The 70235-nt window shown below is 45.4% G+C and overlaps 16 protein-coding genes across 16 annotated transcripts; 8 read left to right on the top strand and 8 right to left on the bottom strand.

The window, feature by feature from the left end:
• Positions 1–750: 750 nt before the first annotated feature.
• Positions 751–2029, bottom strand: N7509_000432 (uncharacterized protein; the record flags this gene model as incomplete). The annotated part of the gene is made up of 2 exons (XM_056625079.1): positions 751–1496; positions 1552–2029. 2 exons carry the CDS (start codon positions 2027–2029, stop codon positions 751–753), a joined length of 1224 nt encoding a protein of 407 aa, XP_056493661.1.
• A 2290-nt stretch (positions 2030–4319) lies between these two features.
• Positions 4320–5197, top strand: N7509_000431 (uncharacterized protein; the record flags this gene model as incomplete). Its single annotated transcript, XM_056625078.1, has 2 exons — positions 4320–4458; positions 4539–5197. 2 exons carry the CDS (start codon positions 4320–4322, stop codon positions 5195–5197), a joined length of 798 nt encoding a protein of 265 aa, XP_056493660.1.
• A 636-nt stretch (positions 5198–5833) lies between these two features.
• Positions 5834–8056, bottom strand: N7509_000430 (uncharacterized protein; the record flags this gene model as incomplete). Its single annotated transcript, XM_056625077.1, has 1 exon — positions 5834–8056. The coding sequence occupies one exon, from the start codon at positions 8054–8056 to the stop codon at positions 5834–5836; it is 2223 nt and encodes a 740-aa protein (XP_056493659.1).
• Positions 8057–14045: 5989 nt separating this feature from the next.
• Positions 14046–14633, bottom strand: N7509_000429 (uncharacterized protein; the record flags this gene model as incomplete). Its single annotated transcript, XM_056625076.1, has 1 exon — positions 14046–14633. The coding sequence occupies one exon, from the start codon at positions 14631–14633 to the stop codon at positions 14046–14048; it is 588 nt and encodes a 195-aa protein (XP_056493658.1).
• Positions 14634–18582: 3949 nt separating this feature from the next.
• N7509_000428 (Velvet factor) lies at positions 18583–18945 on the top strand (the record flags this gene model as incomplete). Its single annotated transcript, XM_056625075.1, has 1 exon — positions 18583–18945. One exon carries the CDS (start codon positions 18583–18585, stop codon positions 18943–18945), a length of 363 nt encoding a protein of 120 aa, XP_056493657.1.
• A 3718-nt stretch (positions 18946–22663) lies between these two features.
• On the bottom strand, positions 22664–23188 carry N7509_000427 (uncharacterized protein; the record flags this gene model as incomplete). Its single annotated transcript, XM_056625074.1, has 1 exon — positions 22664–23188. The coding sequence occupies one exon, from the start codon at positions 23186–23188 to the stop codon at positions 22664–22666; it is 525 nt and encodes a 174-aa protein (XP_056493656.1).
• Positions 23189–25959: 2771 nt separating this feature from the next.
• On the top strand, positions 25960–27381 carry N7509_000426 (uncharacterized protein; the record flags this gene model as incomplete). The annotated part of the gene is made up of 1 exon (XM_056625073.1): positions 25960–27381. The coding sequence occupies one exon, from the start codon at positions 25960–25962 to the stop codon at positions 27379–27381; it is 1422 nt and encodes a 473-aa protein (XP_056493655.1).
• Positions 27382–34318: 6937 nt separating this feature from the next.
• N7509_000425 (DUF3435 domain-containing protein) lies at positions 34319–36792 on the top strand (the record flags this gene model as incomplete). Its single annotated transcript, XM_056625072.1, has 5 exons — positions 34319–34605; positions 34670–34904; positions 34974–35296; positions 35344–35732; positions 35783–36792. Coding segments are annotated over 5 exons (2244 nt in total), but the record flags the coding sequence as incomplete, so codon positions are not given.
• Positions 36793–38417: 1625 nt separating this feature from the next.
• On the top strand, positions 38418–39446 carry N7509_000424 (ankyrin repeat domain-containing protein; the record flags this gene model as incomplete). The annotated part of the gene is made up of 1 exon (XM_056625071.1): positions 38418–39446. One exon carries the CDS (start codon positions 38418–38420, stop codon positions 39444–39446), a length of 1029 nt encoding a protein of 342 aa, XP_056493653.1.
• A 2158-nt stretch (positions 39447–41604) lies between these two features.
• On the bottom strand, positions 41605–41871 carry N7509_000423 (uncharacterized protein; the record flags this gene model as incomplete). The annotated part of the gene is made up of 1 exon (XM_056625070.1): positions 41605–41871. One exon carries the CDS (start codon positions 41869–41871, stop codon positions 41605–41607), a length of 267 nt encoding a protein of 88 aa, XP_056493652.1.
• A 1107-nt stretch (positions 41872–42978) lies between these two features.
• On the bottom strand, positions 42979–43608 carry N7509_000422 (uncharacterized protein; the record flags this gene model as incomplete). The annotated part of the gene is made up of 2 exons (XM_056625069.1): positions 42979–43240; positions 43304–43608. 2 exons carry the CDS (start codon positions 43606–43608, stop codon positions 42979–42981), a joined length of 567 nt encoding a protein of 188 aa, XP_056493651.1.
• A 513-nt stretch (positions 43609–44121) lies between these two features.
• Positions 44122–47247, top strand: N7509_000421 (patatin-like phospholipase family protein; the record flags this gene model as incomplete). Its single annotated transcript, XM_056625068.1, has 4 exons — positions 44122–45130; positions 45177–45707; positions 45773–46178; positions 46347–47247. The coding sequence occupies 4 exons, from the start codon at positions 44122–44124 to the stop codon at positions 47245–47247; spliced, it is 2847 nt and encodes a 948-aa protein (XP_056493650.1).
• Positions 47248–47652: 405 nt separating this feature from the next.
• On the top strand, positions 47653–48273 carry N7509_000420 (uncharacterized protein; the record flags this gene model as incomplete). Its single annotated transcript, XM_056625067.1, has 2 exons — positions 47653–48193; positions 48221–48273. 2 exons carry the CDS (start codon positions 47653–47655, stop codon positions 48271–48273), a joined length of 594 nt encoding a protein of 197 aa, XP_056493649.1.
• A 160-nt stretch (positions 48274–48433) lies between these two features.
• Positions 48434–49048, bottom strand: N7509_000419 (uncharacterized protein; the record flags this gene model as incomplete). The annotated part of the gene is made up of 1 exon (XM_056625066.1): positions 48434–49048. One exon carries the CDS (start codon positions 49046–49048, stop codon positions 48434–48436), a length of 615 nt encoding a protein of 204 aa, XP_056493648.1.
• A 1063-nt stretch (positions 49049–50111) lies between these two features.
• N7509_000418 (uncharacterized protein) lies at positions 50112–50535 on the bottom strand (the record flags this gene model as incomplete). The annotated part of the gene is made up of 2 exons (XM_056625065.1): positions 50112–50285; positions 50347–50535. The coding sequence occupies 2 exons, from the start codon at positions 50533–50535 to the stop codon at positions 50112–50114; spliced, it is 363 nt and encodes a 120-aa protein (XP_056493647.1).
• A 14627-nt stretch (positions 50536–65162) lies between these two features.
• On the top strand, positions 65163–65654 carry N7509_000417 (uncharacterized protein; the record flags this gene model as incomplete). Its single annotated transcript, XM_056625064.1, has 1 exon — positions 65163–65654. One exon carries the CDS (start codon positions 65163–65165, stop codon positions 65652–65654), a length of 492 nt encoding a protein of 163 aa, XP_056493646.1.
• Between the last annotated feature and the right edge of the window lie 4581 nt (positions 65655–70235).

Here is a 70235-nt window from a genome sequence, read left to right as displayed (position 1 = left end):
GGGACGCTTTCTGTAGACCCCAAATATCCTTGCAGTCGTACAGACTAACATCTGTACCCTGCTCGGCCTGGTCAATGGTGCTGCGGGGACTGCTGCAGGCATCGTGATAAATAAGACTGGCCCGTTTGTCTTCCATAAATAGTCATGAACGTTGCCTGACACCTCTCTGTTAGCCGAATTCTTCCACATCAACGACCTCTATATAATGTGCACCAAACCACCCGCTTGCATATTGTTTAAACCGGACAGACCCAAACCCACCGCGTTTCAAGACCTTGAACCTTCAGTCCTGCCAGTCTTTCCTTTAGAGCGATCTATCACCCTGCAAGGCTATTCGGTCCGTAGAACGCAAGTTCCCATGTGCCCCACTTTCAGCCTTACCGACTATAAAGTCAATGCTCGACCCTTGTGGCTGCGATCCTCGACCTTAAAAGATGACCCCACGATCCGAGGACAGGATCGTCACCGGAAGTATTTCTCGATGTACGTGCAGGGGGGGGGGGGCGGGTTCTTTGTCCGTGATGTTAACATGGCGGGTACGATGCTGTGTGATGTACAAGGGCACCAAACGGGCTGGAAGAACGCGGATGTTCACCTCAGAAGAAGCGCCATGCATCTAGAGATGCGTATACTTTAAATATAGCCAATCATATACCGTGAAAAATGTCGGCTGTACGGACATTAAACGGAACCGAAGGGCGACGTGTAGGGTGGATTATAAATGAGAAGCAAATGTGCATGTCACTGCAATCAAGATGTTGCGCTATCCGAATGGGAACTGCTTGCAGTCTCAGGACCGGGTTTATCCTTGCGAGACGGCTCAGAAAAAGGCTGGGTAGGAGTTTGTGGCTCAGTAGGCACATCGGACTTTTGAACTGACTTGACTGGTAGTCCATGGCTGCTGACCTTGGACTCAGCGGGAGACATGCCCGCCCTCTCGGAATTACTGGGCTTCAATCTGAGACGACCTCGTTCTAAAGCACGAAGGACGGTCCCAATGTCCTGCAGGTCAATTGATCGCAGCTTGCTCATCGTGTCCTCGGAGACATCTGGAAATGGATTCCATCCCAACTCGTCAAACTCCTTGGGACCGGATGACGGAGATTCGGCCACAGAGGGACCCTTGATCAACCGCTCCAAGTAAGTGTCGGAGACACTAGTTCTGCGCGGCATCTTTACAAGCTTTTCGGTCTTGGTAACGGCGCTGGCGGAAACAGCGTCTTCTTGCTGACGCTTCAGCGGACGAGAAGGCATGGCACTGGGGTCTTCGCCCATCTCATTGCGAATGTTGTAGTACACAAGGCCTAGAGTGGCTGCGAGTACTCGATGTGCAGTTTCGGGGAAGCGACGGACGGCTTCTTCTCGAGTTATAACGGAGGATTCATCACCGGAATCACTTGAGTCGCTGTCGGGAGATATGTCAGTCTGCGGTATCCGAGACCAATCCTTGTAACCGCCCAGTTGATAAAATTCCGCGAGTTCAACCAAACGATGAACTAAACATAATGTTAGTAAGGGGAAAAGAGACGTGATTTACTGATCAAGGCGCACCTCGACTTTTGTTCTTGAGACACCAGAACCTCCAAACAGTTCGTGGGAAGTATTTGGGCCACACAGGAGAACCGTCATCGGCGATGACAGGGACAGGGCTGATAGGAGCATGTGTGGTGTGGGCGAGAGAGTTGAAGCGAACACGGTCGGAGTGTTCCAGGCGCGACTTCAGCTGATGGAACTTCTGGTCGACATCTGAGCGCAGTGCCGCGACGTTATGTTCAATACGGTCGAAGGTAGCACGGTGGGTGTCCAATTCACGACGGATGTGTTCATTCTCGCGGTTCCGGCGGTCGACATAGTCTTCCTTCGTAAGGACGGTGGATTGGAGCTGCTTCACGCGGTCATGAAGATGGGAGAGGGACAGATCGGAGTCACGGGTTGTAGATTCGCTACCAGGCGGTCGCGGGCTAGACGTGGAGAGTGAAGTTCTAGTGTTAAAGGGCTGACCCCTTCCCAGCGGGATCGTTGTGGGCATGATGACAGTGTGACTATAATGGTTGAATCGATGGAGAGATCATATCTATAGTCGCAAGTCGTCCAGTTTGTCGGTGGAGATCGATGTAGAAGTTGCCTTTGAGGCGAGGGTGAAGGAACGGGGCCACACCGCTGACCGCCTTTGTGCCCCTACAAGTCGGACTGCATCCGGGCCGACACACCTCGACACCGCCTCACTCACCCCAGGATCGTAACTGTAAATGATCGCTATATTATTCCATGCTATGAAGCAATACTGGCCTGTTTTTCCAGGCAAAAAATCCAGAAACCCAAGGTAAAGAGAGCATTTTGATAAAATAACATCGGTGACAGTACAATACGCCAAGCACGGACTGATAAACGCATGGCTAGTGCGACATAGCGCAGCTGATTCGCAATCGTTTTCGGTGGGTCGTATAGTCTTGTAGCATGTGTCACAGCGATCGATACCTTTACTCGCTACACCTGGCAACATGACGTGGGTTGTTATTTTTGCCGTGAAGGAGAGGGAATTTGCAGCAAGCAACTGTGGCGGTTATATCAAACCCCTAATTGTTGCTTCAATGCCAGAAATATCCAACGGACGTAGGGCTGTCGAAGATAGGATATTCGCAAGAACCATCTAGATCGGTTATCGTATGCCTGGACGTCTTCGATCTCATAAATCCTGGCCCAAGGTCGATGCGTTGGAACAATGGGCGCCTGTGTGAAAATCCGCACAGCCGGTCAGGAAGCAATGGAATTCCTCCATATCGATGTTGCAGGGCCATTTGACGAGGGCGTCGATGAAAGTCGATAATCTGTTTTGAGCGACTGAGGTGGGTAGTACTATCCACACTTCTAGCTGTCATATACTGCAACTAGCGAACGAAACAATGCATGAAATCACCCGCCGCGATGTTAGCTGTCGAATTACCGTCTCAACCCTCCCGAACGAAACTGCGCACATCATACCCGCCGCGCAGAGCGACTGGTGGCAGCACAACAGCATGTTCTGCACCAAGTCAATCCCGATCAAGGTGTCGATACTCGATGCGCTGACAACACTATTCTGTTACGTCGGGACTTACATAAGATGTGGGACGGCAACAAGTTTGCGATTGTGCCGAAGGCAGGAAAGTGGGTAGTCCATGTGCTATGGAACTCGTCGATGGTCGAGATTCAGGAGCGGTATCACAACCTCGAGCTACAGCCGTTAGCTGGTGTGTCGAGACACTTTTTTTTTGTCGATTTGCCCTTGCTGTCTTCTCCAAGAGCTTCTTTCTTGGCCTTATACCCTAGTCTGAGTCCACTCAGGGGCTCAATGCGGTTCCTCGCCTGATGATTGGTCCGTCATGCGTGCTCCCGGACACTCCAGTGCGTGGGCCATCCATCCATCTATCCACCTGATCTTGAGGGGTTTTAGAGTGTCATCTCGATTGATTTATTCATTGATTCTGTGGGGGTGAAATATCACCAAGCTGGCCAAAACACTAAAGTGGAGCAGGCAGAGAAGAAAAGTTTTTTCCCGACCTCTGTTTGGACTAGTGGTGATACACACGGAACTCGGCCATCCATCGGCCCTTTCATGAAAGTTTTATTTTGAGCCTTCCCCACCGCAGCTTATAGCTCTAAGAAAGCCCCCTTTAAGGAAATAATCGGACTAATACCCTTGCCCGCCGCCCACCGGTGATAAGGTAGTGAGGAGGGTTTAGGGACTAAACTCAGAAAGAAACAAACCACTCGAAAGCGGGCAATGGGTAAGAACGCATGTGATAGTGGGATTTACGAGAGCACGTAGAACCCTGCAATGGGGGCGAAGAGTTGTTTACCTAATCGGCATGGAACTATGTGGGGGCTAGATCTGTATTTCTGGTCGCATTGGACACTAAACAGTATCCATATATCGATCCGAAAGCGATCTTCTGCGGCAAGCATCCTTCGGCATATTGGCTATTGATATTCGACACCGTCTGTGACCACATGCTCCAAACCTTTACCCAATATCGTTGCGTGGGGTTCTTAGTCGTGCATTAGCATGTCGCACCAGACAGGGTTCACAACTGAACTTATCCCCATTCAAGTTAGTTACTCCCTAGATACTCCCTAGCCTCATGCGGATCAAGATGGTCATTGCAAAGCACAAGGGTTATTTAATTCCCGTATGGCCCCAAAATAATTTCCGCCCCTTTTTTCCAACTTCGCGTTCCAAATCCCCCCCTCCCCCATGGTCTTTACCCTACCCTCGTCAAGGCCCCAACCAGCCACGTTTTGTCACCTAAACACCTTAATTTCTTAATCCCATCTACGATATGGCGGGGAATTTCACATTTCCAACAGAAGATCAATATATTTTCATTGTCGCAGACCAGGTGAATGTAACCTGGACTGTCATCGCGCCTCGGGTTGCACTTTACGAAACCTGTAGTGATGTTGACTATCCATTACAAGGTAAGAAAGTCATAGTTCTATTTGCCTAGGTGGCTTATGATCGAGGTCTTGGATTAGAATAGATCTGATTATATATTTAGAGCAAATAATCAACAACCACAGCTACGTATGGACAGCGACCCGCCAAAACTACGTGGAGAGAGGGTGTATCTTCAAACTTCAGCCATTCACTGCCGAAGGGGAGTCTTATGGCAACAACGTTTCAAGTATAGAATTTGGGGTTTCGAAGAGATATACAGATGATCCACCGCCGGCCTATTACAACTTCCCCAATGGATCTCCCTCCACAACAGCAAGTGGGGGACCAACAACTTCAACTTCAAATTCCACATCTCTCACTTCCGCATCCCCCACTTCCACAGCCAGTTCAGAGAATACATCACCAACGACGACATCTACTCCTCAGGCCAGCCAGGGTCTATCAACACCGGCCAAAGTTGGGATTGGGCTTGGTGTTCCACTGAGTGTTTTGATAGCAGCTGGTGCCATAGGGTTGTTCTTCTGGTTGCGTCGAAAGTCTCGTCAAAGGGAGACTCAAGAGACGCCTGCAACGAATCAAAACAGTGACGAACCATCTCCGCTTCCTATAATCGAGCCTAAGGGAACCACATATCAGCGTGCCTCGAAGACAGATACGATAGATTCTCAATCCCCATCTTCAAGGGATTATCAGGGATCGACAGGAACGGGCAGGCCACTGAGCGAATTAATGTCTAGTGAACGAGCGGAAATGGAGTAATATCGCCAAGCTACAGCCTTCAGCATAGCAGTTGAAGCACCCAGATTATAATTCAATGGCAAACCTGTTTAGCAAAGTAGCTTTCTATACCCTAGTCACAAATGGAATGGGCTCCCATTCCCTTTCTTCCCCCCCCTGATTCGTCCATTTGGCGTGTTCCTGTCGCCCGCGGTGCGTGTCAACAAGCCGCCAGATTCGAGCCATCCCGGGCCGCATCGAAGCCAACAGTCAGTCCGTTCCATGCCAACGTTTATTCATTCAAGGGCCCGGATCCCATTATATTCGCGAGGCGAAGCTAGACCCCCAGGTGGTGCCTATCCCAGGGGGGTGCTTGAATAGGCCTACTTAGGGCTCCGAAAGGAATATGATTATTCGTGAATATTCATGAATATTTGTGAATATGAATAATATGAATTGAATAATATGAATATGAATAAGCCCTTTATTCATATTCGCAATATTCATGAATATATGAATAATTCATATTTATTCATATAATAAGATACTATACATAACCTTTCATTTCATTACATGCCAATACATCAGCGAAGCTCATATACTCAGGTCTGTAACAATGTACATACGAGACTTTAGCTCTCAATCATTGAGTTTACATACATACACCACCCTCTAAAGTCATGTCTGATACTGCCCTTTCAATAACATCAACCACCGCATAGTCTCCGCGTTTAGACAGTGTCTTCGGAGGCCCAAGACATCTCTAGCGTTGCTGAACTCGCGTTCAATCCCAACCTCTGCGGAAGGAATGGATAGATAATCGCGAGCCGCTTTGGCCATCAGTGGGAAATTAAATGCGTTAGCCTTCCACCACTTCAGAACCCATTCTGCGTCTGCGTCACTGATCATATGGTGTGACCAGTTGACCGGTGGGGAATCCAAATACTTATCAATATCCGACAGAGAGGCCTCTTTGGATGGTTGGACTTTGCGCAAAGTCCTCCACATTGTTTCTGACATCCCCGGTGGTCGTGGATGGTCAACTTCCCGCGACATGAATGGCTCTTGAGGGTATTCTTTTTTTAGGAATTCCCGCACCTGAGAGACAATAAGCCCCGAATCCTGCTCGCTCATTTGAGAAACAATCAAAGACGACTTGATGCGCGGATCTAGCACAGAAGCCACATAGTAAAGAAGATTGTCGTCCATTTTTCTAGCGAACTTGTTCATCTTCCGAATCCCTCTTTCCACCGCATCGCGAATTTCAATGTTCACGTCTTCAAAATCTCCCTCCGCATTTCGAACGTCATTTAACAAGTCGTCCAAGCTCCAGTAAATCGGTAGGCTTTCCACAATTGTTGGGCATGCCTTTGAAACCGAGTTTGTGTGGTCCCAGAACGGCTTTAGAATCTTGGCCACTTGCTGAAGTGTCGACCATTCGTCATCGTTGAGCTGGAGGGCCTGGACTTCTGGATGTATCCGCACAAACTGCCCCAGTTCAGTTTGTAGCCGAAGGGCATCTTGAATCATGAGATATGTCGAGTTCCATCGGGTGTCAACGTCATAACTGACCTTTTTGCTCGGTGATACCTCTTTCCAATCTTGGCGGCGCTGTGGGCTACGGGCGATCCACAGCGTCAGCAATCGGATTTTCATAATTGCTCCTTTCGTGCTGTGAAGGGAGTTGAATGCTGGGCTAGTACGAACGGCCATGTCGTCCAGTATTGCCTTCGCTTCTCGAGCTGAACCAGCCTTTAAAGAAGCTAATACATCTTTGCAAATCAGATTGAGGACATGGGCAAGGCAAGGAATAAAGCTCTGTCGTCCACGGAACCGCATCAGAGGCCTGATACGAAAGCGGTCATCGTCATTATCATATTTCTTGAGGAGCTGGTCATGCAGACTATCGCAGAGCGTCCCGTTATTGCCTGCATTGTCGCCCGTGATGGTCAGCAGCTTAGGCGCGAGGTCTAGTTCGTCGAGCATCTTTAGCACAACTTCCGCTAGGTTCTCTCCAGAATGCGGTCCGTTAATTTCGGTGAACTCGAGTAGCTCTTCTCGCTTTTCAAACTCAGGGGATATCCAATGACCGATGATACCCATGATCGCAATATGATTTTCTGACGTCCACACGTCAAGGGATAATGCGAGTGTCCGGCTGCTGCTGGCAAGTTCATCTTTCACGAAAGCCCTGCCCGAGCGGAATTCCTCCTTGATTCGGTTAAAGAGAGTATCAGCGGTTTTGATAGGCAAAGTAGCCCCTGTTGCTTCGATGAGTGCCCTAAAAGCCGGATGCTCCACCACTGTAAAAGGCTGTCTTGTTTGAATGACCCATTGGACTAGCATTTCTTCAACGCTAGCCTTCTTCCTCGGCGACTCTAAGAACCGGTCGAGGCTTCCTTCGACCGCGGGCAAGAAAGTAGATTCGGCACCAGACTTGATACGATGCTTGGTCTGGAGATGCACCAACAAATTCGAAGTGGAACCATAGCGCGCCGAATCTCTGGAGGACCAGCTGCAATGCTTGCAAATCAGCAGCCGGTCTTTTTTCGGTGGACCGCCCTGCCGACTCCAGGTGCTATCCAGTTCTGTTGTCCAAAAGTGCTCAATGGTCCAACTAGAATACGCCTTGATCTTTCGTCTTTTATACGGGTGTAGACTACTCGCATGGCACCTGCTCTCCGAAAATGCAGAATCAAACGGGGAGGGCGAGGAGCTAGGCAAAGAGTAAGACCGCGTTGACTGAGGTGTCTCTTCAGTTTCCCTAGATAGGGAGGGCTCAGGAGAGTAAGGGCGTCCGTTTTCGCAGGGCGATTCCTCAGATTGCTCTGAAGGTGAAGAAACGAGGCCATTGTGTAGAGCATTATAGTCCCGGCGTGGAAGACCGCGCGTCCTCCGCATAGAGGGATTGGGTGTAGATGCCATGCTACTATTTCCCGATGTCAGTATATGAAAGTGGTATCGGCGGTGATGCATAACATACCTTGAGTTATCTGGGCTGGGGTTAGAAACTGATAGGGGGGCTTGAGGAAAGGATGATTGTTGACAAGCCCCTTCATATTCGCGCTTTATATGCCCTCCTTGACGTGGGAAGTTGATAGGTCTCTTTTCTGTTTTCTGCAACGCGATATCGCTGGTTTTGAACGTAAACAAAATGCATCCAGGGTCATTCAAGGCTCTGGATGGCGAGGCAAACGCGTTTTTACGTGCCACTTTTCAGGGCCACTTTATGGACGAAATTTGGAATGCATTGAACTAGAATCAGGGAAGTGAGTAGATCTATTCATTTCATTGCCCAGGTTGATTCGAAATTGGGCTGTGAGATATATATAATCTTCACGGACCTTCGTGGCCGCTGTCAAGTCTCTATGGGCAGACACTTGCAGATGAGTATCATATCTTACAAAGATCAGCCACGGCAGATCAAACCAATTAAAATCTACATAAGCTTGTTGTTCCTTTCAAAATATACTGGCCACGGAGATTCACAGTCCAGCGTTGCTGATGAAGTGATGGCATTGTGAAATCGACCTCTAAGCGCATTTCGGTAACACGATAACCGCTATACCGGACAAAGTATTGATGCGGAGAAATTTCACAATATGAATAATATGAATGCGAATATGAATAAGGCCTTTATTCGCGCGAATAAAAAATTCATATATTCATATTCGCGGAATGCGAATATGAATATGTCGTTTATTCGCATTCCTTTATTCCTTTCGGAGCCCTAGGCCTACTGTCCTGCTCCCTCAGGAATGGTCCACCATTCCACGGATTTTGTCCTTGCTCCCCAGAGTAAAGCGTTCGGTAGACTGCAAAGATCCATGATTACACGCAAATGGCCCGTGCACTTCGGCCAATCAGCGCGCGATGCGCGATATTCTCTGGTGCTGGCTCTGATCTGTCAAGTTACAGGCGTAACCGAAAAGCAAAAAGCGTGTTCTCAAACGCGAAGTACGCGTTCCGAGGAGAAATTGAATGCTGTCGCGCAGTCCTCAGTGTATTTCTCGACGATATCGATTTACTCCGCAGCGGTGAGGTAGGCCTACCAAGCCGATCTGGTCGTCCAACATCACGTGCGTATCCAGTATCTTCCCCGGAATGGCCTTGCCTTCCCTTGTCTTTGGATTGAGGTGAACATGCTGCCATATGCACCATTTGCCGATACGCAGTATCTATGGAAGGCTCTCAGGGAAGCATTCCCTACAGACAAAGACCAAATTTACCGTTTAGTTTCGGCCCTCGACCTAGAGCTTGACCGCCGTGAAAAAACCATGCAGCAAGCCATTGAGCTTCTTATGGACAGAATACGGGAGTGTTCATCTGAACAGTCGCGAGAGGAATTAGAGGATATCATAGGAAGATGCCGCTCGAGTGAAAATGCCATTAACGAATTCACACGGATAGGATGGCCCAACATTCAAAATGATTGCTTGGATCCACTGTGCTTTTCGTTTATTGTACTCTCGCTATCTATTATATGTATCAATCGTTGCCTGAGGAGAAACGGCCAAAGTCATCGCTGGTGGTGATATAATTAAAGAAGCCACACAGCAATGCATCAGGTTGACATGAACTTAAGGGCTTGCGTACTGAGGTCTGCGGAAGTGGGCGAGCTTCTTTAATGCAAGTCTGACCTCGAGACATGATGCTCGTGGCCTGGTCACGAATTTGCTACAGTCACTCAAAAACACGATTGGCGAATGCTGCAGATAGAGCCAGTCACAGCAACATTCCTCTGCCCATTTCGATGAAGTCCTGCTTCCTCTGAGCAACCCAGCACAGGGTCCGATGGTTCGGATTTTAATGACCAGTCAGAAGGGGTTCCGGGACACCAACAATGGCCCAAGCAATACCATGGTAGCAGGTGATATCAGCCCCGTCCCTTCTCCGTATCCGGGTTCGTCTCTATTCTGCGTGTATCCATTGTGCGTGGACGTTTCTATCGATCGCAAAATATTAGGACAACCAAGTTCGACCGCTTCGCGATGCCGCGCACCAATTATTCAAAAGCGTGCAGCAGGGCATGGCTTGCCGCCGTTATAGGGGCTATGGGGGCTAGAACTTCCAGAAACGTTACGGTCACTAGACATGTCTGCTGATCGTGGAGATGCAGGGAACAATAGAAACGTAAGGAAATTAAGGGTCCTTCAATTTGATCGGAATCAACAGACGATAATCGCCTTTCTCTTGTAAAACAGCCCGCGACACGTTCGTAGTCTGACCAGTGCCAGCTCTTGAAGGTAATATCGCAGATTACCGATGATCTCTGGCGCTTGCTTCAGAAGTCCTAGTGGGGGTTTCAATTGCAATGATTCTTTAGATCAAATAATTTTCACCTTAACGCGTAGATCCCACCACCCGCATGATCCATTGCTGCAATATCAACTTGCGAGGATTGTGGCTGGCGCGGTAAAAGCATAGTCCTTTGTTGCGGCCGCTCGAGGTGCTGAGCGGGGAGCAAAGGATCTTGGAAACTTACAGAAGCAAATATCCGACGACGCCTGAAAAGTTGGTAGGCCAGTGAAATCTTGGTATGGTACATGTATTGTTGTGATGTGAGGCTGGTGCGGGTCAGGAACTAGCCCCTCCATTGATTGACGAGTACTTCCGCTGGCGAGTGGACAGTTCGGCTGAGGCCAACCTGGCCATGTTCAGTCTGACGATAGCGACAGTTGTAGTGGCCGTACTTGCCGAACCAGATTTCCGTGCTGTTCTCTGCAGCGAATATACCCTTCTTAAGATTTTAGGCCGTGCGCATCTCCCCCTCCAGCTACAATTGTGACTTTGTCCAGCACGAGAACATAGGGGTAGTTGGATTCCAATGGATTGAGTGCGTTTCTTACGGTTTGTTTCAGTATCGACCGGCGCCATGCATTTAATTTCACCGGTAGAACGGATTTGCGTCTCTACGCTACAAGGAACTTCAATATTCAGTATTCGGCCCTCTTTAAGGGGTGCCGAAGGGGCCCTGTCCCAAAGTGCTTGGAATCCTACGGCTTTCAGACGCCCAGACCACCTGGACGAACTAGTGGACCAGTAATTACCGTCGACGACTGTTCTGTGGCATTGGCAGCGGTAATACCACACCCCCGGCGGTCCTGATTCTAGAGGAAAAAGGACAATCGTTGCCACCAGACGTGACAATTGACACTGATAGTGTAATTGTTGTGATATGAGGCTTACGCAGGTCAGGAATAAAGCCGCACCATCGGAAACAATCCCGGGTTGCATATACAAAGAATCAAGTTGATTGCAAATCAACTTGGTTCTTCTCGTTGTATATATAGCCTCCTGTATCACCTCAAGAATAAAACTTAACCAATTTCCTCTGAACTACAACAGTAATTGCCCTGATTGGTAGCCTCGCCGCCGCTCACCAAGGTAACCCATCAATTGCCCGATGTCAGACCTCCAATCCTCTCTCCATCTCGAACCAATGAAATATACTGATCGTCGTACTGGTCATATCTTTTGAGCTACGTCCAAGCCCTCACGCATGCATGGGCGGCTTGGAAGGAAGTTCACTCGGTCACCGCCCAAGCGAAACGGCAGTAGTTGAATTGTTTTTTTTTTCCGCCGGAGGGGCTTGCAACTATTCTCCGACAATTTCGACACACCTATCTCCTCCTTATTGTTAAAAAACCGGAAGGTAACAACTAAGAGTCAGACATGGCTTGATATGCCGCAACGGTTTGATCAGACCTGGTCATGGGCCATCGACCCAGGGGCACGTCATACCGGCTTCAAACAGACGTTTTACATCAGGTCGATCAGCAGCTTCAGCGGCTCGGGTTTACGAATTACGTTATGCGCCTTCGTGATAGGTCATTGCGATGCTCACAGCTTTGTCACAAATCCGTTACATACCTACGCGCTCTTGTCCAAACGATACTACTCCCTGCCAGCCGAGAAGCCGCACCTACCAGGTCTATCCCCCTATGTGGACCAGAACTGCAAGACCATATTGACCCAGCATGCCTACTACTCTCTATTGCCCAGACTCGATTGCGTCAAATTCTACGGGAGATGTTTAATCTCGCTAACTGGTTTCGGATGCCGCAACTAAAGGTTGAGGCAATGGAAGCCAGCCTCGCTGAACGTGAGCTTGCATCGGAACTTGCTGAGGAACACACAGTATATGTAGATGGGGAAGTGTACCGTCACAGTTGTGCCTCCTCCAGCCAAAGGCCGGGAGGTAAGGATGACCCTCGTATTGTACGCAACGCGAACTGTACGACGCTACAATGTAGGAGTGAAAAAGAAAATACTCTTCAATCCTTCATCTTATGACGCATGGCGTTTAACGTAATTTTCAAGCCTCGAGATTCTCCAACCCCTCCCCGCCGCGAAAACACCCGCGGATCCCGTTTGAAACCCCCACAACGCGATGTACCTAGCAGGGGCCCTTGCAAATTACGGATTTTCACTTCCGTATCGCCTTGCGACGAAGCAGATCTGTGCGATAGACTGCGGAAAACAGATCACTCGAGCTTTTCAGTAAGCTTGAGTGGTAAGAAACAGTAGAAAAGATAATGTGGGTACGTAAGAAATTTTTCGCCAGATTCTAACTTACATAAATTCATATGGTCGTTGGGATCGACTTCTCGAGCCGGCAGAAGATATTTCCAAGTTCAATTTCACATATGACTTCATACGCCGGGAAATAGAACATGCAAGGAGCAAGCGGTTTGGAAGTCCAATTCTTCGCTGCTACTAGATAATAATTATAATGGCCACATGATGGGCGAACTTGCGGAGATTGGTCCCTGCGCACAATTCCAGAGAAATCAGCTGAACTGTTCGTGGGCTGAGCCGTTCAGCTAATGTTACGGGACTCTCCACACATCGTACATATTGTCCGCGGCAAAGTGACCGACCCCATTTGTTAGATGAGCCACTTTCAGTCTCGTCTCTCGAAAGCTAGCATTGACATAGACGTGGAAATTACGCCTAGGTGTCAGAAACTTTACGTAAAAGATTAAATATCCAGTATGAGGAAGCAAGATTTGACCAAAAGCGGAGAAGACGGATGGTAACGAGAAGGGCCAAGCGTCGATCTTTCATATCAGCCAGAAGCCGCTCAAATACCCATAAAAGACACTTTCAAGGCTGACAGGCCATTAGTGAAGAGAAAACATCGCGACCGGTGGTATATCATTACTAGTGCTTGCAAGTGCTTACAATGCCCTAATTTTCATGTTCGTTAAAAGACCTGCTTTGTAAGTGCAGATCATCGTTACATGGTGTTTTTGAGGCATTCCAAACTAAGATATACTTTCACTTTATTCTCTAAAGTACCATATGCAGAGTTAGCAGCTTTCCGTATGATTACGTTGAAAGTTTTTGATGGATCCTTTTTTGGTAGAGAATGATTTTTTCGATATTTTATTTACATGCCACGAAATTTCTCTGCCGCAGAAAGATCGTTCCCGTTAAGATGAAAATTAGCATTTCAAAACAACTTTGCCGTGCCCCGAGGACTTCCCACTGGCTTTTCCGTAGGCTTCACATACCTGTTTCAAGCTATAGGTTTCCACCACGAATGATTTCAGCAAGCCCGCCTCCACCAGCCTCGCGAGGTCTTTCAGCGCCTTCCCATTACTGTGAACGATAAAAAACAACGCCTGAACAGCTTCTTTCCCCGCGTCATATCCACAACTTCGGTGTGTGCTCACAAAATCGAAACTTGACGAGTCAACCGAGATCAGAGTTCCTTTTTCTGACATCATCGGCCAACAGTTGGCTAGTATTTCTCCTCCAGCAGTATCAATTATGACGTCATAGAAACCGCTGCGACTCTTCAGTTGCCCATACTCCGCAGTCTCGGCAGCACCGAGTGACTTCAAAAACTTCTCGTTCCTTGCATTAGAGCTAGACGCTGCAACTACAGATAGACCGGCCAACGTAGCAAGCTGTACAAGGTAAACGCCGACTCCTCCAGCTGTCCTGTAATGAGAATTGGCCGTTCTTCCTTGCCGTCTCGAGCATTACCCCCAAGGAATTCCGGCAGAGGGATCTTGGCATGCTCAAAAATTGCCTGGTATGCAGTCAACGCACTGAGCGGTAGTGACGCGGCTTCCTCCCAGGTCAAGTTCTTAGGAATTCGAACTAATTCATCTTCCTTGACGACGGTGTATTGTGCCCAAGCGGAGCCACGGTCAATATGAGTCATACCAAAGACTTCATCACCTGGCATAAACAACGGTCCAACTTCATCCGGATTTTCAAAGACCTCTTCCACGATCCCTGAAAAATCATGTCCCAAAATGGCATACTCCGTCGCATAGGTCTCGGGCCATGTCAGCGCATCACGGATAACCGTAGTCGCTTTAATGCGGACAAGAAGCTCACCCGGCTTGGTTAGCTTTGGTTTCGGGATTCGGTCCAACCTGAGCGAAGAAATCGGTGCAGGATTTACAGGAGAGTAAGCCGGAGAAAGCTCAGGAGCGGGGTGTAGACGAACAGCCTGCATTGAATGATAAAATTATGGACAGGAATCAAGAAATTTTGATTTGGATGTAGGCTTGGGATACAAGAAGGTGAGGTTGGTTGTTTGTCGAACTTTAGAAGTCAAACGTGAAAGGGAAACACGGAAATATTTATAATTGAGGCACCATGCCGCAATTTGAAGATATATCATGGCGCGATCAAAACATAGTCCACCGGAAAAACGGAAAGCCTATTCGGTATGAGACGGCTAACTCTCAATCATCTAGTGAGGAAATCATGTTGCCTCTGAGACTTCGGAAATCTTCAAACCCCATCTTATTTCAGCATACACAAGATAGCAGCTTGTGAAGATGCCTCATACTTTTATGTTAAGATGAGGCGGCAAATAAGATCTTCGAAAATAAAGAGGTTTCGGGCAGGGTGTCAATTCTTTTATTACGTCCATGAAAAATCATGAGCCATGCATGGGTGGAGCATTGCACACCAGATCAGGCCGGCAAGCCCGGAATTACTCGGATATTATGATTGCACATTGAAGTTTTCGATTTTGAGGACGACAAGGATTGTTCATGAGTTTCTCAATGCTATTAGGAATTAGTTTGCCTTTGAGAAAAGAAACTGTCACGGGATGATGGAGTCTTTATCCTACGACATCAACAACATATTCAGCGGATGGTGATCTAGTACTAAGTCTTATTTCTGATAATGCTTCATCTTGCTTATAATTTCGAGAAGAGCATGTAATCATGAATAGCCTAATCAAACTCGGCGAATTCCCGACCGGGGCGTTTCCGAAGCCAGCAATTGAAAGACCACTCACAGCTAATATCCGAGATCTCAGCGAATTTGGAAAGCTTTCCTTTTGAATTTAACTCATCAATTTCTAGAGCCCAGCGATCGGGCCCAAGAAAACCGGTAAGATAGCTTTCTGTCTTAGAAGAGCTCAGGAGATCCTACAATCATCAGCACTCCTCGCCCGCGAGAGGATATCAACTTAATCTGCAACTTTTAGCTTAAAGACGCCCATAGATTATCTGAGATCGCTTTAAAATTGATACCCGCCAAATAGTTTTACACCGTCTCATCGTCACCAGGGAGCAAAAGGGGTAGCATATGTCACCCAGGGGGACATACTGGGCGGGGGCCAACTCAATAAGGGAAAGCGAGGCCGGAGAAATCTCCATGGACTTGCTAGACTTTTACTACACAGTCGGCAGAAATACTAGCATTGCCCAATCTACGAATTATCACCGTTTCTGTCGTGGAGTCTGAAGTGATTAAGCAGGGAGGAAATCAGGCACTTACTGTTCTCACGACGGTTGGAAATGGCTAAACATTGACTCGTAGTGCTATTGATTTGTCTTTAAGAAAATGGAGCGACTTATCCTCTCGCTTGAATCTATTCGGATATCTATCGAAATTCGCGAAACTACTAAGACAGAATGAGTTGGTCAATATCTTTACTTTTACCAACTCGCTGGATATGGAGGACATTTTACGACAATGACGTATTTGTCTGCAGTTCGCTCGGCTGAACGGCCTCAAATACTACATTCAAAATCAAGAGATGTGGACGGATCAAGGCCTGGTGCTCCAGTCACGGTGATCTGACCGAGTGGGTTGAACTACTGGAGTCGACAAGGAGATTTTGAATGATGAAGAGGATTCCTTTTCAAAGCACTCGCAGGTTGCCGCTGGAATTCCGGCGGAACTTTGACCGTTTATGCCCCTACTATCGACAAGGAAAGCTCCGCGAAAATGCAGACACTGCTTGCAATTATCACTTTGGAGTTTGAGCCCCTTACTCGGACATTCTCCCGTGCCTGGCTCGGAAGCAAGTGTTCGAAGAAGCCAGTGAGTGATGGAGCTGAGGATCAAGCCGAATTTTTAGACCTGAAAGCCTACCCATTACTTCTCTGAGGCACTCTGAGCTGTACCTAAGGCTATCTCAGCAATGTGGTAACTCAGGGAAGGGGCCGGCAATTTCGTTAATCTGATACATATCAACATGGCTATTGAGGCAATGAAGCTAGTATTTGTTATATACCTTTTCCATAGAATTTTCGAGAGTTTTTGTTGGTAATTTCCTGATCTCTCCTCTCTGTGAAGCTGAAGATTCTCGCCAGAGAAGACCCGTATTCGAACCACATCAAAGAGCTCCGATCAGATCACCCGGCGAGGGGGTATTTTTGATCTTTAACACGCAACAAAGCGCAGCTCGCCAGTCTATAACGCTTTCATAGTATGAGTGGCCTTTTAAGGATTAGTCAACTATTTTTACCATGCTGCTAAGAAATTTGCCCTGGTGGGCTCACCGGACGGCTGACTGGCCTCTTCATTGCTTCATCAAAGAGAGACGAGGATACCCGGGGAGGTCACTCCATTTGATTGGATTGAGTTTACCAGAAAGAGTTTGACTTGACTTTTGCACAACAGAGAAGTTATCTCATGTGGACCCATCTTTACGATCCTTGATGTATCCACAGGTCAGGAAGTTCTCACGGACCGAGTTACTTCACGAAATCAGCATTCGCTCCTTAGAGACCTAGACTTGGTGCACTGTCCATCTTCAAAACAAGTTAGGCTGGGTACAGGCCACGCTTTTGGATCTTCAAAGTATTCACTGGCTGGCCTTTGTGTCATTGCAGGTGTGTGCGTCCATCGCACCTTTGAGTGGTTTCGGCCCCGACGCCACGATTGTGATTTTCTGCACCGGCCTCTTTAGCTTAATATTATATCCTCCAATGTGATTCGTGTATATAGATATTTAATTGACATTCAATCTTACATACTGCGGGTTTCTGTCAAAGTTCGCCTTGTTTGAGACCTAATGAAAGTTGACTTCGCTGTAGTGGTTGAGCTCAATTCCGGAAGTCTTACATGTCATTCTAGACATGAAACAGTACAAAGATTTGATCTAGCCGGCGGCTATTCGAGACTCAGGGGTGTCTGGCTTTCAATCTAGACCCAAAAGGAACTTGGGATAGGAACAGTCTATCGATGCCATCCATCACTTGGCTCATTCGCACACATTAAGACTGAAGGTATTATAATTATCCAAGCTCCGCACTGAAGCTCAGCTGCAAAATCTATAATATGGTAGACTGAGAGTGAGAATGAACGAGCGGCAGCGCCAGTGATTGTCAACTCAGATGAAAACAATAGGGCCTATTCAATGACTGTTTCGTGGGCAGGGGCTACCACTTAAATGGATCCCTTAACCGCATATATTTACTCGAGATATACTCCGTTTCGACGCAGCTGTAACTGATCTGACCGCTCTCTAGCGCTAAACCATAGCTCACCGTTTCAATACAGCTCGGACTTTAATAGGTGCAAGGGCTCGCACCAACGTCGCTTGCGCGATCCGGAAAGATGTCGAGAACCCCGTCGCAAAAATGCGGGCACCCGCCATCCCATATCAGAGCCTACGATCCACGCTCCCGACCCGACATACCCATGGCATATAAACCCTGTCCATGCGGTGAGCCGCGTCACTTAGTGCCACTACATATGGGCTACTATCATCGCCCATTGCTGGCATTGGCACCACTGCCGCGGTTATCTCCATTGAGAAAATTTCCCGAGACAAGCAAAGACCCGAGATATACCCTCTCCAACAATGGCTACATGGCCCGCCATTCTTTGCCGCAGACACTGGCGTTGCGTATGCATCGCCAGAGCTCTCTTGTGGATCTCCGAGCGTATCCTGCTCCAAATGAAGAGAGACTGACTCCAATGTTGAGCTATATTCATGAGCCTGCTGCTTATCGGATGCGGACCTACGACCAGGAGTTCAAGTAAAGTTACTTCCTTATCTTTCCGTCGATGCGTTCTTATGCGGCGGTATCAAGCTGTTCCCTTCGAGGTCGGAGTGATATTATATCATGCCCAATGGGAGAACACATATGAAAGAAAAATTTACACTGACAATGTCAGATTATTCTAGGCAGAGAAATAGTTCTAGCAATATGCACAGCCAGCTATTCGTTGAGAAGACTCCAGTCGAAGATTCGAAACCAGCAATTACTTCGCAAGAATCCAAAACCGCACCCAGAAAGCCAGGTTATAGCATACCCCACGGATTCGACAAGCTTCTTCACCTCGAGTCCGAATCATCACCTCCTCCACAACACCGCCGAACCTCTACACAATCCCGCTACCATCTCCATGTTCGTCAGCAGCCCATCGCAGCCCGAGCCTGTGGCGCAAGAGATAGAGACCGTCGTCCTATAGACCCACCCCCAATTGTGCCAATCCTCCTCACAGATTTCGACCCAGGGTCTCAGAATAAACGGGACATTACATTCTCGAAGATCAACAGTTTACAGTAGGCTGTCTTCTTTTCCCTGTTCCAGAGTCCTCGCCCTACCTCCCAAACACAGACGAAGATCAGGCCCCCAAAGGAGGAGACGGCGACGTCGCCCTCGCAGACGATATATTTTTTGCCCCTCTTCTCTCCGGCAAAGCATTCGTGTCCCCCTTCTTCGTAGATAGAGATCCAGATCCTAACTCCGCTCCCACACAGCCATCGTTTGATAAACCGCACTCTGATAAACAGCACCCAGTCCCTACCCCGGACCACTCACAGCCGGAGATCCTACTTAATGCCTCGAAATTTCACCAACCGGCGACATTCTTTATTTTCAGCGATCTTTCCATTCGTTCTGCAGGGCTTTATGGTCTGCAGTTTCGGCTTATGAATTGGGGCTCGGTCGAGGATACGGGTCAATCAATGCCTATACTTGCGGAAGCATGGTCAGACATATTCCGTGTGTACCCTGCGAAAGATTTCCCGGGGATGCGAGACTCGTCGATTCTAACAGAGGAATTGAAGGAGTTGGGGCTCGTGGAGTTGAAAACGAGGGGGAAAGGGAAGGGAAGGGGACGAAAGAGGAGACAAATTTTCCGTGATATAGCGGAATAGTGAGCAAGGGAGTCTTCTTCAACAATCAAACTCCATTAAAATAATTCCTGAGCCATGCCTCCCATTCATCGCGCGTTCTGTGGCGTACGTTTGAAACCCACCAAGGAATGAGATAAAAACAAATACAAAGTTACGCGTATATAAACATCATCAGACTGACAATATTTCCAATTTCTCCTGACCACCTCGAACATAATACTTCTACAGTTCATTGACAAAGCAAAAAGAGTCATGACAGCTGATAAGTGGCTAATGAAAATTTTGAGGAAGCCTCCTTCGGCATCTTCAGACGACAAGTGCAGTCCGTATTGCTCTTGCTGAGTAGTCGCCCAAATGACAGGATTAAATGGCATGATCTGTTTGGTGGCTTTAAAAAAGACTCGCCACGAAATGTAAGATTGTCGTTTCCCGGAGAAAGCTCACGTTTGCGTTGCCACCGAGCTCAGAATCCCGGGACTGCTTCGCAGTTAACGCTAGCCAGAAAGGCCTCAGTACCGGAAGGAGCGGCATCTGCAGCGAAATGTGGAAATAAGCAGAGCATGGAGTGAACTGGGCTCATAGTCGTCAGTGGGGGCCAGAGGGAACAAAGAGAAAATTACCGAAAACAATGTGAGTAGGCAGGTTGGAGGAGAGAGGATCGGTGTTCAGAGCTGTTCAGAGTGCAAAACGGAAGCGAACCCCCCCCCCTCCCCAACAACGACGTGGCTCGCTTGTATGGGTGCACACAAATAAGTAATTTGCCCTATTCGCATTCGTATTTGTAGTTTTTCTCAACTATCATTTGTGGCCGACTAGCCTTCCCGTTGCACCGGTCACGGAAGGGTACTCGTACCCACATCGGGGCTGAAAAGGGGTGCGAAAAGGGCAGTTGCGATGCATCTGCAAGCTCATAAGATAGTGAAGTCAATTTATCATAATTAAGTGGAAAGAAAACAGGTGCAGGACTTGGACGCTTAGAGCTAGACTTGGAAAGGGCATGGCTCGGGCTTTTCACAGGTCGAATTTAATAGTTTTGTAATTAATTAGTAGCCAAGCTCCTGTCAACACTCAAGCCCTTTCTTTCTGAGTCACGGCGGACCCCAACGATATGGCAGTGCAAATTACATTAATCTGGCGTAGTTTCGTTCCGGCGATCATCGCTCAAGGAGCTGCGCTCATCCCGGAGGGACTTATTAGAAGAGTCAAGAGACATGAAATTTTCGGCTTTGAAACTGGTCATTCTACGTACGAATGGAGGTTACTTCCATGCTAATAATTCGAGTATAACCAAAGTTGCAATTGCCGAGCCGTAAAATTCAAGTGGATCCCGGTCTTGCATAGGGTAACTGAGCTACGATCAACCCCACTAGCTAGCCTCAGTTGGTAATGGTAGCTGTGATTAGATGCCAAATACTCCGTATTTGGCGGGATACAGACGACTCAATAGTATTACATACGTGACTAAATGGCTCATGCGGCGTCGCGCCACCCCCGCACGGCTCCTGTCTATACCAGCCTTCAGCTGAACGTCCCCACTTACAATACTGGTGATTTAGATACCGTTTTAACCCTCAAATTTTTATGATTAACGAGTCTGCAGGTATCGAAAAAGTTTTCTTGCTGGACGAGTTTATTCTCTAAATCCCGTCGAATCGCACGGATCTCTTAGCTTGCAGCAACAGGTTCGACCACACAGTATGGCTGACTCCTTACTGGCTGACCGCACAATTTCTGTCAATCTCAGTGAAGAAGAAACCCGTCACGATGGATGGCTCTGTTTGTACTGCGACTAGGCTGAGTTCTCGGTTGTCCACTAGGTCAGGAGATCTGCTACCATGTACCTATTAAGTAGTTAGTGGATCGAGCCAAGTCTCGAATTCAAGATAAATAAAATACAAATGATCTAACGGAAAGACAAATACATTTTTCACGACGATTATCTGCCGCAATAGCGAATAGCTATCGATCTGGCTGGAATTTGGATCATCAGCTCTCGTTCTCATGTCGGAGGTACCGAAGCAACTTGACTTCTCTAAAAGTCTGCGTTGCTCGGTGTTTTTCGATACTAGGTTTGTTTTTGTCGTCACTAAATGCTGCTATGGTGCGCCCAGTCGAGAGTAGGACCCTTGACGGCTACCGATGAGGCTTTATTTAGATTAGGTATGGGGAAAGAATTTTTGGCTGAGACGGTCAGTGTGGTCGATTACACCGGCCCAAAGGCTTTGTACCTAGTCTATTAAACACTCACCCTGCCTCTTGCTTATTTCTCACCCGGGTGGCACACCCGGCAATTGACCGTATAGAAGCCCCATAATTAATGACCAGGCTAGCCAATTGTTCAGCTTAGCCTGGTGGAGACATGGCTGACTGCCGCTTTCCCGTCGCGCGACCCGGGTGAGAAAGGTGAGTGTGTGACAACAAAATGTGAACCTGGGCGAAGATGACCCTCAGTTGCGCAACTGCTATGCAGGCTTCTTTAACCGGATAGCATAATCGAAAGTTATTTGCCAGTAACACTAGGTCCCTGTGAACGCTATGTTCTCGCGATGGGCACGGTTCGTTGGTAATCGTGGCATTTCTCGAAATGCTCCCTGTCGAAAGTCCGTTCCCAAAAGCAGGGGTCAGAGTTCTATATCGCGGTGTTTCCGCTGTCCCTTTGGTGTTATACTATATCGTCCAGTCTTGGTAGCGGGCCATAGTTCTAAATATCATATCCTCCATATGACGTGTATGCTATAGGGAAAAACGGTAAAGATAAATGAGCCGGATAAGTATTGAGGCTCTTGGTAATGTGTGAGAAATCAGGAACGGGTTTACACCGCCACCACCTGTAAGCCGCAGCGTGAGATGATCCAACCGGTACCTTTACAGCCATTGCTGCTTACTACGTGTATCGTATTGCTGTCTCCTCGGACAAAATATTGAAATCATTGTCCTCGTCCGAGCAGGTCTGGTTCAATAATTCCGACCATATATTCCAAAGGTATATCACAATCTTTATATAATTATGATAATCTCCTAGGATCTTCCATTGGATTTATCCATAAATACCCATGTCACTCTATCGAATGGTTTGTATCGGTCTTCAAAAAGTAATTACAACCAAATCTACTCGGTCATTTCATGTCCTAACAAAAGTACCAAGATCACTCCACTTCATGTACCATGTTGGCCTGTGAAGGTATTGCCACCGGCTCTTTTATTGGGAGCTCTGATAAATATGTGTCTGGGAGCTCTGCTGTCGGTGTAGGTTCGTTGTTACCCCCCTCTTCGTAGTTAACTCCCTCTCCGTTTCTACGGCTCTTCTTTAGCCGATTCAGGAACCAGCCAAAGCCCAGGGCAATCAGCAAAGCGACGCCAATGCCGACACCAACACCGACCCCAATCTTGGTCGATTCCGAAGAGGAGTTAGGGCTGGAATTGGGAGAGAATATGGGTGTATTGGTTATTGTTGCAGCGGTTCCCGTTACTGGCGTGGTGACTGTGACTGAACTGGATGCTGAGGTCGTGCTAGATTTCTCTCTGACGTAGAAATACGGACTCCAACTGATCCATCCATAGTCTGCGATTGCATCGGTGCCGAGCTCAGCATCGCCATCAAACAGTCCGAGTAGATATTTCGGTGCGGCGGTGTCGATGTTCAAAGGAATAGTCCAGCTGTAGGACTCCATCGTACAATTAGCGGTCTTGTTTGTCACCAGTTGAAATGGATTGCCATTGACGGCAAAGGTGGCATTAGCTGAAGCAATTATTAGATTTCGTCATATTAGATTTCGTCAAGACTCTGCTGCGGTAATTCAAGGAATACACCCACAAAAAATCACTTGCAGCACTTTCCCTCCATCTCGAGTGAGGGTAATATTCAGGGGCCTATCTCCTTTATCCACGGCACCCCATTGCAAGTTGAAGATGTCGCCCGGGCTGAAATTATTATTCACATTGTCGGTGAAACCATAGAATGTTCCAGGCTCACAGTTTGTGTAACCATTTGTTGACATATTTGGAGTATAAGAAAACCCTGCCACCGGAGCCTGGTCGCTAGGTTGTCGGTTTGGGGGACACGTAGGTATTATAAAGCGCTCTGAGAGACCTTAAACCAGTGCGCTTTTTCTGTATAGGTTATCTCAACAATAACAAATCGTGCGTGGGCCAAGCAGCAAATGCCGAGCGGTAACTTTCAAGTGGATCCCAGTCTTACACAGACCCCGAGTGCCAGTCCCCGCTATAGTTATAGGGAGTCTATTCAACCATGCAATCCAGCCTCAATCGAGTGTGGGTGGACCTCGTATTCGGACGATTTCAATGCCGGAACTATGGGATGGCAGGGCAGGGCTAGCAATCGTATTTACCGAGCACAGTTCCCCGCTGTTACTCCGTAAATAATACAGTCATCCTTTCTCCCATCCTCTGTATCGTTTTCGTGATATGGCGTCTTAGCCAATAATATCACCGGTCTAGTGACGGAGACGGAAAGACTGGTAAAAACTAGTTTCTAATGCAGTCAATGATACCAACCTGGAGGGCTGTAGGTGGAGAATAGCAAGATCTTGAGCAGGGTCAGAAATCAAACAGGGCATACTAGTTTGCGGTCGGTAGAGGGTTACATGCATTAGCCGAGGGCACGACCTTGATAGGTGATCCCTGAGGATGACCTCTTCCTGTAAGTTCTCCATGAGGTAGAGTCTCAGTGGGGTATCATCGATGACAACAGTTTTATGGTGGGCTCTGCTTTTCAAGGTCGACGACCTGTTGGAGTTGAGCAGCGTCACGGTGGATGGTTCTGTTTGTCCTGCGACGAGGCTGAGTTCTCGGTTGTCCACTAGGTCAGGGTGGTACTGCCAAGACGCGTTATTGATGCTTAGCTCTCGGATCGCGTTGACTGTAACCCGTGGCGTAGTAGTCCTCTTGTGATTTGTTCTTCCACATTTGCCGTATTTTGCGCTAACACGAAGAGGTGATGAGATGACAGAAATATTATAATAAAATTCCAAGGTGAAGCACTGAAATCGCATAGTCAAATATTCCAGTAGACTTGAGGGGCTTTCATAGGATATGTGGACTACATGAGCATAAGAGTGTTGATGTTAACACTGTTCGAGTAAAAGGTGCAGGAAGTGTCACCCCTAAATTGCCCTGAATAGCAAAGGGGCTGTAACCGCGAAGAATCTCAGCACTAGTAGTGTGGACGGGGAACATAATCTTATAGTTGGTGGTGGGTGACCCACTCAGCAAACGTACGCCGGCGGCCATGCCGTTCGGCCTGCGAAAATTAAATGGTCCTAGGATCATGGAGGGCAGTGGGGGAGAACTATAGTGAGAACGGGGACTGGTAGCTCGGGGGGTTGATAGTGCGGCCGGGCGTTCCACAAATATATATTCATCGCCGTCGTTGAGCGGGCTATCCAGCGGGCTATCGAGCCAGAAATTGAACCGACTTAACGAAACCCCAACCTACTGGGATGAACTGCATCCCACTTACCCCACGGGATAGGAGTAATATTCACACCAACTGGCAACGTCTGGCATCCCACTTCTCAGCCGCAGCGCTTGAGATTCTGCCTTAGCAAATACTACACTACAAGTGAAGTCCAACGCCACATGCGCTATGGTTCGTTGATGGGGAGTCGTTGAAAAAGCAATACAAGCCACATCCCAACACGATACGATGAGCTTTGACATTTTGGCCTTTAGCCGCAAAAACAGGCTAATCCCGACAGGCGGAGAATACGGCTAAGTTTTGGCTCCACAGCCCCTGACACAAAGTGTCCTGAATCCGCCTGAGGTAGGTATTTTCAGGGTTGTTTAAGCGTGAGCAAGCCCCCGCAACGACTTGTTTCCTCTGAAATTCCACATCCCCGTATTGGAAAAAACTGTCAAATATTGAAACCACTATGGTTTCACATGTGGACAATGAGCTAGAAATGCAAGACACGACTGCAGAATTACTCTCCACACATGCGTCCAGTACACTACCTCAGCGAGGGAAAAGGGTAAATCGACGGTCTTGGACCTCTATCACTCTCGATACATGGTTTCTTGAAGGGGCATCAGTGGCATTTAGTGTCGCTTGTCTTGTCTCTATCTATGGGATCCTCCTCGCATATAACGGTAAACAGCGACCGAGTATTGTCTGTAATATCTCTTTAAACACCATCGTTTCTATCCTGGCAACAGGTTGCAAGTCATCCTTAGTGTTTGTTGTGGGAGAGGGGATCAGCCAGTTGAAGTGGCTGTGGTTTCAAGACCGTCGACAGTTATCGCATATTCAAAGTGAGAAACTGACCCTTTCCTTTCACCCATATTTGATTAACTAGTACTTCTCATGTTGACGTATACATGTATCTTACCATAATCAGCTTTCGAATATGCTAGTCGCGGGCCATTGGGCTCAATCTCCCTCTTATTCCGACATCAAGGTCAACCAATAGCCTCGCTCGGTGCCATGATCCTGATATTCATGCTGGCGTTTGACCCCATGATCCAACAGATCCTGAGCTATCCGTCAACACCCACGATAGCAGCGGCCGATACAATTGCAGCTTCCGTGCCACAGTTACGATACATTGGTACTGGGCTCACGGAGACAGACTTATATAGCGCCTATTATTTGGGAATATGGTCCAAAAGCTTCAATATCACGCCCTCATGCCCATCAGGCAATTGTACATGGCAAAATTACAGATCAGTGGGGCTTTGCAGCCAATGTTCTGATATTACATCCACCGCGACGCTCGACTGTCCCAAGCCGACGCATCAAGGTTATGCCACTCAGTGGGGTCCCTACCTTGACGGGAATTGTAAAGTGATTCTTCCTCAAGGCCAGTCTTCTAATACCAATCTCACTTTTGGTTATCCGAGAGGGCAAAAGCCAGAAGGAACTCCTGATGTTATCACTATCGACGCTAATACAGTGTGGGAAGTAGCTTCTTATGCTGCTTACGAGGACTTCTTTTTCTCAAATCAAACTCTCCCAAATAAAGTTTATTCGAACGTCGAGAATCCTCTGATGACTCTAGCACAGGCCTCATTGGGATTCGACAACGGTGTTATCGCACATCCATCGAATCTATGGGAAGGTGTTGTTATCAAAAATGTCACACAATGTTCCCTCAGCTATTGTGTGCAGAACTACAATGTATCTGTTACCGAGGGAAAATCTATCATTGAAAAGACCTCCACAGACTTCGGCAAAACTTTCGTCCCTCCTAAGAGTCCTTACGCCGATAGCACTTGCTGGAGGCCCAATGAAAGCCCGAATGATACAGTCATGCCTGCCCCAGAGACAGTTCCTATGACCAATAATGAGTCCATGATAATGCCCTCTAGAAACGCCACAGAGTTTGCATTCTGCTATAACCAGGAAATAATGCCCGAACTACTTGTTGGATCGGTTAACACTTCTTACATCAAGAAGAAGCAGGATTCAAAGTGGGGCTCCGACAATGCATATAGTGGCACGGAGAATCTTGGTCGTATTTTTGACCTTGGACTCCATGTGATAATGCCACGAATTGCGGAGTCGTTGACCTTGGCCAACCTACAGGGCCCAAATTCTACCAATCTCCCTGGCACAATCTACACAAACGAAGTGATAGTCAAGGTCCAGTGGGCATGGATGATTCTTCCAACGCTGTTAGTCATTATGGGAAATTTGTTTATTGTTTGCACTATGTATGCGAGCCGAAAGACGATTCTTTGGAAGTCTTCCATACTAGCCTTGCTGTTCCATGGCTTGGATGATGAGGCGGCAGCCAAACGCGATCAGTGTACTGCGAGCAGTCGGATGGAGAAGCTGGCTGAAGATATGCATGTTCAGCTTCAGTCCTCGGAGAGCGATGAACATGTGGCGTTATGTGAGAGGTAAACTATCCATGAGACGCCTTATGAGACTTAGTAGAGATGATGTCGTGGGTTGGGAAATTTTGGCGGCGAACATTCCTATAATGTACGTATGACGTTTGATATTCAATGCCTTTAATTTTCTGTCTTATGGGTCATTTACACATATTTATCACGTGGATGATTTTAATCACTTATTGAGACCTTACACGTATGGTACAAGACATATCATCCAGTATAGAAGATCCAAAGGCAAGGTCTTGATGAGAAAATGATTCCCGGCCTAGCCCGGACTCTCAATGTGCCGGATGTGGTCGTGGCAAGCAGGTTGAAAATGTTTTTGTCAAAGAAGTGGGCGGTTCAGAGGTATTAAAACGTTTTTCAATCGGTGAAGTTCCACTATTGCCAAATCAAAAAGACATGTGCACCTATTTTGCACAAATTGATTTCTTAGACTAATAAACGTAGAAGGCTTTTAGGAGTAAAAAGTCTATATAGAGTCTAATAGGCTAGAAAATCTGATTATGTAACTTATATATACTGAGTTATCTCTTTCTAGATAGGAGACTAGTTAAAAAGTAGATCTACCTATCTTTACTATAGTAAATTTATTCGAGTTCATAATCTCCACTCCACAGTACGCTGTAATCTAGGAGTCCAAAGTCGTTATGAGTGTCCCTGAACGTGGTTGGGTTTGGTTTTCCGAACAGATCAACAAATTTACGGACGCGTGAAGCCAAACTTTCATGGCTGGAAATGACTTCCTGTAGTTGATCCTTTGACTTGTTTTCTGTTCAAAGCAGAGAGCAATCTGACCGGAATACTTCCTTGAGCTTCACAGAGTCTGATAACTGCCAGAGATGGTTACCTACATTCATCTAATATGCAATTAAGTATCCTCAAATCCCTGTAGATTCTTTCATTTTGGTGTGCGTACTGCAAGCAATTATCGACGCGAGCGCTTGGGCGTTTCGACCGAGAACCGAGGCCCGTGTTCCGAACAAAAGCCGGAACAGCGGCAGGTCCAGCTTAAAGCGTTACTGTACAAAACGAAAGAAAGAATGTCGAATCCATTTGAAATATGTACAATAACTCAGCAAGCATGGATTGAATCGATATCAGCAAAAGACGCGACTTCTCGATCCATGGTGTTTTGATCACAAACTAAACAGTGCAAATTGAGCTTGTCGATATTACCAAAGTATTTCAAGCATGCCGAGAACTGCCGCTGATCTTTGACAATGATTTTCTTTTTAGGAAGAATCAGGTGGTACTACTTTGTGTCGGGGCCTTGATCCGGAATTGAGATCTTGTTTATTCGCAGCTTCCATCATGATTGTCATACCCGCGATTATGAATTTATGCAGTTTGTAATTACGGTTGCTGTTTGTAAAGGGAGGGGCCCAAGATGGGATAAACTTTTTGATGGCAAGCGGAGGTGGTGAATGACAGCGGGTGATTAGCGAGAAACCTATCGCAAAGGTAGCAGGATTTTTTGCTGACTCCTATAAATCGAAAATGAGGCATACGATGAGGGTTATCATCATAGAAGCTTAGAGGTCGAAGCTTGACGTGTACAGTGAGGCGAGTATGGCACTGGCGTCCAAAATACGAGTAGGGATTTCCTTTCCCTGCCCAGATTTGTGAAAGTCGATCAATATACTGATCTCGTTGGGAATTGTCAATCCTCCGAAGAGCAAGACCAAGATCAGCGCAAACGTGTTGAGTTGAGATTGTTGGGGGTGGCACCAGAGCATGGACGGTCATGTGGTCGAATAAGGTAGGCTGTTCCAGAGCAAGTTCCGCAAATGCTCGTAACGCAATGCCATACCGCCCTATTTTGAGTATAATCAAAATGCATTTTTCTAGCTGCCCAGAATCTTTACAAAAGGCGGTATTCAACAATTCTGCGTAGTCGTGTTTCTTATTTAATTCGTTGATATTTAAGAGTAAGTCAAGTATCAATCTATATATGATAAAATCTCGTGGGTCTCCTATTAAATATAGTCGGGCAATGCCCCGGAGGGGGGCATGAATTTAAGGTTTAAATCTTGCCCCCCCCGCCTAAGTATCTTGAATTTTAGTATTTTTTGATCGAGTCCTGAATACCTTTGAATATAATTAGTGAAATTATCTTTATATTAAAAAATATTAGTAGATTTTAAGCTAGAAGGGGCTAACCCTAAGGGGGGCAGTTTGTACAGGAGATTTTTTGATGGGGGATGCCAAGGCCAGGTGCTACGGGTAAGCTATACCCCCTTTGGCTACTCCCCCTAAGCCCTTAGGGTTTAGCCTTAGTAATCTGGCACTCTAGGGTTTAACTATAGGGTCTAGAGTAAGATAGCTTATAACTAGGTAACTATGTCACGGGATTTGGAAGTATACAGCACCCTAGGCATTCGACGTCGATCCGCGCTCGAATACCCTTCGAGCCACCTGCATATCGAGATCCACTCGAACCCTAGTGTATTTAAGATCCCACAATCATTCAGAATTCTTGTTCTCTTCAAGAATCAGTCTGTGTACCAACTGTCCAATCTGGCCTCTACCATCCGATACCCTTGCCTAGTCACAGGTCTCTAGCCTGGCAACTTAGTAACCATTACAACCTAAAGCAGCAGCTATCTGCCTGAGGGTTTAGGCTATCCTCTAGCTGCTGTATATACTGCTGAATATCTACTCTTTGATAAAGTGGACAAACAGCAAGTGCATGCCGAAGGTATGGCCTAGGCCCTCGAACTTCACTTCCTATAACGTAATTCCCGCCCGAGTGAAACACCTACCCTATTAGAAAAATTCAAAATCGATTATCTCAACCAACACGCATCAATTTAGCTAAATATAGCGATTTTTACATGTATTAATCTTGTGTCCAATCTCCCTGCACCCACTACACCTAGGCAGAGCCCTAGTACGCGGTGGATCTGCCTGAGTAGGCAATTCGCCCTGCTCGTACGATACTACCCTATCACCTTCTACTAGCTGGTTTAGCTGTTCAACTAGCTGTAGGCCCTCTTCGACCGTTAGGCCCTCTTCGCAGGGTATCTGTCTAGTTGACCGATTGCGCTTTTTAACAATCTTCTCGTTCGCCATACGTAATTTCGCATTATCCTGCGCTAGTAATGCAGCGTCGTGAAGCGATAGTGCAGTGCCCTAAATATAGTCGGGCCCGTACCCGGGGGGGGTACTCATAGTTAAAAAGTCTTGGCGAGGGGGGGGGTACACGATTTTAAGGTTTAAATCTTGCACCCGCCCCTATCTATACTAATTCATAGAATTTTCCGATCGGATCTTAGAGATCTTTTAGTAATATAGGCTAAACTAGCTATCTATCAAAAAATATTAGTAGATTACTAGCTAGAAGGGACTCAGACTATAGGGTACAGGTTTGATGAATTATTTTTTGATGGGGGATGCCAAGGCCAGGTGCTACGGGTAAGCTATACTGCTTTCAGCCACTCCCCTCAGCCCTTAGGGTTTAGCCTTAGCAATCTGGCACTCTAGGGTTTATAGGGTCTAGAGTAAGATAGCTTATAACTAGGTAACTAGGTAAGCTATTTGAATAGGGCTTTTTGTATTAGCTTGATAGGAGATCTAGCTATAGGCCTAGTATATAGAGATTATATAAGCAATCTCTATATAGGCAGTATAAGCCTAAGTAGGTTCTTTAGAATGTTCTATAAGATAACTAATCAATTTTACTCTAGTATAGTAGCAGTAGTCTTGGTTGATTAACCAGTTTATAGGCCAGTTAATTGACCAGTTGATAGGCCAGATAGTAGGCCAGAAGGTAGGCTATAAGGTAGGTAAGCAGCCAGGTTGTAATAGTTACTAAGTTGTCAGGCTAGAGATCTGTAACTAGGTAAGGGTATCGGATAGTAGAAGTTAGATTGGACAGTTGATATACAGACTGATTCTTAAAGAGATTAAGAATTCTGAATAATTATAGGATCTTAAAGATACTAGGGTTTGAGTAGATCTCGATATACAGGTGGCTCGAAGGGGATTCAAGTACGGATTGATATCAAACGTCTGGGGTGCTGTATACTTCTAAATCCTATAATATAGTACCTAAGGTAGGCTACTTAGTATAAAGAGCTATAGCAATGACTGTTCGATTAGGGCTAGGCCTGTATACTGTTTACAGTAATCCTAGAGAAGGAGAGTTGTTTATATCTGTCTACCTTGGTTTCCTGCAGGAAAAAGGTTACATACTATTATATAATATCAACTAGGCCCTAGCCTGTTATATCTAGGGGGTCTACCTAGATTAATACACTATCTAGGTAATATAGTATCTAAGCTTATTATGAATATTATACAGATATAACTAAGATCCAGTTAAAGATATAACTAGGATCTAGTTAAAGATATAACTAAGATCTAGTTAAAGATATAACTAAGATTTAGTTAAAGATATAACTAAGATTTAGTTAAAAGGCTTAGTAACCCTAAAAAACACCGGATCTTCGGTATACTAGGTAGCCGGCCAGATCTTCGGTATACTTAGTATCCGACCGGATATTCGGTATACTAGATAACCGGCCGGATAGCTAGATAACCGGCCGGATAGCTGGAATACTAGCTATCCGGTATAACTATTCTAAGGTTAAATAGGGCCTTCTTTCCTTTAGAAATAATAATACACATAAATCAGAATCCTCTATAATCAAGCAACTAAGTCCTTAATCTTATTGATTACTCAGTAATCAACTATCTATAATAATTCCTCCTTTATCTATATTCCCCTAAGCCTAGTAAGACCTTTGCAGTCTTATAGGTTATGAGCCCGGATTGTCTATATCTGGCTATACCACCTTTTTATATATACTTTTTGCCCTCTTTTTTATTTATCTCCTATTTGGGAACTTTTGAAGTCTAAAAATATTAAATCCGAGATACCCCCGTATTTTGGCCAAAATGTCAACAAACCTCAAAAAAAAAAAAAAATTATACAAAACCTATTGATATATATATATATCTATATATATATATATATATTATATACTATGGCAAATCTTCAAAAAATTGAGGTGCCTAAGCTCTCAGGCATCGAAAATTATACTACATGGTCAATTAGGGCCTACGCTCTATTGGTCAAAGAGGATTTAGGGTTCGATACCCTAGACCCAGATGGAACAATATCCGATGAAACCACTATAACTCCTGCAAAAAACAGGAAGGCACTAGCTATTATTAAGCTATTGTGTGACGATAATCCTTTATTATATATAAAGGATGAAACTAGTGCTATTCAGGCCTGGAATACCCTAAAGGAATTATTTAATCCTAAGGGTTTTACTACTGAATTCCTAGTATTAAAAGAATTTTTTAATACTACTCTGGGAGATTTTGACACTATGGAGCAATACCTTAATAAGGTAAAACTGCTTATTAGTGACCTAAAATCTAAAGAGATTATACTGCCTAATCAGGTAGTTATTGCCTGGATTTTGAATAGTCTAGACGAAGATTATTCAGGATTTATACAAAATATTACACAATCTCTGCGTAATGATCCTAAGGCATATACTATTGATTCACTAATAAAATCACTTATTGATGAATCACGTGGAAAAGAAGATAATACTATTTATAGTATTAATAATTCCTTCTTTAACAAAAACAATACAAACAAAATCACCAAAAAACCATGGAAAAAACAGCCTTATAAAGGCAAATTCTGCAAAAATTGTCACAAAACCAATCATAATGTTAATGATTGTTATTTCCTATACCCTAATAAGCGTCCAGATTGGTGGAAATCAATTGATACAAACGATACAAACACTACAAACAATATAAACAACAAAAACAACAAAAACAACAAAAATAACAAAAACAAAAACCTACAAAATAACGATCAAGTTGCTGTTGTTAATACTATTCTGTCTGATTCAGATAATTTTGACACTATACCTATTCAGGATATCGATATGGAGATTGATAATCTTCTATTAGATCTTGATAATGATGTAAGTGTTAATAATACCCCTAATACTAAAAATAACAAAAATATACTTACAAATAATAAAGGTTATCTAGGCAAACTGCCCTATCAGATTGGACCTATTTGTAATTTTGTTATTGATACTGCTGCTACTGTCTCTGTTATTACAAATTTAAATTATTTTTGTTATAAACAAGCAGTAAATGAATCAGTGAACTGGGGAAAAGCACTAAAAATACCAATAAAATATAAAGGAACTGTTATTATACAGACTAATCTAAACTATATATATATAATGCATAATGTGCTATATATGCCTGAATTAGGTATTAATATACTAAGTACCAATAGACTAAAAGGTATATCTATTTTCAAAGAAAATAGTGTATATATATATAATAATAAAAAACCAACAATAAAAGGATATAAAGATACCCTATATAAAACCAATACTAATATACTATATCCTAATAAGATACATAATATAAAATATCAAAATAAGCTACTATATCTAGAAGATAAAGATATAGAGATAAATAACTGGCATAGAAGATTAGGCCATATTGGCCCTAAAGCTCTTAAATATATACTACTAAAAACTAGAAGACGGCAAGAAGACAGCCGAAAATGGCCTTCCGGAGCGCCGTTTTTGGCCGCCCATTTGCCAACTTTCCTGCCACTCACTCTCACCTATTGAACACGCACCCATTCTCCGTCGCGCTGCGGACTGTGCGAACCGTAGCCGCACCGCAGTGGCCTTTCATTCGTTCCGCAGGATCCACTTCAGCGCCCACATCCTTCTATAGTTCGGAATCCCTTCAGGCTCCTGGCTTCGGTACCATAAGTTCCCTTGAAAAGTTTTCAGCCTATAAATAGGAGGGTATGTCTCTGTCCTCGAAATTTCCTGTCAATCTTGCTCGCCTAAGGTCTAGTACTGCTTTGCACTTCCAAAGCACACCTCAGTCACTTCTGCGAATTGCTTGTACTTGCATGCTGACGACATTATCATCACATGATGGGCCGTCAATGTCGCAATCCATATAGCCAGTCGCCAAGTGGAAGTGACTTCTCTGGTACAGACAGTGATAGCGGCTCTGAAACTGATATTACCGAGCCTGAGGACAAGGAAGCTCAGTTAGAGTATGCCAGTGACGCTGCCCTACTCTTTGCAGACAACGAGCACCCACCGGAGTACTACATCAAGCAACTTGGTACCTTCGACGAGGCAATCTATACTCAGGAAGACTACGGAAAAGGCACCACGACCCTTCTCGACCGCGTCGAGGAAAAATGGACCCAGTGAGTGCTGCATGTAATCCTTCCTTTTACGTCCCATTCTTCAGCTGACAAATATAAACGCAAGGTTCTGTCGTTTCATTCAAAAGGAGCCCGGAGAGGAATACCGTCGCATATCGATTCCTATTCTGTATAACTTCCTCGAATGGACTCTCAATTTGCGACGCGGCAAGAATGGAAGAAGGCTTCCGGGGATCAAGTGCAAAAGCTCCTTGGATACGTTCTGGAAAGTATTTCGCCTGGTTCACGAAAGGTTCACATCAAACAAAATCGGTAATCAAATGAACCGTCAGATGCGGCGAGTATGAGCTCCCACCATCTCTCATCTCAGCTGTGTTGTCCTTCTCCATGACTGACACTTTCGGAAATAGGTAATTCGAAGATTAGCCAAGAAGTATAAATTGTCGGAAAGAGGAAGGGATAAGCCGCCTATGGATGTTCAGGATTTGGCCAAGGTTGTGGAAACTACAATCAGCACAACAGAGAAAAAGTTCGGGCATGGCCGCCACCGCATAGAGCTTGGGCTTTTTTTGCAGCTAGCAGGTCTCACAACCAACCGGCCGCAGGCCATTCTTAATCTGCGATACCGTCACATCCAAGTCAGCCTCTTGCGTGATCCACGAGGCGGGCCACATCGTATTGTGATAGAATTTACTTTTGAATTCACCAAGGAATGGCTGGGCGCTAAAGATGCGTGAGTACACAATACCATACCATTGACTCTTGCTGAAACGTTTCCAGGAACACATATATTCTACCAGAAATCATTTTTGATCCTTCGTTGGTGCTAAGCCCTCATGTTTTCTTGCTAGGCCTTCTCTTTGCGGATCGTGCATTTGATCGCGTTGGCGGAGAAGAAGTACTTGTGTCCGCCAGTCAGCTTCCTCAGATCCGAATTCGCGAAGAGTGCAATGAGCTAAAACTACAACTTGACTCAACGATGGATGATGTACCAGTATTCCGGATGTCGGAAAGGACTTTGAACGGGATCGGTATCTCTCCCGCTAGACCTCTTCCTTACTCGACCTTGGAACCGTGGGTCAAGAAGATTGGAGTGATCACAGGCATCCGACAGGTGACACGTCCGTATAGTTTACGCTATGGAGCAGGAACGGCTCTTGACAGTAGTGGTAAGAAACCTGAATCGACCCCTAGACGCGATAGGCTGACTCGTTTCTAGGCTCGGTCAGTGATTCTATGCGTAATCTTGTCATGCACCATGCCGATACGAGAACATTTCTAAAGTTCTACCTCAGCAGAAGAATCTCGAAGAATTTGCCAGCAATAATTCGCGGCCTCGACCCAGAAGACGATATCATGCGTGCAGCCTGCCGGATGAGTCGCACTATCGATCCAAATCGTCCACAGAGGCTGACTACCGAGCAATCCTTCTCTCTCAATCACTTGACAGTGGTTAAAAAATTGATACGTCAGCGTGATGAGATCGTTCGATCCTTTCAAGGCCCCCCATCAAAGCACAAAGGAACACCAAGATATGAAGCCTACAGAAAATTGAACCAAGAGCTGGCAGGGACCAAAAAGAGAGAATATGATAAACTTCTCAAGGAAGTGCAAGAAATATATGACAGAGAGCAACCTATGCTGGAGATCAAGCGTCAGTTGTCAGGGATCGGACAACAAGATTCTTCGCCCAAGCCTCTGAAATGCTCGAACGATGTTCCTCTTCCGCAGCAACGCTTGATCAACAGCCTCCTTTCTTTACCTCGCTCGACGATAGAAGAGGAGACGCTTCGAAGAACTGAAGCAATTAATGCAGTAGCCGAATACTCCCAATTTCAGGAGGGAGACACTTGTCGTCTGCCTCGGGAAAAGCGACCAAAAGATTCTAGTGAAAATTCCCAACTGAAAAATGAAGCGCCCGACACAATCGATCAGCAAGAATGCCCTCTTGAGTCTGCTATTCGATCTGCAATGAAAGATCATCGACCTTTATTTTGTTTTATTTGCCTGGGGCAACCAAATCTGGACGTTCCCAAGCGTACGCAAAAGTTTGCCTCACACGGAGACGTCACAAAACATATCCGGGTCAAGCATCTCAAGAAAATTGTGTCAAGCAACCCAATTGAATGCAAACTCTGCGGCGAGGAGTTCGCAGAGATCATGCATCTCCAGCGACATGCTTCTGATTTTCACTCCACTGTGACTGGATCTCTTTGGCAAAATATGTCTGTATGATATATCATCAGGCTGACCTTGTGAACACTCATGTACTTTCGGGCCCATTATAGATTTATTCGATGACTGTTAGATTATTGGTGTTCTTAAACGCAATGTATGAAACACGGAGAAAAGATTTAAGTCCAAGCGGCAACGCCGTAATAAGAAATTGGGCATCGATGTAGTTGTCATTAGCTCTAGGCTTCCCTGAATTGAGTCTCGTAGGAATTTTTATTGCCCATCCTCATATTGATCTTATGCATGATCAATGCCTACTAGAATGAGTATATGGAGGTAAGAAGTGTATCTTGGATGAATGACTGATAATTGATCTTGTACAAGCGGATTCGATCTATGATTTGAAATGCTCAAGTGCCTCTTGTTTTGCGACAAAGAGTGTTGTTGAAGCTGACGATGATTGAAAAATTCCCACTGCAGTGTTTCAAAGGCCCTGACTATAGAGCTGATGTGTGAGCATACTCTGGGTATCCCCTGCGATACGAGAAGTGTTTCCCCTAAGCGACCTTGCATGAGACCGGCCTTCGATCTAGCTTACACACCTCAATACACGTCGTCTTTTCTACAAGTTTTTCTGGCGTACTTGTTTGCCTAAATCCCGCGGCTTAGCCTCGTGGTATTCTTTTCGCAAGCTAAGACAATTCAGCTGAGAGAAGGATTCATACAGCTCTGAGGAATTGAGGACTACAATATGGTCTTAAATCATTCCGCTAAAATCAGTCTACCAGAGCTATCGCGGGATTGTAAAGTGGAATTCGAAAACAGATTCCCGTCGAAGACACATACGCTTTCTTTCCCAACGCCCCATTCTAAGCTTAATTTGGCTAGAAAGCCCCTTGTTAGGAATTTTAGTAGCTGTGATTGGCTGTGAGAGCGACATGAAACAGGGCGATCCGGGGTTGACACTCTAGTGGGTCGCTGGGAAAGAAAACGAGTGTGTCTTCGGGGGGAATCTGTTTTCGAATACTACTTACTACTGTATGAGGGAAATCTTATGAATAATATTAGGCAAGGCCCAATCCGCTGTATACTCCACTCTTAAAATAAGGAGAGGCGGGGGTAGATCACCGACCGAGTACTAACCCATATATCTCCGATTAGGCCGGGCTAGCTCGTCTACTTAACCAAGAGTAACTGATATCCCAGGAAAGATATCTCTCAAATAGTAACAGGAAGCCATTATATATGCCCCTTTTATTAATTTGAGACTAACCTGAATGGTGGATTGACAGCATAAAGAATATCATGAATCAAGTTCATAGATATTTGACGAAATTGGAAGAAGGAATCAGAAGCAAAATTTATTTCTTTGCCGCAGATAGTTTTGGACTTCAAAATGCATCATTCATATTGTTGACACAAATCTGATATGTTAAGTATAAATGAGGGCGGACGCTCACACCTCACTTATACCGAGATAGCATCACATACGCTTGCATAACATACTCAATTTCCTTGTCGACATCAAATTTGAATGGGAAGGATATTCAGAAGCCATAATTAGTATTTTTCAAACTGTTTTAATATTCAAACCTCTGAGCCCCACGCTAGAGAACTTCCATCGACATCAACGCCAACAGCTTGTTCGGGTCAAGCCTTTGAAAGCCAGAGTGTCGAAGATGGAACAGCAACTAAAGTCTAGTAACGATCGGTCAAGCGACATTACCAGTGCGATTCTTTCGCTCCCTCCTGAGTTATTATACGACATACTGGACTACCTGTCACTTGAGGACACGATCTCGTTTGTGTTCTGCAGATGGGACTTTTTACTTGCCTCGCTCGGTTTTCTCACGCACAAAGTGGGCCCTACGCTTCGAAATCTGAATTTTCTAGCTGTACTGTTCAACGAAAATAAGTGGCAAATGTCATGGTTATACAAGATTGCTCAAAGCTCGATAAATTGTGAGCAACCACTACTAAGAGATATTTGTATCTTGACAAACATCTTCAAAGATATTGACTGTCCCGCAAGGATCATGCAGAACATTATTTTTGAGTGTGCCAAATCCCAGTGGCCAGTCTCACATAGCTGTGTTCTTCGAGACTTCAAAGGAATTGGTGCCCTGTATTTACAGCGAAGCCCGTGTGCTATTTTTGATACGGACAAATTAGGGATGAGCATTTTACATCTTTCCATCCTAAGCCGGTCTCCGCAGGTCTTCAACGTCGTTCACCGGATTTTAAAAGGAATGTCCGGGCAAGAGCAAGCTGAATATGTCAACCAGCTCGACTGTATGGGTCACAGCGCGATGACATATGCGATATCTACCCGCTCTGTGAATATGCTTGATGCACTAGCCCTTGTCGGGGCGAAAGTCAACCACAGAGGCTTGTTTGGATATACGCCACTCATTGAAGCAGGCTACCTTGGATATAGAGAAATAATTGACTGCTTAATAAAACATGGCGCGGTCTTTACTGCTCGCGATGGCGTCAGTCATTCTATCTTGGAGCACATCATAGCCGGCCAAGGTGAGATGAAGGAACAGCTCTTGGAACATCTCAGCCCATTTGCTAGTCAGGAACAGCTCGACAGAGCCTTGAGATATGATTTTGACAATACGAATCAGCATACGGCGGTGCTTGTGAAGCTTGGCGCAAATCCTAACAATGTGGGTTTATCGGCTGGTGACACTAATCGTCATTGAAGGCTCTAGAATCTGATATATTGTACATGAATGAAAATTGATATGTCCAGTAAAATGCAGTACTGTTTTACTGGATGTTTAAGTAAAGTACTGTAATTGATTTTACGCTGGCAAATGTAGTATGTGGTCTGGAGGCCAGCTAAATCCCCGTTATCTGTTCAGCCAACCGGAGCTAGAACCTCTTAGATTCTACCGTCGTCAATAGGTTCAATAACACCTCTATGGAGTCGATTTGTGCCTCTGGGCGGCAAAAGTAGGACGCAAGCCATGGCAGCCACATTTGCAACCCTTGGAAGGGGGTACAATGTTGGTGTTAAGGATGAAAGCTGTTGCCGTGACCGGTCTGGCGCTTTCCGAAGCTGCGGAGCCACCAAAGCGAGGAATCCCAACACATTTTGAACTACTTTCTCCAAGACGCTTTTTTGCCTGTCTCATGGGTTCCACAGAATCTCCAGGCTCAGGGAAATCCTAGAAGCTTCGTAGTAGCAACCATAAGGCAACAACACACAAGGAGAGACTTTTTGTTTCAAACTATGTATGAGAATTGAACTGAAATTTTTCAATATGCAGAATATGTCGCCCGCTAAACGAGACACACCACTGAACCTCGAATAAATAATTGCTGGTGTCTTGCCTATTGCATTTGCTCTTAGATGCAATTGATTCTTTTGTATCCCACGGACCATCATGGTCGAATGTGAGACCGTCAACCAATTATGACGCACCTGTGGTAGTCTGGAATACGGCCTCAATTTTTTCAACTGGTATATGTACCAAGGTACATCATACAAAATTGATGCTTTGTCGAGCAGTAATAATCAAATGATACGACCATTGATACCACCATGCCATTGCGTTTCAACACTGCACGAGCCCTCCCTCATGTTTTCAATGGAAGGAATATAATCGTTGATGCCGGTTCGTTGCTAAACCGTTGAAATTTCACAGAAGCTGATACCGCTCGTTGAACCGTGAAAATCGGTCGGTCCATTGATAGAACATTCTTTTTTGATTGAGATAAATGTTCGTTAGGCACAGCCAAGCAGTTATATAGTAGGACGTGCCTGGTCTCAGATTAAATTTGACCGTCACGACTTATCCAATTCCAAGCTTCTCTACCACAATGAATAATTCTCCGCGGCCATTTATAAAACCCCGAAGTGCATCTAATCAGAAAGCTCGAAGAAGAAGGGAAACACTTTTCAGAAAGCTGTCTGAATACAGTTCTGAATGTGCTGCTGATATTCATCTGAGCATTCGGATGAAAGGTTCTGGCCAAATTTACACACTGGTGACAAATTTGGAAGGTTGGCCGCTTTCACAAGATCAGCTAGTAAGTCTTATTATCCACTGGTTGTCTGAAATAGATCTATTGCCCTGTGCTCACCGTCTATTTTCAAGAAATTACAATACCCCAAGCCAATCCATAAGAGCCTGCCAGACTCCGTGAAACAAAATGATCAAGGGTGGCATAAAATTGGCAGAGAGGAGGAATCCCAGGGCGTATAAATGAATCTCGTCGGCTGGGCTGTATAACAGGGATATATGCTCAAATATGATGCCCAGGGCTGAAGTGGGCGGTATTTATTCATAGGAGCGCAATCATTTCTCATTTGAATGCTATCAGGACTGCTTGTTCTTATGAGAGCGACAGAGTCATAACCTAAATTCCACCAGGGATGCTGTCTATATTTCTTCTCAGAAGCACTGTTGGATGTAGAGTAAAATAGCACAAAAGAGATATTGATTGCGCTGCCTCTACATCAATCATTGAATCTAGCAAAACTTATGTCTGGGAAAGAACATTTAGCTTGAGAGTGTTCTCTGATCTTCTAGCGGCGGCACTGAGGCTTTTGTCTTGTGGTGGTGTTCTATAGTGAAGATCTTTTCATTTGAATTGCCGAAAAAAGGGTTTCATATTGTAAAAAGCTTCGTGTTCTTCAATTTTTCTGGAAGGTTGTATAACAACAAATAGACAGCCTGCTCAACCACACGTCTTGAAACTTTCATGTCACTTGTATCAAGGCCGCACGGGATCAAACAATAAGAGATTGATTTAAAGGAATGTTGCCGACACCTTTTCTTGCCCATGTTGTGTCATGATCATCTGCTTTGAGATTTTATGCATCCGCAGGAGCTTCATTGCATTCAAACTCTGTTATTCAGTCTGATCTTTGGGCTCGGGGCGTTGCTCATCTGTGGTACTCGTATGATGATATGTGGCGTCTTCATGATTTGTGAATTCATTTATCACACCGACAGATACAGCTTGTTGCGCGCAATCATCTTTCTTGGACCGAGAAATGATATCTCCAAGTGCCAAAAGACCCTGGTCTGCGAGGTTGGAGAGTTTTTTATCGCCCCTAACCGCTGATTGAGCTTTTATGACGCCGTTCTTTGGGCCTTTATAATGACGAGGTGACATTTTGAGTGGCTGATGGTGAGAAATGAAATCTTATGATAAATGCATGGGGATACAACCAGGACTCTTTATATTCTTCCTAAAAACAGCTGATCTATGCTTTGAATCATGATTATACGTAAACCATATATCAGAAAACTTTTCAGCTATGCATGGGTGCTCATCAAAATAGAGATTTCAACATTCCTTGGGCATTATGCAAGCACTTACCTCAGAAATAAAATAGATCGACTATCAACTGTGAATCTTATATCATCAAGTACATTTTCTGCGCACCCTGATATTAAGATGAGGCCTCCCCACGGAGGGCGGCTGATATCTTCCAGATAAGGAATAATAGAGATTAAAATCCGAAAAAGAAATTATTCAACCTCCAGAAACTGACTGAAAGCATAGTTTGGGTTAGAGTGTCAATTCAGTGAAATTTTGGCAACGGGGACAGGCTTACATATCAGCGCTCTGTATGTGTTTTACTCGGCAACTATGTATCTATCAGCAGCCTCACAGATTGGAAAACAGCGATGAAATTTTAGTTCAGCCAGTTGTTTTATCTATAGCTGTGGCCTAGATAGGACAGTCAGATTGGGCCGAACTCCGACTGTTTGCAGCGAGAGCCTGTGTCATCCTCAAATAGGCGTACAACATATAAAGGGCGGGGAGGGAGGCGATGAGTATTTGTACAATTCGTTGATATTTGGATCCGAAGAGATTGATATACAAGTGACATGCCCTCTTCGTAGTACATAAATAATGACAGCGATGTCATATCTTTCCTTCGCGAGCAAGCGTATGAGTACAATCTGATGTGAGATCGTAGATAATCAGTTAAGAAATGGCCTTAAGCTACCCTGCCAGACAATTGCAATAGACAAGCCTGGTTTCTACAATGCTGCTATGCTTATATGGTCCAAAAACTCTGCAATATTAATTCAAATTTCTTCACTGCCGAGAGGATAAGTCAAATCCATATCTGAGTCGGGACAAAACGCATGACGAGGGCCCGGAAAAATCCCCAAACTCTGGTTTGTTTTAGTTTCCAACATACATCCTCATAGCTCCCTGGCCGTATGAATCTCAAAAAGCACCCGCAGTAAGAGAACAGTTCACTCTTCAGGTTTTGTTATTACCCGCTGCAGATGTTTCGGAATCTTCCATGCGTGGGTGTGCGGGATTTTGGAGACCAATTCTTTGTCCGTTGAATGGTGGTAGTTTATAGAGCTTGTAAACTAGCAAAACAGCCAAAAAGATGATAAATATTGCCCCAGTGACAACAGCTGTCACTATAGCCATCACCGACCAAATTCCTCCATTTGATGCGAAGACATTGATCAAGGTGGTAAGCAGTCCCGCACCGGCGTTCAAAGTCACTGGCCTGGCATATTAGTTAGTTGCTGTTTCTACTTTCTGGCCATTACAGTACCCAAGTCCCACTTACATGAAAATCTTGTTCGTCAGCCACACGTAGTTGCCCCTTAGGTGTGGGAAGTGGAGTAGCCACAGCATTGCTGCTATGCCGCTCACGAGGAACAAACAGGCAATTCCGAGCAATGGTGGATTCTGAATGGTGTGGAATATAACGCGGCCCGTTTTGTTGGACGTCAAAACATGTTCGATTTCTTTTGATGTCTGGAGTGATGCGAAGGTACCAGGAATGACGAGGTATCCGGCTAGAAGCGACCAGTTGGCCGCACTTGCTGTGATGTTGAAGGTTACGTCCATTTGATCCTCTTCTTTGAGCATTCTTAAATATTGGTCTTCTTTGGCGTCGCTGGGACTGTGAGAGGTCTCTCTGGCCAAGGTAACATTCTCCCTTGGATAAATTCGGGCTGGAGACGAAATCAGCGTTTCTTGGGAATTGGTAGGCATGCTTCCTGGATTTTGTAAAGAAGAAGATCTCTACCTGTCGAATTCCAATACTATGTGGCATATTTATATGAATTTCAGCTAACATTAAGAAGTGTTATCGGGTTCGAAGCTTAGTAGTTGGGAATCAAGCAATACGAAATCGACGGAAGTAGTATTTGTAATGGCTTCATCACAATTATGATCATGAGCCTATAATATGTGTTCCTGGGCGTAAATATTAGGGAGCTTTTGAGAGACGCACAACTGAAACCACTTTTATGCTGCTGATTTCTGGATCAAGAAATGAATATGAGGCCACACAATCGGCGTTTAGAACGAACTTTCAGATATAAGAGCCTACCAGCCTTATAACTTGCCTTCCTAACCCAGAGGCTGCTAGCACTCGTGATGGCGGCTTGGCTAGATATTATCAGAGAAGGAGAGGATTGGACTGTCGTTGATACGGACCGTCTAGGAGAGCTTGTGAAGGGGATGCCGTTTCCTGAACGCCAATATCCGGATTTAATTTACTTTGCAGGTCATAAAAGCCGAATCAGAGCCCTACGATCTTTCCTTCCACAAAATAATGTCACCCGCAAGGGTGCTAATGGGCTGATCCGCCTACATATTGACCATAAGGCTATCAATACGGATACCCCTCTCATGATTGCTGAGAGCAGTCTATGCTTACAGCACAATACTGGCGATACCAAATGGCTCAGACACGCGACCACCAAGCATCGAAAATACGCACTCTCGAAGGCGGGAGGCTTGTCTTCCGCTGAATCAATACAGGAAGAAACAAAAAGACAGCTCGTCCTACCATGGACTCGGGTCTTGTGCTTGTTTGTCGAATCCGAATCCGATCTCAAAGCCACGCAAAGTTTGCTCCAGCAACCACATAGGCAGCTGCAAGTCGGGAGTCAAGTTATTCGATCTTCACCCGAGGTGATCATTATATTCAATAAGAACATTCACGGGCCAGCGATCGCCTCACCAAGATATGAAAAACTGCGTCAGATAGTCGAGGGAGGAAGGATCACATTCTTAGATCTGAGTTCAAGATCTAGTCTTTCTGACACGATCGCTTTTGAGCCGTTGTGGGCCCTTATATCTGAGAAGCTGCAGTCAGTTCACGCCGAAGACGAGATAGTCTGTGGTCGGTTTTCTGCATTTCATCTGAGCGCACTCTGGAATGCAAGTGTTCCAGTCAATGGCCAGCTCTGGAAAGCATCGCCATTAGATCTGCTGGCTCAAGCTCGCATAGGGTTCCCCCAAACCGAGAAGAAAGATGAATTCCTGCTTGAGTTCTTGCAGAGCGCGATGTCCTCTGTCAACCATAGTGCTGTTCCGGAAGGATTGGTCGAAGTTGTCGCGTCGGCTTTTCTGATGGATGCTTATCCACCGGGCATGCACGGTACGACTGACAGTCCCCAACTAAATACCAACGCTAACGATTTTAGGATTCCCTCCCTCAGTAGTTTTTACCATGCTATACGAGGCTCATTGTAAAGGTATCTCGAACTGTTATCCTTCTGGGAGACTCACCGAACGTATTCGATCGCGCTTTGTTGAACGGTTCGCGGAATTGAGTGTCAACCGAACTTCCTCATCTATTCGCAAAGATGCACTTGGTCAATTTCATCGTCATGGAGGAAACCTATATTCCACTACCACCTGCTTTGTTTGCTTGTTTCGGCCTCCAGAGCATATGTTGCCATGTACACACGCATTGTGTGACACCTGTGTGGCGATATTCGGGAAATTTGAACCCTCCAGGGCGTATCAAATCGAAATTGTCCAATGTCCGATTTGTGAACGCAAGTGCAAGATGACCATCCGTCAACTTCCTCCGACAAAACGCCCTGTTATCCTCAGCCTAGAAGGAGGAGGCGTCCGGGGCCTCATCCAGTTGGGACTTCTCTGCGCCTTGGAAAAACGCATTGGTCTACCAATAGCATTGCTGCCAGACTTGTGCGCTGGAACGAGTGTAGGTAAGTATAAGCCCGGTGGGAGAGTCAGTTTCTATGCTTAAACACTGACAATAACTCACCCCTAGGTGCATTATCGGAAATTGATATCTTCATCAATGGTACTTCAACTACCAATTGTTTCCTCAAGTTTCCCAGTCTAGCACGAAAGATATTCCGTCGTGATTGCAGGAACCCGATTCTTCGCTACACCCATTGGCTAGCCTCTGCATTCAATCTGACCTCCCACGGGCTCTACGATTCGAGAAAATTATCAAAAACTTTACAAGAAGCCATCAATCCCGCCCGTCGAATTTTTGACGTTCCCACAGTGAACCCGTCAGGTTGTCGAGTGGCTGTTGTGGCAAGTCGTACCTCCGATGGAAAGGCATGTGCGATGGCAAACTATCGAGGAGTGGGTCGGAATGCAGCTCCTGCTGCCTATGACTTTGTGGCTCCCAACGACAACCAAGAGGAATTGCATCTGTTAGAAGCGTAAGTCCACTCCCGATGTGCGTACTTCAAACTTGTGATGATTTGCGTTGCTAATACTGTTTATAACATGGCAGAGCAATCTCTAGTGTTGCAGCACCGTTGTAAGTTACTTTCCCCGTGCTCCCTTGAACAGATGAAGCTGACATTCTGAAGTTACTTTTCCACAAGAGTGTTGCCTGGTCTGGGTCCCTTGCAGGACGGAGGAGTGCGTGCAAACAACCCATTGTCCATTGCTCTGCGTGAGTCAAGTGTAGTTTGGCCTGCAGCAGAAAGACATGATCTCCTTCTCTCGGTCGGAACCGGGTGGTCGTCTGTTATTCACGAGTCCTCCTCAGCCTGGCGCAGCAGAATCCGGGAGGGCGCTCTACCACGTCTTCTCCGGGCCTTGATGTTTTCTCCCTCGATGGACGGCAAACAAAGCTATTTCGAGGCACTAAATTATCTTCCACGCCTTTCGAAGCCGGATATCTTCCGACTTGACCATGAGATTCACGGTCCAATACCCGACTTAGACGATATCAACTCATTGGAAAAGATCTTCAAGATGAATTTCGCCGTTCCAGATTCGCTCGTCCGGGCGGTTCTCGCGACGGCGATGTTTTTCTTTGAGCTGGATGAAAACCCCGTCAGAAGTCATGACAGCTTTCAATGCCGAGGCTCGATTCTTTGTGCGAGACCCGGTGCTTTTTCCATTCTCCAGCGAGTATTAGTCGAATTTCCCACTGCTCGATTTCAGACTAGCCACGGATGTGATCTAGGAAATGTAAGCGCGCTCAATTGTTGCACTCATTGCGGGTACTTTCGAAAACCCGTCGCCTTCCCGGTAGCCAGCCTCGGGGAGAGGGTGTCCATAGAAATAATAAGTGGCAGCCATTGCGACAGGATTGGAGGCTTTCCAACATCTATACAGAAGCTACTTGATAGTCAACAGGCTTTTGCTCCTTTTGGGCGCGCGGACCATTTGGTCTTAGAATGGCCTCGACACAGGCAATGCTCCTGTCATAATGGAAAAAGGCGTCAGGATCAATTCTCCGACCAAACAAGCCTGTTCAAAAAAAGACGACTATAGAGATTTTTCTTTTGGTGACGCATCTTATCGGAACGCAGAATATCATTTCGGAGATCCCCATGGTCTTTTCTGATCGTCACATTCTTACTTTGCTACAACATCCTCGGGCACGAATGCGTGATCAATTCAATTTCGAGCGCAAATTAAATATCTTAAAAAAAATGTATCTTTGAAGTACTGGCAATCTATCGTTTATTATCTAGTGTTGAAGCCAGAGATCGATGGTGATAACCTTTTGCCGCTGTGAAAAATTAAAAACTGTTAATGAATCAACGTTTTCAACCATGAATTTAGCTATTAGTACATACTCCGCCCCCTTCAGTTATTAGGTCGTGTTTATTTCAATGCTAGTCCTATCGATTTGGTCACAAGCTTTTATTTCCGCGTGGATCAAGATCCCGCAATATGCCAACCGATTTTTCCGACAATAGCTCGAGCATCTACAGCAGGCCTCTTGATGCGGCAAAACATGAGACTTCAGCAAACACTCTTCCTAAAATTCCCTCGATTGGCTTATCGGTCCCTGAAATCAACATTCTAGATCATCAAATTTCCATGGCAAGAGGGTCTACAATGGCCTTGGAAATGACACGGTCGCGTCTACAGCTTTGCAAGGGGCAGATCAACATACCACGTGCCGATTTGAGGAGACAAAAGCTGCGACAAAAAGCTCAACAGGAGCGCGAGAACGAATTCTATCGAGATTGTTTTCGAATGTTTCGCCAGCTTATCATCACAATCATGGAATCCACACAGAATTTGGTATTGCAGTATCATTTCCATTCCGGGAAAGGGCCGGTGAAAGATCCACGCTTGATCCGAACAATCATACTCTTGAGGGTAGCACTGGACAAATCACGAGCCGAAGAAACTGAAGCCGAGAAACAATTGAAACAACAATGGGGCGTTCCCTCCCCCTTTCATCGGCCTCTGGTTGGCTATGACAGTGAGTATATAGCCCTGCTTTGTATAGCTGAAGGGCCCAAAGTCTTTCTTGCAATCATGGCCTCATCAGTGTATTTTTGAATACGGGAAGCGACGAACTGTTTAGAGGCTTCAGTCCAGGAAATACATTGTTAAGTGCCCTTGAGTTAGCTCTCCGACACGCTTAATCACATTCAACTTCACTCTCCGCGATTTCGAACCTCTACGTACGTTTCACACAGCTTATGAATTTTAAGTCAATCTATGAGGATTCAAACTCGGTGCCTATGTAATTACTGACTTCAGCGATGAATATGTCTTCATGAGATTGCTGGAGCCTGTTTGCAGCCTCGGGTAGCAGTTTCAAGCGTTTTTCGTGGTCCTTTGGACAGGTATCGCATAGCAATAATTGCTGGTCGAGATTTCTCCGCAGCCGAGTGTTCAACTGGTCCAAACTTGAGATTTTCTTGTGTAGAACTTTCTGAAGACCACGGAGGCTGTGCGACATTTCAAATCCAGCAATGCATCTGACTAGCTTGATCGCAATATGATTCATTCGCAGCAGAGTATCTCGTCCCTTCTCAATCCTGTGAACTGCGGCATGACGAATGTTTGTAATAACGCAGCGCCACCGCTGGATTGCTTTCCATGCCAAGTGGAAGCGACGATCTTGAATGTTGCCCTGGTATTTTGCTAGGAAGTTGAAAATCCTGTGCAACTCCACTGACTCGGCACATTTCCATCCAACTTTAATTGACTCCGATGGTAGCCATCGGACGATGAATTGGAAGAATTGAGTTTCCAGGTGCCGCTGTATACATCGTAGAATGATATGCTGGGCTCGAAATGGTAGATAGTTTGAAGAGAATCCTGGCATGGAGGCTATTTTGTCTCGAATCTCTGTTTGGAACGGTGGGCAAAATCTCTGTCTCTCTGTGTAATTGAAGATCCCCATCCTGTCTTCCAGTATTCTTGCTGTAACATTCATGGGTCGCATAAAGTGAGACAACAAGGCGAGCTCGAGAACAAGATAAAACTTGGCTAGTTCCTCTCAAAGCCCCTCAGACCAGGATTATATTTATAGTAATGTACTTTACATCGATTTTGTGAGTCATTCAAAATAGCAATTAAAAGAAGATGTATGATTGTCATCATATTCTTGGTGCCTTCGATCTGTGTATATTGTGCGATGATAAATACACCACCATTCTTCTTCCAAACACGAAGTCTACAGTATCGATAAATTCTACCTTTGACAGGAGTTATGATCATTTGGGGTTTTTTCTTGATAGTAACTCTGGCTTTTGCAATCCCCATGGTAATTGTTTTAAATTCTCCCGTCTGGTATTCTAGCTATTTATCATTGACTAGGCTATTCGTCCAATGCCCCCAGAACTTTCCGCGGCGCTGAAGGTAGGTCATGTCATCTATAGCTTCCTAGTTTCATCATAATCATGCATCCCACTAATTCGTTCTTCTGCAGCTAGAGCCGCTACATCGCTCTCCAAGTAACAAAGAACAATCCATATGACAGTACGTCTAGCTGATGACATTTCATTCCAGGTAATCATCATCCGTCCTCAAATCATGTCCTTGTCCACTGGCATGGAAAGCATCACTCGAAGCACAAGCATAAACGATTGGCGGGATAAATGGAAGGAAACTAAAGTTGATCAAGGGGCTTTATGTAAACAACGATTCTCTTCCTGAGGTCTGTGTCGGCCATAATAAGGAGCATACATGGCTTGATAATTTGATATTTTGCGCGAAATGAGAAATTGGAGTACTATAGCTAGTTTAAATATTTTTCGATCACTCGCTGTCTTAGAAGTACAGCACAGCAGATAACTATAATGGAAAACATCACATTCAAATTTCTCATACATCTGGCTTGTCTGCAGTGTCTTGAAAAAGGGTTGAATGAGGCCGATTTTGTTCGATCATACTATTGCACGACGATATTCGTCCAGGTAGTGTGCCAGATCCTCCCATATGCCTCTTTCTCGGATTGGAGTATCGACACAGTGGGGCATGCTATGCGTTGGCTGACCAAGGTTTGTTGTCTCATAATCGCGAGATGTTTTGACAATTGGGGGCTTGTCGCGGTTTCTCTTCTATGCATTAGCACTTCATGGAAAATCACTATAAGATGTTGAACCTTCGTCTTGCCCTTACCATGTCTTCCGCTGATGGTGGAGTGCTGTTTGGGTGAGAATGGTACGTAACGACTTGACCGTCTGGGAGCTCCATTACAAGCCAGCTTTTGATCCCATACAGAAGCCAAAATTCATTGTGACGGCGAAGCAGGTTGTTACGGCGTTTTCGAAGTTGTTCTTTTTTGACTCGAGTCAAAACAGGAGCCATTTTTAGAATGTATGTATGGAGAAATCATCAAAAGTCTAAATAACAATTATATATGTTTTCTGCACTAGGTCGATTTTGTCGAGATTTGTCCCGGCACAGAAAAAAATTTCGGAAGCAATCAACGGTTATAAACTCCAAATTAGGCGCAGGCAGTTTTCCAAAGCGAGCCAAATAATGAGGATCAATGTTGATAGCACAGAATGTTTCTGCGGCCGCAGATTGTAAAACACTTGTCACTTACTCTAACAAAGTAGCCTCTGGAGATGGAAGTTTGGAAATTTGGTTGCATCTTAACTTATAGAATGAACTAAAGCTCGCGAGGCTTGGAAGGGCATTTGACGCTTTTTCCTTTAGACTTCAGGAATTCATATTATAACTGTCCTTCAGGTCAGTATGTCTCTGAATGGGCCATCCAAAACTTCTCTGGAGTAGGTGGGCAATGGAAACTAGAACATGACAGAACGCTCACTGATTTCTAAAGTAGGAACCTCAAGTCTCCAGCTTGGATTCCCTGCAAGTCTCAGTTCGCTTCCCATGATGTCTCTACAACTCGCGCAACCTTGCTTCCAAACATACCCAGCAAGGAAAGAACGACTCCGTCGGAACATTATCTCGTGATAACTGCTCCTAGTCCAGCTATTTCCGATGTTCCTTTATCTGACTCTGAGCACACTTCTCAAGTTGACTTGGTGTCCAATTTAACGCAACCGAGATACTCTACAACCGCCCCTTCATCATATGAGAGTCAAGCACCCACCACTGCAGATGTACACGGTTTCACGCATTCAGCTCATGGCCTCAAGCACTACATATCTGAGACCGATGGGAAACACGTGTTCTCATTGACTTCCCACATCAACCAGGAGCAACAAGCTTTGGATACTCTTGACAAATCTACTTTGGAATTTTGGTGGAAACCTGAGCCGGACTCGCTTTCTTTGCCAACGCCCATACTGTACAGTAAGATGACTGGGGTTCCTGGAGGCGTAGTGTTTTGGGATAAAGAAAGCTTGAAAGGCAGCTTATCAGATACGGGGCTACCTCATACAGCTGGGTTGAATGATGGAGTCTGGGGAAGCGTATCTACATCCAAACAGCATGAAGGCCACTCCGCTCAGTCTTCAACATCGATAGAAACAGCTACGCTAGGACAAACGAGCACGAAAGCCGGCACCTCTACATCTGCCATCATGACTTCAGCCCGATGGATGTACGATCCCACGTCCAGTCGTATAAATTGGTCAATGCGAGTCTCCAAACAGGGTGTGGAACTGATTGTCATGAGCGTAGTTGGAGGAAGCCTGGCATTTGTAGGTCTAGTGCTTCTACACCGTCTCGTCTCTCGCTCTATCCAAAAGAAAAATGAGCGATCCAGATACCTTTCTCCCGTCTCGCTGACGAATAGCTTTTCTAGAGAGGAGTCTAGCACACATGTTTTAGATTTAGCGGAAGTTTTCGCATTTCTCAATTGAATCTTAAACGCATATTGATTGATTTTATGTAAAAGTTCATGTAAATTATATGTATGGGCATGATGGGTATCTCGCAATAAGGGCCTTGTAGGATATGTCGATACAGCTTTTTGGAACACGAGTTGATGGCACCGGGAAAACGGATATACAGTGTCACAATTAAAAACAGCGTCCCCAGGAAATAAATCGTAATGCAATTGAAATACCGGTAATGTATGTACCGTTACTGGGAAAGATACCGACAACGTCGGGAAGTTGCCTATTCCGGCGAATTGAAGTGGTGAAATATGAACCGTTGAGATGTGAACGGTGAAAAGTAGATCATTTAAATCTGGATTATTATGAAGCACTAGTGAAATTCGGACTGGTAAAGAGTGACTGGTAAGAGGTGACAGGTGAGAAGCAAACTGGCGAGAAGTAGACGGGTGAAGAAAAGACTGGTGAAGAGTGACTGGTGAAGAGTGACTGGTGAAGAGTGACTGGTGAAGAGTGACTGGTGAAGAGTGACTGGTGAAGAGTGACTGGTGAACTATAGGCTGGTGACAAGTAAACTGGTGAACCGTTGAAACTCTAACGGTTGAGACCGAGGATCAACTGGTGAGGTTTGAACTGGTGAAAAGTCAAATGGTGAGGGGTAAACAGGTGAACAGTAATTGGTGAGGAGTAAACGGGGAAGATTAAACGGTGAATTGGAACTGATGAAGCTAAGATGTTCAAATGTAGGCGAGTGAAGTCGACTGTTGAAAAGTAGTAAACCGGTGAGATGTGAACCGCCAAAGATTAAACCGATGGAGGATAAATGGTGAGAGAGGTGATCAAATAGATCAAAAGTTGGATTGAGAATGCGTTGATACAGAAAACAAGTAGATTTTTAGAGTAATTCCTGTAGCTGGTTTTACCGAAGGTGATCACCGACCTGAAAATCCGATGGTGAAGGCGGGCGAAAGTGGTGAGAGTGGTGAGTCAACACCCTCATTTTGCCAGCTCGCCCCCCAATTCCTAGAATCTGCCATCTTAGTCATGTGACTGATGACTCATCTCGATTCTCACCTCAATAAACTATCATGGTCATTTTAAACGTGACTCCCTTCCTAGAAGACACAAGCCAATATTATTTATAATGTCTAAACCCGACCCGTGAGAGAAATACATCAAATTGAAATTCAGGCTGCCAAATTTCATGGCATACTTATCAGCTACAACCAGCGCAGTTTCCAAGGAAAATAATGTGATTCCAAAGCCTTCCAGTGAAAATTCATTCAATACCACTCAAAGCCTCAACCCCGATTTGAGTGAATCATATGTCAGGTTTATTGTAATGTTTTTGTGGATGTTGTCGCACGTATCTACGCCACAACTCCAACCCCTGGAGCGAAGAGAACGGCCCATAATTTTACACCGCCTGCCTTCGCCCCGCCAGGAATCTTCACGAGCGGCCGATCCGGCGCTCTCGCATCATACGATATCGAAGAGTACTTCAAGACCTACAGATCCGCCTGGGCCAAATGTTCCGCTCTATATGGATATCCACTCGGTCCTGATCGCGTGCCGCGGCCTTGGAATAAGGGGTGGTCCCAAAATGCAGCGACTGGGCCAGGCGATTACCCGTCGCTCACAACGCATCTCCCGATCACTTCGCCTTTCATACCCCCGGAGATCACGGCCCGGGTCAGATAGCTGGTATCGTGCCCTAAAAATCTTAGCCAGCGCAGTCAATTGTAGGCAAGACGTTTTATTATCGCAACCGCTACCAAGCCAGGTCTACCTCTTTGGATCTTTCATACTAAGATACCTAGCAGGGGATTCTGCAAAGGACACGGTGGATGGAGAGACAGACTTCTTAGATTTACTTACTCTAGCTGTCAACAAATATGCTCCAAAATAATATTTCGTATATTTTGTCATCTCAGATTTACCTGGTGTCTCCATGTACTACTCTAGCTGCCGGAGTTTCAAAGCGAGAATAGACCAATAGCTATGTTTCAAACTTGGACTTGGATATGACAATTAGAAGATAGTGAAATCAACCGAATTGAATGTAGTCATTCCTAAAAACAGATATTTTGCTAGGCTGCTCGAAAGCAATTAATTTCTCCGCTCAAAAATTTCTGTCATTCCAATATGCTTCACATTCAATTTCTCTTCGCTTGTGCATACGGCCTGATAGAGTAGACATGCCATGACCATTTACTGAAGTGACCCAAGATTAAAGTTCCGGCCACCCAGAAAGCAATCTGCACATGCTCATAACATAATGCCGTATACTATCAAATGGAGGGATCGGGATATGGGAATGGAGCCGTGCTCATCGAAATTGAAGGAGGAAATAGAGTGGACTCATAGCTGCTCGGAAACGGGGCGGACTCGAAGCTGCTTTCAGAATCATCCGGTAAACCCATGTAGGGTATGCTATGATACACATGAGATTCCGACCCATGGACTCCAGAACTGGTATTGGTCCAGTTCGAACTATCCAATCCCGGTGTATAGAGAGTCGGCGTGTCCTCATCGTTATTCTCGCTGATATGCGGAGTGCTGTCTTCCAGAAGCTCGGGCCATAGCAGCTGGCCACTCATGGCATCATGGTCCATTAAATAACCGAAGAATTTCTTGAACACCGATATACGGAGAAATCTCGACGTGACACGGGTTTCTATCCTTCTTTCCTTCAGCGACATCACTGATAGAGCGTATCGGTCGGCTTCCACAGTATCTATTGAGGGTTTACCACTCCTTTTCTTGACATCCACTTCGTCTGATGCATCTTCAGGGTAGTCGCAAGGTATCTCGGTTGGTAATACGACTGGCGAGGCAAAAAGGTCGACAGCGTTGGGTGTTCGGAGACCCATGGTCATCATTTTCATGTGAAAATGGTTCCAGATATCTGTACGGTTGGGCAGATTCAAGTGCTGCTGGCTAGACGCTGTTCCGAATGCCAAACTACTTGATGATTTGAGCCGCCTCCAATCGGTCATTTCGAATCCGTACTGGAAGCTGAAGCGCCAGAGCTCCAGAATGTAAATTCGAAACCTGGCCTTTCGGGCTGCCGGGTCGAGCGTTGATCCGATTTCCCATAATCCATGAACACCATTGTCGATTGTCACTTTATCATCGGTACTATTTGGTTGGAGAAATAGCTGCTTCATGACACTCTGTGGTACTTCCAGATAGAGACGGTCTCTGAAAAATGTCTTTAACGACGGAATTGGAGAGTCAATCTCTTTCAATCGGTTCCAGATCTCCCGTCGATCATTTTCCGAAAAACTGGGGAAAAGCACGCCTTCGTCAAACTTCTTCTGCAAGAATTCTTTGTCCTTTTTGGAGACTTTCGGGACTCGGGACTCGATGAGGTTGACAGTAACACCGTCAATTAATTGTAAGCTCTGGATGTGGCCTCCAACAATGGCTAGGAATGTGGTCAAAATACTTCTCCAATAGCACGAAATTGCCTGGTATGCCAGTTGTATCAGCCTCTGGTCCGCCGAAATCTGGCACCGGAAGTCTAACGTACCTCGTCACAGTGCATAGCGGTAACTTTGTGCAGGTTTCCAATCTGCATTCCATCCCAAAGCCCTGGAATGGCAAGTAGCGAGTTCAATTGACGGGTCAGGAACTGGTTCTTGAAGAATAATCTCAGATACTGTCCTTTCTTGCTTCCTGCAACTGACTCTAGGGCCGCCCACCAGCTTTCCGCTGCCCGTTGATTCTCGAGCCCGTCAAGACGGCCCTCATAGTAATTGATACGCTCATATATCAACCCATCTGATGGCCGATGCTCGTTTGAAAATCGTTCTCGTAATGATTGGAGGAGTCTTCCCTGGAGCTCGTGGGTAGTTGCATTGAGGTTATCTGAGAAAAAGTAGTCATTAGTCAGAGGAGATCAAGCTTTGAGATAAGCAAAAGGCTTCATACCCGATTCTTCATCAGTCACATAGACATCCACTATCCACCATTGGTTGTTGAATGCGAGTGTATTTCTAGCGGCAACAATTAGATTCTCGTGGTCTAGCGCTCTTAACCCGTAATCCCAATCTACATTCAAGCTAGGAAGAATCCCGTTGTCCGACCGCGGATGCACCCGATGTTGCCAGTCTGCCTGGGATACTATGACGGACACATGATTTTCCTTCATCAAACGATTGCAACCTTGTATTTTCAAGATTCGTTCGAGACGGCGAACATTCCGACGCTGATCCATACGTCGCTTAAATCCCGTTTCAAAGACGAGATGGGACATATGCACCCTGGCCGATAGCTTGAAGCGACTCTTAGCATAAGCATAGAGTCTACACTCCAGGTCATCCGTTTCTGACTGACCAGGAGACGCCATGTAGAGTACTTTCAGAGAACAGAACTGGAAGAGAGACGGTTCGGGAAGGCCGAAGTTGTAGACCTACTTCTTGCTACTTGGCTGGAGTTCTCTTGATGTTTTATATCGCGTGATATATTGGGCATGTAGTGAAACTTTCGACCTCATAGATTTGGCACAAAGTTGGCACATACCTTCAAGTATAAAACTGACATTATGATTTTCTGATGCTGACCACCTTATTATCGCTTGAAGTACAATATTGTGCTGTAGACAGCCAATACTGCGACACTAGACTCATAAAATGTCGACAAAGAGACATTCAGAAATTTACCTCACATTAAATCCGCCCATGATAGGAAATTTGAGAGGCTTTGAGATCTTCTGAATATATATATACATTCTCCTCCAAATTGTCAGATACACATTCTCTCGACCGTCTCTGGTACTGTATATGAAAAATATTCTAGAGCAATGAAGCTCCGAACGATAACAAGGCTAGATCGGCTTGTCTCAGCTGCTGCCTTGTCGCTTTCGATCGCAGTCTTCCCCTGTCTGATCTTGATATTTGTCAGCTGCTCCTCACCCTCCACATCCCGCGAGCTTTATTTTCTTAAGGTAGGACGATTTTCAGACATTCTTCCGACCAAAGGTTAATTTATAGTATAGGTAGATCTAACGGACTTTCCTAAGATCGACCATTTATTGTCCCGCGGGTCTATTGGGATTGAGGATGTGGGTCCCTCGGCTATTGTTCATGACGGAGCAAATGCGGTCAACAATGTACCCTCGACTGCCCGTGAGGGTGCAGATGAAGCATCTTCAAAAACATCGTCGGCGATTCATCATACCATTCAATCGGAAGCTGATAAGCTGAAATCCCACATTCCACAACACTATTCAGTGGGTCTTTGGAGCTATTGCACATCTGGACATAACTCTGAGTCCACCTGTTCGGACCCTAGCTTGACATTTGCTTTTAATCTGTCTTCCACGCTTAGCTCCACTGTAGCAAAAATGGAAAAGGTGCTCCAGCCGGTAGGCGAGTCGACAATATCGGGTTATCACCAGATCTCTCACGCCATTATCTATCTATACATATCTAGCCTCGTTGGAAATACGCTAGTAGCCGCCCTTGGCATTCAAAAGACTTTCTTTGACAGAGGGGACAGGCTTTTGTCCATCCTCAGCCCGGTATGTGGGACTCCAAGTGAATCTGACGAATAGATGTGGCTGACCATGCTAGCTGTCTGCGCTTTTTATCACGACCGCGACGGTTGGGGTGACAGTGATGTACGGACTATTTGTCACCGAAGTAAAGGCTAAATTAAGTGATATAGGTGTCAAGGCAATCCTTGGCTCACGACTTTTTGGGGCCGCATGGCTGGCAGTTTTCCTATCTATCGGATCGTCGATCATTTGGTTGATACAGCTCTTTTGTTGCTGTATTTGATGCCACACCCATGCGAAGATGACTAGGTCATTTGCGTTTGAAGTGGAAGATTCGAGAAAAATCGGCTTTTCAGTTGAATGGACATGGGTGCCATAGCTTATCTGAATGTACTATGCACACCACAAGATTATAAATATTGTTTGATTTCAAGTATGCTAGATGAGGTGTCTCCCAATGTTTCGAACTGAGTCGATTTTTTTCTGTCTTGTCTGGCCCGTGTGTCCTCAAAGGTCTAACACTTCATGTAGTTTCTCGAAGGAGACTTGATTGAGTATTTCAGAAACCGCGAGAATTATCTCACGACCACTTGACATATTTCCATTATTCCCGGGATCGCCAAGGCCTGAGGCTGATATCCTTTGTTGATTGGTGTACCCCATAGGATGCCTCTGGATCAGCGTACATTGTCCTAATTGAATCCAAAGTAACTCGGGCTGAGTAGGATTGGTCGATGCGACAGAGAACATTCCATCTTTTTTCGGACTCGCATGCTTTGTCAATCATACTACATATCGTATTTTGCAGGGACCACAGGATTTCGTGGCCAGAACTGTGCGGGTCATTCGGTGAATCGGAGTTGTAAAGACGTTGCAGATCATGAGATGCGTTTTCTGCGAGATCTTGCAACAGCTTGAAAAGTGCGTAGCAGTCGCGGTAATAGGCATTCTCGACACGCTGCTGGCCTAACTCGCGCTCAAGTTGCGCAATTTCATCAATTGTCGCCATGACGTGACATACGAAGGGTTTGTGTCTCGGTCCATCGGTCCTATCTACTTATCTCGCAAAACCCTCTTCTAGCGTTGACGGTGAGGTGAAAACTGATCAGAAAACCTTCAAAATGATCAGACCGTTGATCTTCGATTTTGGTATAAAGTTGCGGTGACCACCGTTCCGCAGTCTACGGCCGCCACCATTTTTAGTTTTCTCTGAGAAAAAGCGGGATGCTTGCGTCAGCACCTCACTGGAATATAAAACTGCCAGCTCCCGCACGCTTTGTCCATTCATTACACAGAAAACATCTCCTCCACGGAAACATGTTTTCCAATGGCCAGAATGTCCGCGACTGTGCCTGGGGGCCTCGATAGGGATCTTCGGCTTCTCATACTTTTTAATCTATGCGTTGCAGTTTTTCATTTTCCACTTCCCTTCGACCCCCGGGGAAATCATTGTCGCCTTGTCCGTGACGGGATTTGGGATTGGGACTGCCCTTTGGTATTTGAGTCTCATCTATCACCACGTGATTCGTGTGTTCGAGTATGAGGATACCAAAGATGAGCATGATTCACCCCAGCTCGGTCGTCTTTTTCTTCTCTGGGTTGTCACACTTCCGACGATTCCATTCTTATTCTCAGGCCAGCCATTGCTACAAATTTGGTATATCTCGTCTTTGACGGGTATCACAGTGGGAAACTTACCTCGCTACCTGTTTCATGGGCAGACTGATGACGATGACGCCCCTTTGACTCATTGCTCACTCCATTTGGCATCTGTCAGCCTGGTTGCATTAATGCCGACTATCCATGCACTCGCGAAACCTATCTTCACACAAGACCAATTGCAACTGGCGAATTCTTTTGGCGAATTGATGATTGGGGGTCTTCTTGGAAGAACCTTGTATCTTCTCCGGCCACTGGAAAGAATGGGAGTTGCCCAGAACTGGCACCCGAGCCTGCATGGAATGCATCTGATTTGGACTTATACTCTCGTGTCATTCTCCAACGCGGTGCTACAAGCAGCGATCCGCCATTGACACAGATGCTTGTTTACGGTGAATACTTCGCTATCCCCTGATCCGAGTTCACCCGAGCACTGGAGCAACATTCTGTGACACTGCCCTCGCCCTGCCATACGGGAGCTCAATGCAATCCGTTCGATTTCAAGTCAGGTAGTCTTTCTAAAGTTTCATTTCCAAGAGAGGAAGGCCTTTTTCATATTCAAATATGAAATTAAACAGACACCCCAATATGAATTTTCATCTTTTTTCTGAGTGATTCTATACATTTCCTTGTCAGCAATTATCGAAGACATACTGCCAAAGGACAATGAAATAGATTGATAGATTGAGACCTAGTAATTTATTTCTACAAAGTAAATTTCTCCACCATTTAGGTGCCATAGACCCAAGCATAATATTAGGTAAAAGACTTGTTGGTGGCATGAAGACTTATTAGCCAAAGTGCGATAGAAAGACTTGAACCTTGTCTTGACTGGCGGATCTCGTCCGGTGATTATGTGAAATCTAACATAGTAACGCATACCTAGTCTTTTTCTGTCCTTTGATCTGAGAAGAATGAAAAATAAAGCAGAGGATTTTAATTAATTCCAACTTGATCTAAACTAGCTTCAGCCAAATTCTCCTTGTCGGGCCGCTATTACCGCGCATGTATAGTAGCAGCTTTCTATCCCCTTCACAGGGGGCTTCTTATATTACCATGGAGTTGAGCAAATTAATTCCGAACTGATACGCTCAAGCGAGCTCCCAAGATCTCTCTTTGAAAGCTCATTATTATTAAAGAATCTCGACTTTGTCTCCATCTATGTGTACTGTACAGTACAAATTGGAAAGTACATCTCCATCAATATGTTTGCGAAGAAACAAGATTACGTTGTCATTCTGAAATATGCCTTCCAAAAAACGGTTTCAATATGCAGCCTACTGAGAATCGTCTATGATAGTCAGACAAACCCTAATATGGCAATCAAGAGATAAAGCTCTTTTGTGAATGTGCTTGTGTTACAATGCGTCCCGAAAGTGGCGCAACCAGCTACATTCTTCAATTTACTTTTCTGTGTCTTGGCACAAAGGATACTAGTCTATATTGGGAATTCTTCCGCAGTCTTCCGTAGTGATCGCTTGTATTTATTCGTTCGTAAAATACATAATGTTTTCAGATGTGCTTTAGCATGTAAATTCAATATACCGGCACCTATTTTTTTTCTCCGGACAAACAAATAATTTCCTCATCAAAGATTCAGCAATCTCTACTCACATGGTACGGTGGAAAGATATGGCTGATCCCTACCGATAATAATGCCAGTCAGTTGAGTGTATTGTAGCATATATAGAGGAGCCTAAAATTAGAAGCAGGGAGCCGTAGAAACTTGCACGTAGCGTCTCAAACGTTGCAAACCAAGTAACAGCCGAACTGGCGAAATGCCCCTACTTCATCATCTCTTCCTTGTCACTCCTCTCCTCTGACGGTTTCAATGTTCCTCGGGAGGCATAATGTGCAAACGCGTTACACTCACATTTGCAGTTGGCTTCCAGGTCTTACACAAACGAATTGTTTCGGGGGCCCAAAATCGAGACATTCTATGCCGAGTACAATTAGCGTAGAGGCAGGAGCTCGATCGCCAACTTTACAGCTCAAGGTTGCGCTTCAAGACATTATTGCACCAGCTGTAAGTTACACGTACGCAAAGCATATAATAGCGAATTACGTGACAGATGATCGGTGAAATTGCATGACAAAAGCAAGTTCGCCATGCTGAAAATTGAACAGTCTCGTGCCCGTCCGCTTTCATGATTGAGAAAGAACAGGATTATGTATTATCTAATCTAATCACAACCGACGTGAGCTATCCATATTTTGATTGTGCCGTCTCTTCTTCGTTGATGACAAGGCGCATTGGAGCAAGGCAGACTAGCTGATCACGACAAGGCGGGCGTGATACCGGCTCTGATGTCAAACATATATCGTGCCAAACGCCCTCAGATACTGCCAACATATACACAGGATGATATCGGTTCTTCTTATATTTGTCTGATGAAAATAGAAAGCTAGGCGTGCCACATCCACTATTGTTATACCCGGCCATGCCGCGCTGAAGAAATCTTTTTTGGAACACGGGAAATCCTTTTTGGAGCGCGCGAAATCTCTCCTGCCCCGAGGACTTTATCCAAACTTCCGCGATGAGAACGTAAAGCGTTAACTGTTCTTGGACCAGGTCGGCTAGGAACTCTAGAGACTGTTTCGGCAAGGATATCCAGAGAGGCTCCATTCGGGAACAGCCACCTGAATCTTTCGACATCATTTCTGTCGTAAGATTCTTGACAAAGCCTGTTAATACCACCTGGAACTTCTGTGTAAGATGCACCATGATGGGTCAACCAGCTTAATCGCCTTTGGTAATCGTTTGAACGAGCCGCATGCTGAACAAGGTCGCCACACGGAACAAACTTCAGTGAAGCTCCACGTTGGACCAGAATATCCAGGCCCTGAGTCACACCATTTTTGCGATAGGCGTATGATAGAATGTGGCCTCGCGATATGTAATGGCATTTTCTTAATCGGCATTTCTCATACCATTCTTCCAGCCTCTCACATTTAAGAGCCTTGAGATCCTCCAAAATGGGTATCAGTGTACCACAGCCGAATAACGACCACGTTCGACTACAAGTCATGCGGAACTGTAAGAAATCACGCAAGTCAAGGTTCATCGCGATTAAATCCAAGGTCTCTGGTGGAAGAGAGTGAAAGGAGGCCATTATAGACCCTGGTATTGCCGATGGTGTCTATGGAATACCAGTGATTGAGAAATACTGGCGAGATCTATCACGATTGAGTGTCGTGGGTTGCCGTTGCCGTGTCGGGACTAAGCAAAAGTGAAAGGCGCCTTGCAGGGGAAGCTTAGATATATTGATGACACATCTAATCACGTGATGAAGTCCTTGGTTCCTTTGCTGTTTGATTTGTTTGCAAGGGTTCAGCCGTTCTTCCAGTCATATCGCTGAGCTATAGGAATCAAATAAATAACTGCATCTGCTTGGTCCGCGGCAAAATCCATGGTATGGCCAAGACAATTCGAAATAGTGGGAATGGGACCTACGTTCCCAGGGATGAGATAAAAACCAAATGTCCGTCATTGTTCGGGCGGCTGTCTAGGTTGGTAATCTAAGGATATTAATGATCCTAGATGAGTATCAGTGGCTGGTAATTACGGTACCGTAAAATTGACGTGTTGGCCCTGTTAGATATTTTACTGTTCTCCACTAACGTGTACGGGTGACCTGCTATCAAGTCATATCGGGACTAGGTAGTTTTACCATTGCCTTAGCATTAGGGTTCGAGATCAATTCTTTGTGTAAAACATGGAAGCCAATTTCGAGTCTCAGTGTAGAACATCCGGCTATGAGAGTTGCACTACTGACGTTACCATGATACTGTTGTGGATGCTATTTGAAATCGGCCGACCGACCCGCACTTTGCAACTCGGACCAAGAGATAAACTTTCTGACAAGTCTCGGACTAACTTCAACACCTTGCTTAGCCCGCTCTGGGCTAGGACGGTGACGATGCCCTGTGCCACATGGTAAGAAGAAGCAAAAATGATCAGCTGGGTGCTCGAGGTGAGCCTCTTGCGAATCGGAAGTCTTCAAAAACCAAGTAGGGCCGACTTCTTTGTTTGCTATCGTTGCACACCTGCGGCATGGAGCCTATGAGCCGCTCAATACTGTAGCAATTCCGCCACCAGGCGGGTTTCTTTTTTTTGACAAGCATTTCATCAGGATCAGGAAAGAAAACGACTCTATTATCAAAAGCCAAGCACCAAAAAATTCAGTAAGCCTCCCCTCCTAGCCGTTCCTAATCACTCTCCTTTTCGTTCATACTTTCATCTATTGATAACAACAGAAAATGCCAGAATTCAAGGGCTCTCGCGCACGATTATCTGCCACAGGAAATATTCCTATGCGAATAAAAGTCAGCCTGGATCAAGAGAAAAGAGAAAGGTCTCTCTAGCACGTGGGGAGTGTCGAAAGAAGCGAGTCAAGGTTTGAACACGACGCCAACTCTCCCAAGCATGTAGCTAAGGATTTTCAGTGTTCTGGAGAGAAACCCTGCACACAATGCACAGAAAATGGTTGCGGCTGTGTTTTCGACCCTCGTTCCGATCGCCGACGCCGAAGCCATCTTCTTGAATTGTCTCAGCTTAATCAAGTCCTTCAAAGCATTGTGGCTTAACTACGACATGGAAATTCCGACAACATCAGGTCATTCTTACTAGCAATACCCAGCTTCCAAACGGACCATGAAGCAATACTATACCTCACACACAGAAATGGGTAGAACTGTGTTTGGAGATGGTCCCCTTGAGCACATTATCGTGAGAGTGAATTAATACTGTATGTATGTGTAGTGCAGTTGGCAGACGAAGAGCATAATATGTACCGTATGGGGAAATTTTCATAAAATATTGCTATAATATGCGACTCATAGAACCGCAGCACAATGCGATCTAGAAGAAAGGGACTCAAATTTCAATTGCTCTAATTCAAAGCCGACCTAAATGCAAAATGAGGTATCGATTGTGATCCCAATCAAGCCAAAGACGCAAAAAAAAGATGTCATCACTCAAAGGTTAGCATATACTAAGGGAATATCTTTGCTAGGCGTGGCAAGTTGGCTACCGGCGTCTGATTGGATGCCATATATCTCCATATCGCCAAGTGTCGCGACCTTGAATCGGTCATTATGGGGAAAATGTAGTATTGTATGGAAAATGGTATTAGTCTGCTCAATTTAGAATACCTCAAAAACAAATATATACGAAATATTACGATGGTACGCCAGTTCTCGATACCAAGTGACCAGAGACGCACCGTAATTTTGAGAAAGGTACCGTTGGTATTAGGATTGGCTCAGGAAAATTGATATTCCGGGACTAGGCCTAAATTGGCTTAGAGTATCTTGGCGATGGGGCATCCTAAATGAGTGGAGGCGGTTGCACCAGTTTCAGGACGAACTGTACTACGTCAGTACTGGACTGTATTTGCGAGGAATTTACCAGATCGACTGTAGCGAAGGGGTACCATCTGACTGTAGCGAAGGGTACGCCAGCAGATCAGCTCCGAGAGATGAATTCGTAGCATCAGGATGCCAGGGCGGGCTGGAAACCCAAGCCCCTCTCAGCCCTTCGTCGTCCTTCCTCACTACTCAAATCCGCCAACCCCACCAACCCCGCCAACCCCACCGTTCCACCACGCCTAACCACCCCACATTGCACCGACAAACCTCTCCACCAAATCCCGATCACCTACTCGACTATCGCTGCAAGAGCTCTCTCATTTCATAGACAAGTCCTCTTCAATGTCACTCCTCTACAGCTAGCCCAGAATGGCTTGTATTGCAAACCACCCTCAGATCTCGACGAATCAGCGTGTTGTTTTGCCTGTGGATCAACCAAGCCTTTGTACACACTCCAGAAGAATCCCATCGAAGAGATGCAACAGCTTCATTTAACAGACTGCATATGGCAAATAATCTGTCGCGATTTGAAGCCTACTTTTGAAAGGCCCTACATTTCCACCCACTCAGCCACCGCATCCCCATCACCTCAACAGCCGCCTCAAGAAACAACGCCAGCATCCATTCTGCCAGATAAACCTTCAACCATGAACATCGATACAGCCACTGAACAGCCTACTACGATACCTGAACCATGGACGCAACAATCTCAACCGACTATCTCTTCTAAGGTCTCTCAACCTCCTCAGCCTCTCCACGCAATATCCCCCGCTACCTCCACACCAAACCAACAACCAACTTATGCCTCCGTTCTACAACGCCCTAAACCTTCTCTACCGCAACCAACTCCCAAAAGATATCAAACCGCACCTCCGCCCAAATACACACTCACAATCGACGACCTTTATCGACGGTTTCACAACAAACCATCGCCATTCCAGCTCAACAAGAAGACAAGCAAGAGTTCAGCTCGTCAAGCTCGCAACAGAAACTCATTCACTACGCAATGTCTAACGAAGTTTTTAATCTCAGCTTTGCCAGCATTATCGCAACTTCTAGCCGAGATGCAGCCAGCTGCGGACAACCGTTGGCCGCCTCACCCGAATATTTATTCTAGCCGCGCCATGAGGGCAGCCTAATACCACAAATGGCAATAAGGCCACGACAGGCTTTACCAGGTGAGGCTCAAAGTTCACCGTCAGGAAGTTTGGAGCAATCTCAGGGATCAATCAGCATATGTTTAGAAAGTAGTTGTAGCCTGCATATCGCCGTTGAGGCGAGGGGTCAGGGTAAATGAAATCATCATCATCATCATCATCATCATCATCAACTGTACTACGTGCGGGCGCAAACCTTTTCCCTCTTTTTGAGGCTTTTTAGGTCTGCGTTGGCAGTACGTCTCTGTGTCTAGTTCTCATTCTTCGGCGAAGGTACGTAGGCTTGCATTCTTTGACATGGTATCCGTTTCTCTAAATCACACTCTTCGTCCTAGGAATAAAAATGTATATACGTAACACGAGCCAAAGGCTGATGGCGGGAACTAGTTTCTGACCGGCGCACGGAAGAAATTAAGAATACTAATTCAGCATTCAAGGTATTCAATCTTTCCCAGGGACTCTGAAAAGCTCTCCTAGGAAGTTGCCAGGCACCATTCTCATATATAAATATTGAAGTTCAGATGTATCGATTGTCTCTTTTTTCAAAGAGAAACATTAGGCTATATATATACAACAAGAAGACCAAGTTGATTGGAAATCAACTTGGTTCTTTGTATAGATATCTCGGGATTAATTCCGATGGTTCGGCTTGGTTCCTGATCTGCACCAGCCTCATATCACAACAATAAATTATCATTTCCCTTTTGTACTGGTAACAATTGTGTCTCAAGCATGATTTCCGAATATCTTTTTCAGTCACTCCTCATAATTCTGCTCTTGTTCATATCGGTCTTAAGGATATCATTTCTGTGGAATTTCAACAGCAATTTTTCCAATCAAAAGATTCACTTGGCTTTGGGTTTCTCAAATGTGACTTTATCTGCCACTCTATTATGCCTTTTCTGGAGCCATAGGCTGCCACAATGGCGTCAAATTTTTCTCGGGGTTGCTTCGACTCTCCCGTCGTCACATGAAGTAGGTCTGAACTCTCAGGACAGAGCCTACTATTGAGCTAATCTCTGCCAAGCTCCTCCGTGTCAACTGTCAGTAGCAGAATAACCCACTTGTACTGTAACGCAAGTTGCGGAACACTTATTTCTTGTATATTTCTTCATCTCTACAACTCTGAAGGTAATGAGTACATTTTTCGGAGCATTTCGTCTAGACAGTACTCACTATTTGATCCTTTTCTTAATTTTCCTTGACTACTTGGGCATCACAGCATGGTATTTGTGGCAAGAAAGGCTTACGACGCAAACAAAGACACTTCCGCGCTGGATTATTGCTCATTTTTCCTATTTATCTGCTCTTTTGCTCGCTGTTGCTATCCTAGGCACAGTGTAAGAGCTATGGAGCATAGCAATTGAAATAATAAGTTCGAAAATGAGCCTTTTGAAACTACTGTAAACGGATTGATTGCAGATCCAGCTGATACTGAGTTCTGCGTGCGCGATTTCCTTGCAATTTTTACTACACGTGCTCCAATCCAATCAGACTGAAAGCCGACACTTTGGAAATTAATCGAGCGAGACATAATTTAAGAGAATCCTCAACGTTTTGAACTGATTATCTACGTACTTCTGCATTGCGATTATGTGATATGAGAATTCAAGAAAGCCCAAGTGGCCAGCAAGTTTTTGATACAATAGCCAGATTTTGAATCATATTATTTGCCTATGGGCTCTATCATCCAGCAGGTTCTGTACTGAGGAAGGAACCATCGAGCCGTGCGCGAAGCTTCTACTGTATTTTAAGATTACACTTCAGTAGCTTTATTGATTTCTCATTCTGACCCACAATTGATATAGCATCTCAAAAAGACAACTGCGATAACCAATCCTGTCCTCTGATGCCACCTTCTACTTCCGGCACTAATTATGGGATTTCACAAGTTCAGCTTTTCGGTGGGGCGTAGGGCGAAGTCGCTGTAACCAAATGGTGCGGCTCTCTAGGGAGCCTCTCTTGCTTTTCATATTTTTACCCTGGCAGCCGGGATTGACTGAGCTGGTCGCTAGTGACACGCTTGGTTCATGCGCACTCTTCCGGAGCCTGATCCGTAGAATTTTCTTCGGCTGCTTGACGAATTTGAAGCCGACGACACTTCCATCAATTCTGCTGGCAGTGAAAGGCGATTTCTCCTTTGAATTGTATGTTCGTGAAGACATCAAATGAACACGTCTTGAAAGAGCTGTGTCTGACTTGTTTTTGCCTCCAGTACGGCGAGACTGGCGAGTGTAAGGAGCCATCTTTGTGGAATAATGGAAATAATGGATGCGTAATGAGTCAAGTACAGTAAACCCCAAGGACTTCAAAACATACTTATACTCCTTTAGCAGTGTCATTAAGCTAATGGAGTGCCAAACAGCTGAAACATGAGGTAGAGATTTTCTCATATCGCGCTTCTTCCCTGCTTCATGTCATACTGGCACCTAACCTCAGAAATCTTGAATTATATTGATCTATGGGTCCGCCCTTGCTTGGCCTGGCTTGACAGTAGACTTTTGGATGTGTTATTTTCGGTGGCGGCTCTTTCCAACTTTTCATACCTTGTAAAAGGTTGTTGTGCGCGAGTGATTCACAGGTCATTTTTCGATGACTTCAGCAAAAAGGCAACCGGGAGTCTTCATAAATTGTGTTGGCAAATTGCTTGTATAAGGGGGGCGGCTTTACTGGGGTTGCCTCACAATGCCCGTGGCCTCACGTAATGTCTAGAACGGCATTGCTGAGGGCGTCTTCTTCCTACAAGGGAGCACGAACGGGCTCTATCTGATGCCACGATATATCAACGCAGTAGCAGGTGACCCGTTATGACCGAACCACGCTCTTCTTGCTTTTCTTGACTCCGTGAGATGACCAATAAAGGCCTGAACATGAGGAGAAGCTTGCGTCGCTTTCTTGACTTGAGTCCTAGGTTGACGGTTGTAGCCGCTGGATTTTGAGAGTGCTACTAAATCTATCTCAATATGATGAAAGTGTAAAATTGGCTGCTATTTCTGCAGTTTTAGTCGCTGGGTGTAGAATTCTTCAATATTTCGCTTCCAGCTTCACACGGAGTGTCTCGACGTAACTCATACGTTTGTTTTATATCTGGTGATATTGCTTGCAGATACAGACGCGCTCGAAATTAGTTTCACCAATTTGCTCTCTTTGATTGCTTCTCAGCCTCTATTTTTGTTAACGCTATGCCTGATGTAGCTAGTGGGGTTTCACTCCCCTTTTCCTATTCGACAGAAATTGATGGGCTAGTCCAGATGTAGGCCGAGGTGGGTCTGGCCAAGACTTAAGAAAGAACCAAAGAGAATGACATGGTGAAACTAATTTCGAGCGGACCTGTATACATATTCGATTTTTCCATAAAGTCTGTTCTCTTTAACGATTGAAGCAATCTTTTAACTTTGGTTGAATCGCATAATTGGAATGGCAGCTGAGAAACTCATGCATCAGACTTTGCTGAAATTTGCGACAACGACAGCCCGAGGTCACTCGAAAATCCCGACCAGTCATGGAGTGTATGCCCCGAGCTATCATCTGAGAGACTGTGCGGCGGTGCAATGGCTTCCACTGACTAATGGTCATCACTCCGGGTCTCATGCAGCGATCCTTCATACTCTAGCTGCAAGTGAGCTTCACTCGATCTTGAAGGCATATGTCGCACCTCAACTTGCGTGGCATTTGAATGGTTCAATCTCACGCTGGACGAGCTCCTATAATCCTGGTGAGGCTTCTTTTCGATCTCTGAAGTGCCCAGGTAGACTGAATTGGAGAAGAAGGAACGAAATTCATTCAATACAGAGAACTCCAGTTTTAGTTTGATACTGTAAGCCACCGTCTTGAAACTGACTTGGATGTAGTGGAGTTTGAATTCCGTGACGAGGAGCAAAATATTCATGAGCACAACCAGGATGTTGACACAGAGTATATTGACGAGCACTTTGCGGCTCCCAGTTCTGTGCAGGTTACGGCTGCTTTTCAACAACAAAACTGTGTGATAGATGTAGATACTGCAGATGACGAGATCTTGAATGCAGAAACCAATCAACTGGATTCGATCAAAAATTGTAGCAGGGCGAGCAAACCCTGCCGCTCCGCTGTTGAGGCCGAAGAACAACACTGTCATTGGGACATGAAGAATGAAAGCGTTCACAACAATCATCCACAAGATCCATCGTGTTTTGCATTCGATGGGGGCGAGCAAATGTACCCGTGAATACAACACAACAGCTTGGCCGGTCACCATGGCATACCATCCAAGTATGAATGGAATTGACGTAGGCAGATTGGATGATTGAGAAATGAATCGGGTCATGGCTGGAAGGGCATGTACAATGATTCCCCAGGAGGCGGCTTGCATACTCCAAAAATACAAGCCACGATATCTTTTGAAGAAGAAAAATGTGAAAAAGCCGGTTTCCAGTGCACTGTACGCACCGATGGAATACATCGACACTATCTGTATGATTCCGATGTTCTTCATGAGCAGATCTCCCACTGCAGGGGGTAGGCTAGCAACGGTTGTGTCCATGGTGTAATAAGGTTGTGACTAAGGGGAAGAAGATGTTCATG

The sequence above is a fragment of the Penicillium cosmopolitanum genome (assembly GCF_028827165.1).
Source record: "Penicillium cosmopolitanum strain IBT 29677 chromosome Unknown utg000003l:1.0-3747932.0:1.0-3751027.0, whole genome shotgun sequence".
Taxonomy (NCBI): Eukaryota; Fungi; Ascomycota; class Eurotiomycetes; order Eurotiales; family Aspergillaceae; genus Penicillium; species Penicillium cosmopolitanum.
The sequence above is the reverse complement of the archived record's forward strand: the minus strand, read 5'-3'. Positions and strand labels throughout refer to the sequence as shown.